At 43.8% G+C, this 71474-nt stretch overlaps 4 protein-coding genes and 2 long non-coding RNA genes across 13 annotated transcripts in view; 3 read left to right on the plus strand and 3 right to left on the minus strand.

Annotated features, from left to right (window-relative positions):
* Positions 1-7905: 7905 nt before the first annotated feature.
* LOC123154826 (uncharacterized) lies at positions 7906-12019 on the plus strand. Its single transcript, XR_006477073.1, has 4 exons — positions 7906-8053; positions 10663-10743; positions 11787-11869; positions 11971-12019. It is a non-coding gene; the product is annotated as an uncharacterized lncRNA (long non-coding RNA).
* Positions 12020-15516: 3497 nt separating this feature from the next.
* Positions 15517-16026, minus strand: LOC123152856 (probable prefoldin subunit 2). The gene has a single exon (XM_044572262.1). The coding sequence runs from the start codon at positions 16024-16026 to the stop codon at positions 15517-15519; it is 510 nt and encodes a 169-aa protein (XP_044428197.1).
* Positions 16027-35046: 19020 nt separating this feature from the next.
* On the minus strand, positions 35047-41146 carry LOC123152088 (uncharacterized). Of its 7 annotated transcripts, none has more exons than XM_044571700.1 (6): positions 40748-41146; positions 40498-40633; positions 37627-37755; positions 37112-37255; positions 36658-36724; positions 35047-35268 (listed from the first exon to the last, which is right to left on the minus strand). In XM_044571700.1, the coding sequence occupies exons 2-6, from the start codon at positions 40509-40511 to the stop codon at positions 35179-35181; spliced, it is 444 nt and encodes a 147-aa protein (XP_044427635.1). In that variant the 5' UTR covers positions 40512-40633; positions 40748-41146; the 3' UTR covers positions 35047-35178. The 7 variants fall into 7 exon arrangements, with proteins under 7 accessions (XP_044427635.1, XP_044427632.1, XP_044427634.1 ...); XM_044571697.1 differs by having other exon boundaries at positions 37610-37755; positions 40414-40633; XM_044571699.1 differs by having other exon boundaries at positions 40727-41146.
* LOC123152090 (uncharacterized) lies at positions 38935-40100 on the minus strand. The gene is made up of 3 exons (XR_006476023.1): positions 39618-40100; positions 39471-39527; positions 38935-39380 (listed from the first exon to the last, which is right to left on the minus strand). It is a non-coding gene; the product is annotated as an uncharacterized lncRNA (long non-coding RNA).
* A 14648-nt stretch (positions 41147-55794) lies between the features above and the next one.
* Positions 55795-59367, plus strand: LOC123154394 (disease resistance protein Pik-2-like). Of its 2 annotated transcripts, XM_044573147.1 has the most exons (3): positions 55795-56007; positions 56585-58652; positions 59350-59367. In XM_044573147.1, exon 2 carries the CDS (start codon positions 56676-56678, stop codon positions 58623-58625), a length of 1950 nt encoding a protein of 649 aa, XP_044429082.1. In that variant the 5' UTR covers positions 55795-56007; positions 56585-56675; the 3' UTR covers positions 58626-58652; positions 59350-59367. The 2 variants fall into 2 exon arrangements, with proteins under 2 accessions (XP_044429082.1, XP_044429081.1); XM_044573146.1 differs by lacking the exon at positions 59350-59367 and having other exon boundaries at positions 56585-59065.
* Positions 59368-68787: 9420 nt separating this feature from the next.
* Positions 68788-71474, plus strand: part of LOC123152858 (disease resistance protein RPM1) — a 3738-nt gene continuing 1051 nt past the window's right edge. The window contains exons 1-3 of the mRNA XM_044572263.1: positions 68788-68886; positions 69781-70826; positions 71004-71474. The exon at positions 71004-71474 is cut by the window's right edge and continues 897 nt beyond it. Of these exons, the coding sequence (XP_044428198.1) occupies positions 68788-68886; positions 69781-70826; positions 71004-71474 (1616 nt within the window). The remainder of the gene's footprint in view (positions 68887-69780; positions 70827-71003) is intronic.

Below are 71474 nucleotides of genomic sequence, written 5' to 3' on the forward strand. Positions count from 1 at the left end.
ATTTTTTGATGCATCATAGAACAATGTCATCAAGTACTATCACCGTCGATGTTGTAAATTACCTGACGGGTCTATCGTCTTGGAATGTATTTGCTGATGAACCATGTTATCTGAAATGTATGTGATGATGGTTAACCAGTGCATCAAGATTCAGTGTCAAGTTATTTCTGTGCATCGATGGTTCTGATAAAGAGAGTTGTTTGCAGCTAATCAAAATTAGGCAGTGAATTTTCCATGTGGTTGTTAGTCCCCATTCGCAGTGTTAATCCCCAGTTTGATTAGTACTCCCTCCGTCCCATCATATAAGAACACTCTTATATTATGGGATGGAGGGAGTACTTTCTAGCTAATTAACTACCCAGCAAGCATGGTCACTAATGTAAGCTTCGTTTTTCTGCTTTTCACTTGCTCACTGAACATATGTTGTCTGTAGTTAGCTGTTATGTAGCCGTCGGACAGGTCGCTCGACGGTGAAGCTATTTTAATTACTAGTTAAGTAATCAACAGGAAGATCATGTTTTGATATTATCCAATAGCATGTTCAGTGAATCGTATGTATAGAACCTTGCTCTGCATGTGTTTTGCCAGCATGTATGCTTGACAATTCCCCTAGTCAGCGCTTAGTCATTTGGTTCATCTAATTTAGTACCCAGACCAGATTATCAGGCAACTATGGTTCATCTAATTAACATGATGTACCCAGACCAGATTATCCAGCAACTATGGTTCATCTAATTTAGTACCAAGTATCTCTGTTATGGTGTTGTCATCTTTGTGTAACGCTTGCTAATTCAGGTGTTAAATTCCGAACCTTCCTAGTGACGCTGTCTCATTTGCTAGGTGATCAATAAATATAGAATTGTTCTCTGGAAGTCAGCTTTTGTTTTTGCTATTTGTACAGAAATTGACAGTTTTTAGATGGACCCACTAGGGATGGTATTTGGAAAGAAATTGTTCTCTGAAAGTCAACTTTTGTTTTTTCTATTTGGACATAAATTGGCAGTTTTTAATTCTAGAAGGTACTGACAAGTTTGCTATGTGATGAAAAACAGAGTTGTCTCTCTGAAATTTGATTTATTTAATTGCCGCATCAGCAAAAAAAATTGAAATACCCCCCTGAAACAGTGCCGGAGCCAAGGGGGGACGAGCAGGGGCCAGCCCCCCCCCCCCCCAACGATCGAGCGAACATCACGTATCAGCGGTTAATTAGCGATAGGATTTGCATGCACAACGTTGTCGGCCCCTCCTATCCTTATGTTTTTTTTAGAATCTTGCAAAGCTTTATTACTGAATCATAATGTTTATAGGTACAAAAAAAAGATCGCCGGGTTGTCCTAGCCTGGTGTGTCGGACAAACCCTAAAGATAAAGCATGCTTTGCGAGATTATGGGCCTCCATATTGGAGGTCCTATACTCATGAGTAAACGAACATGAAATAAAGGTAGTTGCTCTAGCCTTGATTTCTTCGACAATGGCTCCAAAGTCTGCTGAGCTTCCTTGCCTGATTGTATCTACCACCACCTTGCAATCGGAGGCCACCAGTAATTGGTTGATATAGGGATCTTCTGAAAGAGCTAATGCCTCCCGAACAGCTAGTGCTTCTAGCACCTGGGGGTTGCGCAGTCCACTGATAATGAGAGCTGACGCTCCCATGAACAAACCCCTTTCATCCCTGCAAACCACACCAACTGCGCCAAACGTGCCCGAGCATGACACAACCGCGTCCACATTGAGCTTGTAGTGATCTGTTGGTGGCGGAATCCACGTATGATCTCGTGGTACTGCTATCCCATGTGCTTTCTCCTTCTTCTTCAAAAACTCTATATCTGATAAGTAAGCTTTGATGAAGTTGTCAGTGGAAAACGGAGTCTGGTATATATCTTCATGTATAGCTTTCCGCCTTGCACTCCAAATAGCCCACATAGTAACAATCATCAACTAAAATTGCTCTGGTGAAAGAGACTCATTCATAGCAAAGAGCCATAACCGTGCGTCAGGCTCCGAAGTTGCCAACATGTGCTCGACCATCTCGTCTTCTGAAAGTGCCCATACACACCTAGACGCATTACACTCCAGCAAAGAATGTCGCCAGCTATCCTGCCCTCCACAGAGGGAGCAAGCACTCATAGTGGCCATATGACGATGGTTTAGGACATCTCCCATAGGGAGTGAGTGTTGCGCCAATCGCCAAGTGAAAAAACGCAGTTTCCGTGGCACTGGCATGTTCCATAGAGAGTTCCAACCCCTCATCTCATGTTCAGAGTTGGAAGGATCCTCCCTTTCCTCCAGCCATGCCCCGCGCCCAATCTTGATCTTGACAATCATCTTATAAGCTGAGCATACGGAAAAACACCCGCTTGGGTTAGCATTCCACGCCCAGAAATCGTCCACAAGCCGTGTATAGAGCGGGATTTGCAAGATGGCCTCCACGTCAATAGGTATGAACACCTGTCTGAGAAGGTCCTCTCGCCATGCAGCTCTAGTATGGTCGATCAGATCTGAAACCAGTTGCGGTGGGTCAGCAACTAAAGAGGCAACTGGCTTCATCATTCCATCCCTTGGGATCCAACTATGTTGCCATATGTTCGTGGTAGTTCCCTCACCAATATGCCGGATAGCTCCTTGGGGTGATAATATCTCTCCCATCAAGGATAGATTGCCACACCTGAGAAGGATGTGGACCTAGTTGAGCTTCCAGGACTGAACATTGTGGGAAATATGATGCTTTAGAGATTTGTGCACTAAGAGAGGAGGGATCATTCAATAATCTCCAAACTTGCCGAGACAAAAGGGCCAAGTTGAAGATCTCTATATCCCGAAAGCCAAGTCCACCCAAACTTTTCGGTCGGGTCATCAAATCCCAAGCTACCCAACATGGTTTCCTCTTGCCTCTCTTACTTCCCCACCAAAATTGGCGAATGAGTGACATAATGCTTTCACAAAGGCCTCGAGGTAATCTGAAGCAAGACATCAAAAAAACTGGTAAAGCTTGAGCCACAGATTTTATGAGAACCTCCTTTCCTACCACTGATAAAAGTTTCTCCATCCATCCCTTTATCCTTTCCCAAACTTTGCCTCGTAAATATTTGAAGGTGCCATTTTTGGACTGTCCAACATCGGTCGGCAGACCCAAGTACTTTTCACTCAAAGATTCATTATGCACATTAATAATATTCTTTATCTCCACTCTAAGGGTCTCCGGACATCCCTTGCTGAAAAAGATGGACGATTTATCATGGTTTACCCCTTGGCCTGAGGCCAAGCAATATGCATCAAGTAGGTTTGAAACCTCATTTGCCCCCTGGACACTAGACTTGAAAAGCAGCAGGCTGTCATCTGCAAACAAAAGATGGTTCACTGCCGGAGCTGTGGGCGCCACCTTTATGCCACCGAGCACTAATGACTGAGAATTGTGTTTTAAAACGCACGAAAGGCCCTCCGCTGCAATCAAGAATAAGTAAGGGGAAATAGGATCTCCCGGCCTGATACCTCTGGAAGGTGAGAAACTCTCCAATATTTCTCCATTAAACACGACCGAGAACGAAACAGAAGTGATCATTCTCATAACTGTATGGATCCAATCTGGTGCAAAGCCAAGCTTAACCATAATTGCCTTTAGATAAGGCCACTCTAGTCTGTCATATGCCTTCATCATATCAAGCTTAAGTGCACACAAGCTGTTTGTCTTGGATCTGTTTCTCTTCATGAAGTGCAAACATTTATATGCACATATAATATTATCTGTGATTAACCTCCCGGGAACAAAGGTTGATTGCTCCTTCGAGATAATATCTGGCAATATCAACTTCAATCTATTCGCCACCACTTTAGAAGCAATTTTATAAATTACATTGCAAAGGCTGATAGGCCTAAACTGGGTAAGGATAGTGGGGTTTTGTACCTTGGGTATCAACACGAGTACCGTATCATTAATACTTGCAGCAGTCTCCTCTCCACGGACAATCCGAAGCACCACTTTAGTTATTTCATCACCACAAATGTCCCAGTGGCGCTGATAGAAGTGTGCAGGAAAACCATCTGGGCCCGGTGCCTTCGTGGGAAACATCTGAAACAGGGCCTGCTTTACTTCCTCATTTGAGTATGGGGCGCAAAGCGAAGCATTCATCTGTGGTGTTACTTTCCGAGGCACATGTTGTAATATGTCATCTACCCCCTGCACACCTTCCGTCGTGTACAAAGTTTTATAGAAATCTGTCACAAGTTATTTCATCTCAGCCTTGTCATCTACTCGTATACCCAGCGCATTGTATAGAGCTCGAATCATGTTCTTCCTTCTCCGCATATTAGCTCTCATGTGAAAAAAAATTGTGTTGCGATCACCTCCAGTCAGCCACTGTATGCGAGATCTTTGTCTCCACATTATCTCCTCCCTATGATAGAGCTCAACTAGTCGTTCATTCAACTTTTGCTCAAGGTGATTTGGAGCAGTCCTAGACGGGACACTACGGAGCCTCTCTAGCTCCGCTTTTGCCTTCTTGATCTCTTTCCTAACACTTCCAAAAGTTGCATCATTCCATGCCGAGAGGTTCTTTGACAACAGCTCCAATTTTCTGCGAATCCCCTCAAATCCTTGACCAGCTTGCAGTTCGCTCCATCCTGAGCTGATAGAGTCACGCCACGATTCATGTGACTCCCACATTACTTCGTACCTGAAGCTCGGTTTAGGACGTGGTAAAACCTCTTCAAACTGTACGAGTATTGGTCCATGGTCCGAGGAGGCCGAAGTTAAGTTTGTAACCTTGTCCATAGGGTAAAGCGCAGCCCAATCAGCTGTGGACATCGCTCTGTCTAGCCTCACGCGTGTGTAGGATCCCCCAATCACTTTTTTCTCAAAGGTCCAAAATCTGCCATGATAACCCAAGGCCATCAACATGCAAATGTCAACCGCATCATGGAAACCTTGTATTTGTGCATTACTCCGATTAGCAACACCCTCATGTTCATCCGGACATAACACTTCGTTAAAATCCCCCAAACATAGCCAAGGGAGGTTGCTGAAAGACGCCAACCCCTTTAGAAGATCCCATGTTTGGTGTCTCAGTTGTGTCTGGGCCTCGCCATACACACATGTCAACCTCCATGGGTCTTTTCCATCCTCTATAACCTTTGCATCAATATGATAAACAAAATCACCCAAGATCTCAATGTTTGTTGTATTATTCCAAAAAATTCCTATTCCTCCACTTCTTCCTTGACTATCTATCGCATAGGCATTATCATAACCCAAGGAGTTAGCTAAAGCTTCTACACGTGCACCTTTTAATTGTGTTTCAACAATACACAGCACGGTAGGGGTAAATTTCTTCACATAGTCACGAAGCTCACGAACTGTCGCGGCTTTACCCGCACCGCGACAGTTCCAACAAAATGAACTCATTGCGTCCGGCGGCACTCCTCGAAGGAGCCCACCGATCCATCATCTTGGTCCTTGCCTTCTTCCACTCCATCTGTCCCCATACTCGGTGTCCCTGCATAAGGCATGTCCTTAAACAGGGCTCCATTTTTGCCAACATCTTTCTTCGGTTGTTTCACCTCTTTCCTTGGAGATACATATACAGGCGGCATCGGTGGAACCCCGACCGGCTTTCTAGAGATTACAAGAGTTGTAGAGCTCACTGGGGCCACAACCCCTTCTCTGCCATCGCTCGACTGAGTTGTCTCCGGGTGGTTCTTGTCAGAAGATTGCCTCTTGTTGCTTGCCACCACTACCCCTAGCGCTGCAGCACCTGGTGCCTCGATCATGACCTGGGGCTCGCTTGGCCCCGATCCATCTGTGGTCATTGCATTGTCCGCTCTTACATCCTGCCTCTCAGCCTCCCTGCGAGGTTCATTCTGATATGCATTGAAGCGCCGGCTTTGATTGGGGTTATATTGCTCTCGTCCCCTACCTCTTCCTCCTGCATTCCTTGGGCCGCCTCGACCCCTCTGGTTACCAAAACCACCTCTGCCTGGTTGCCTAAAGCGAATATTGTCAGCTAGAACAAAGTCACCCCACTCAAATTTTGTCTCATCATGAACACCATCACCACACTCCTCGTGCCAATGCCCGCATTCACCACAGTTAAAGCAAAAGACAGGTAATTTCTCATATTTTACTTGGTATCTGACTCATTCATCCCCCTTCTTTCCAGTGACAAACCTCTTAATTTTTGTGTTGATATCGATTTTCACCCTCACCCGGACAAATTCACCAAAAAAAACCTGTCGGTAGCTTGAGCTGCACATCTTCCACCTCCGCAATTCGCGATGCCATCCCCCTGACTGCAGGTTCGATCAAAAAGTTATCAGGTAAACAATGGATTTGCGCCCAAACTGCCAGCTTATCCAACTTGATGCTATCAGGGTTTTTGAACCCATCATACTCCACCAAAATCACTGCTTGGTCTCTGAAAAGCCATGGCCCCTCTAGCATGGCCTTATTCCAATCCCATAGACAACCAAACTGAGCTGTGAACAAGTTGTCCTTCACCTTCCTCCAGACCACCGTCTTCGCCGGGTTCCAGGCTGCACGCATGTCCCCATAAAGAGCATTAGGGCTGAAAGTCCTTGTAGTGTGCACCCTGGCTATGGCTAGCCACTTCGTCGGCGCCCCCAGATCTAGCAATTCCTCTTCCCACACGAAATCATCATCTTCCTCCTCCTGCAGATTCAACCTGGCTAGCAGCTCCTCCGTCGTCTCCTTGCCCTGCCGCCCCTGCGAGCTTGATCCCGACGCCATGGATAGAGCAGTCTAGTCGTTACCAACGAAAACCATAGATCGACCTGCCGGAGAAACCACGAGAACCAAGGCCGGGTAAGGTCACGAGGGCCTCCCTTGATCAGCCCGAGTCCAGGGGATCACCAGCAAGATCGCCGGGGGAAAAAAAGTAAGATCCGGCCGCGGCGCCGGAGTACGTCGAAACCCTAGGCTATCGCCGTCGGGGAGAGAAAAATCGTGCGGTCTTACTTGTATCTGAAAATTAACACAGGTTAACCCCCCCTATCCTTGCGTGAATACTGGAAGAAAAGAAAAATGGTTCTATCGTACCAAGACGGATTGCAACATGGGCCCCCGCTAAATCTCCTGGCGGTGGGCATTATCTCTGTGATTAGCTTAAAAACAACATAAATTCTAAAAAGTGCAGTTGTGCTGTTTAGAGCTCCCGAGCACACATCCTTCTGCATCATCCGATCGAAATCGCCACATCAGGTGCTGGGTGGTCGGGTCCGTGCCGCCCAAAGACCAATTCCTCTCTCTCGTCTCACAAGCTCACCCCCACCCCCCCACTTTGCACACCTGACACCTTCCTCCATGCCCCGGCGAGATCCGATGCGCCCCGCCTCCGTTGACCTGGCCCTCGTGCTGGCCCGCCTCCACCGAGCCAACCCTGCACCGGAGCTCTTCCTTCCCCAGCCTTCTTCCCCGCTGACGCACCCACACCCCGACCGGCAGCAAAGCATCCCACCCGAGCGGACGCGCTCCTTGCCCACAGACCGGCGCCAACGCGGCCCCGCGCCCAACTTCTTCCTCCCGTCATCATCCTACGTCCCGCCGCGTCAATCCCTCGCCGGGTCGATGCATCCCGCAGCTGGGACCTTCGATCCCCGTCGGATCTAGGCCGAAGGCTGCGGCTGCTTTGGTTGGCCCCTGCAGATTCCAACCATCGACGACGCCCCTTCTTGTTGTGGACTCGTGGACCTATGAATCCACAAGTCAACATGCAGTGCCGGAGCATGGGCTGTGTCGGCAAGGTCGACCAGGCCATGGCCTTCGTGAGAACCTTCACAGGTACAGACATGCATAGCGTGGCCTTCCTGGTCTGACCCCTCTTGCTTGGTTTACTTGTTTTCTCCATGCACTCAGGGACATCCACTTCTCTTGATTTTTGGTTTGGCAGAGGTGGAAATGGCAGTGGGAGATGTCGGCACTGGAGTCGTGGCCGTGGCGGGGAAGACGAAGCCGGCGGAGCTATGCCGGTGGCTCAAGAGGAAGACAAGGAAGGATGTGAAGATTTTTTGTCCTCGTCCACCGGCTGAGAATCTTGTTAAGCAGGTATGCATCCCTCTTGTCTACTTGTACTGCAGAATGAAGGCAATGTGTGTAATATCCAAATTAATGTACGTTTACTTTGCTATCCTTTGCAAATGGCGAGAAGAATCGTGTCTACTCTGTTCTTGCCAGAATGATGATACAAACACCAATTATATGAACCTACAGATGAATCTACAGGTCCAAGGAGTACCTGTCCCGATAGCCTACCTAGCCATTGTTGCTTTGTTCCATTTTCGCATGGACAAGATGGATATGTAATGTATGGTAGTCTGTAGTTGCCCTTTCGTCAGACTCGTCGAGCAAAGGCGGCATTGTATCTCTGAATTTTGACAACAAGCAATTTTTGGGAGGGCTCGAGGTGGAAGTTGTTTGACGGTGGGGCATGAGTTGCCTTCTCATGTATATGTTATCTGAGAAACTGATAAGTAGAGTGCACAAGTTGGAGTGCCTCGGGAAAATGCCAAAAATTGCCCAACTTTGAGGAGACAGTTTCTACACATGTTGGTGCGAGTTGCCCAAAGTATTTTTTTCTAGAAAATGATAGGCAATCCTTGCTTGTTTTTTCTTACACAAATGTGTCGCTAGATTTTACATGAACCTTGATCATGTGTTTTAAACTTGCCTAACCATTTTTGTGGGTGTATTATTTGCCTCAAAATGATGCAAAACTTTGTCCCCAAAATGTAGTCCCCTGATAATTCAGAAAACACACACATATCAAGGGCTAGGCAACTTCACACTGCTAGACGAAGGAATTGACACACACAGTTGAAGCAACTTCAAAACTATTCTAGGAAAGTGGCAGACATCAGAGAGAAAGTCAGGTAAGTGACATGGTAGGCACACATTTAGGGGGGTAGGAAGGGTTTTCGGTGTCAGACATTTTACGCATGTGGAAACAGACAATTCATAATTTTTTGTGTGGCGCTTGCTTGATCACTGTGTGGCGCTTGCTGTAGTTTTATGTGAGACTTGCCACTTAAAATATTTGTGGACTAAAATAGATTTGCGAAAAAGTCTGTTTCCACAAATCTGATTGATCCCAAAAAATTTCCCCACGGCCTAAAAATGTGTGCCTAAAGATGTCATTTACCTGCCTTTCACTTCTCTACAAAATGCTAGATACTTAACACAACCCCCAAAAAATAGCAGGACTTGCTTGACAACTACATGGGGCTTGCAAAACACTTTATATATGTGTGGCTTACAACTACAAAAAATTAAGATCTGCTTGCCAAAAACTGCATGGGGTTAATGGAGTTTTATGTGTGACTTGCCTACTATTGTATGTGATTTGCCTAGAACTTTTAATATGTGGGGACAGGTGGGCATTATGGATTTTGTTGGAGATTCCGGGAGGGCTGAGAGGGGGGATCTGTGGTGTTGCTGTTGAACCGACCAGTGGTAGTGGTGTCGAATCTCCTCCTAGCGACGCACGCCGTGACCGGCAGGGCCTGCTGCCCCGGTACCCTACGCCAGCCCGTTCTACCTCCCTTCGGTGTCGGTTTCCTCCTCGATCGTGCTTCAGCGTGCTGGCAGTCCAGTGTGCCGACCGAGCTCACCCCTCCGAGCTTCGACATAGAGGACTACCTAGGTCCCAGATCGAGCACGGCCGTAGCGAGTACGCACCACCTCTGGCTTGTGTGTGGTTCCATGGTTGGCAGTCCCAGGAAGAGCAACAATGAATTGCCACCCAAAACCGACTTTTTTCTAGTGCAAGCGGGGCAAGTTGCAACCAGCATTTAGGCAAGTGGGGATGCTTGCTTACACAGTGGCAGTAAGTTTCCTAAAAGATTCCAAACAAGTTGTTTTAGGTCTATATACAAGGTTCCTTAGTTTTTATTTCTCCCCACGTCACAAAAATGACGCAACTTGCTTACACACTGGCAGTAAGTTGCCTAAAAGATTCCAAACAAGTTGTTTTACGTCCGTATACAAGGTTCCTTGGTTTTTATTTCTCCCCGCGTCACAAAAATGACGCAACTTGCTTACACACTGGCAATAAGTTGCCTAAAAGATTCCAAACAAGTTGTTTTAGGTTCATATACAAGGTTCCTTAGTTTTTATTTCTCTCCATGTCACAAAAATGACGCAACTTGCTTACACACTGGCAGTAAGTTGCCTAAAACATACCCATCAAGTTGCTCTTTGTCATCCATATACAAGTTGCTTTTCCACAACTTTATCTTTTTCATTTCTTAGTCTGCACCACAATAATTGACACAACGTTTTGTTTACGCAGTTGCAATGTGTTTCCTAAAGGATACCCATCAACACGAGTAGTCAGCCCTATAACACATCCATTTAAAAATGACCAAATTTGCTTACAGCGGTGCAGTAAGTTGCCTAAAAGACACCGACAAATTGCTTATGTATCCCATATATAAGTTCCTTTTAGTTAAACCATATCTTTTTTGCTTATTCGACGCCTTACACATATATAAGTTCTTGTTAACCATATCCCACAACATCCATATATCTAGTAGCGGTTTATCTTTTTTGTACTTTTTATTTCTCTTGCATGATAGTACGCAAAAACACCCAACAAACACGTCATCCATATATCTACTAAGTTTTGAATTTTGATTTTTGTTTTGTATTTTTCGCAGGACCCCCAAACAAAACCTTTCCAAGCTATCAAAGTAATGCCCAAGTAAGGAAACCTCTACCAGCAATCACCTACTCTCCAGGTAATTTCTCACCCCCTGCTCCAGATAATCAGGTGTTTTTCAAAACAAATTCACTAAAACTTGCCTAAGGGATCCCCGGTACTTGACTATAGTTAGTTCCAGTGTGCCAGCAAACAACAAAAGTTTGCTTAATGGGTAACACTGGATTTTTGTTTAAACAAACCAACTACTTTTGCCTACAGTTTTCTTTTTATTGAGTCCAGCATGTCAGTACATGACAAAGAATCTAACCAAAATTTTGATTTTAAATCATAACACTGATTTTTTCTTGAACAAACCAACTACTTTTACCTACAGTTTTCTTGTTTAGAGCCCAGCAGGTCACTACATGTCAACAAAATCTACATAATTTTTGCTTAATGGTAGCACTGGATTTGCTAACAACCTCACTACTTGCCTACAGTTTTTTAGGGGGATACATGAGTAGCTCACTTCAGCCCAATTTCTTGCTTAAAAGTGCACAAGTAGTTGCTCACAAACTTTTTATTTCTGGACATAAAGTTTTCTAGCACCCATGAGCTTACTTGTAACACTTGTTTTCCCTAAATAATACCTATAAGTTGCTTCTTTTTTTATTTATTCCTAACACACTTCTTGTTCCAAAACAAATCTAAGAAAAAACAAGTGTCGTCCGGTAAGTACATAACAACAAATCTACAAAATTTTGCTTAATGGTAACACTGAATTTGCGTAAACAACCTCACGACCTTCCTACAGTTTATCAGGGGATACATGATTTTCTCACTTCAACCCACTTTTCTTTTGCTCAAAAGTGCTCAAGTAGTTGCTCACACTTTTTTTTGCACCCTGGAGAACATAGGAGTTGCTCGCTGGCAATACTGTTTTTGCTTAAACAAAACCTACAAGTTGCTGCTTTTCTATTCTAACATACTTTTGATTCCAAAGCAAATCTAAGGAAAACAAGAGGGGTTTCTCTGGATGTACAACAAATCCAGTAGTTGTCGGGATTTTTTTATTCCTCCCTACAAAAACCACTATAGCTGCTCACTTTTCCCCCTCTCCCTGTGTTTTTGTTGCAACAGGACGCAGTACAAAACATTGCAGGATATTAGAGAAATGAGGGAAAACGCAATGGGAGAAAAGTTTGCACCCACGATGAACAAAGGTGAGTAGAGATCACACTTTTCTCTCTTGTTCTCTCTTTTGGTTGTAGATTTGTAGATCAATATGTTCAATTTTTAAGCTCTAATGGCATAACCATTGCAGGTCCTTTCGATGGGGTGGATTCACTGCCCCCGTCCTCCTTTTGCATGTGTGAGAAGAAAAGAAGAAGGGCGTGGGGACAGGTGGGGAGAGAAGAAGAAAGGAGGGAGGGGCCAATGGGCGCAGGGGCAGTTGAGAGGAGAGAAGCTGGGTGGAAGGGGGGACATGGGAGACGGTCGTCCCTTTACTTTCCAAATCTGTATTGAGGGGGGATCGAAACATGCCTAATAGGGGAGGCTGCCAGGGGGCACTAGCGGGCAAACGATTGCCCACTAGACGCGTCCAGAAAACAAATCTCTGTGACTAGCGTGTGCGAGCATATAGCGCTGAGCCCTACTGTCCTATGCCTTCGTAGCCTGCTTCTGATCTTCTTCTTTTTTGCGAAAGAGCCTGCTTCTAGTATTTGATCTAAAGATGTGATTCATACGGTGACGCGGGTCGCTTCACCCACCAATTCTTCATGCTACGGCCAACGAACTAGCCGAGGCACCCGCAATAGTTTGAAAGCTTGGCCGAGCATCCGTAAACAATTATGGTTGTGGCATATGCCCGCCAATGATGACTAGCCGATCTACTTGGTCCTAGCAGCAAAGGGGCAAAGGGGATCAGGAGGGGCGGATTTGGTTCTCTAGGTATGTATTCTAGCAACCTTGATCAAATTTTGCTAACTAAACGATAAAATTTCCTATACAACCAGTGATGATTTCTCATTCAAACATATATAAATGCAAGTTAAAAGCCAACCATGTGATAATACATGATTATTTTTGTTCGTATATCTTAAATTTCCATATGACAATGTTTATTAGCATGTCGTTTCATCTCGTATTTTATAGTAATTTGATTATCAACTTCGTCTTTTTGGCGCGTATGTGGAATTATTGACCAATATTAGCTATCACTACACACGCTCCAGCTGCCAAAAAGAAAACTTATGTGTCCAAGCTAAGTTTCATGCGAATGATACTTGAGTATAAACTATTGGGCAGTATGCGAGGCATAATATTTGCTGGCTTCGTCGCCGTTTGGCCCCCCTATGCCTAAATCCTGGCTCCGCCCCTGCTTATGTGTCCAAGCTAAGTTTCATGTGAATGATACTTGAGTATAAACTATTGGGCAGTATGCGAGTCATAATATTTGCTGGCTTCGTCGCCGTTTGGCCCCCCTATGCCTAAATCCTGGCTCCGCCCCTGCCCTGAAATTCATGGAAGGAATTGCTAGGGGGACACAAATAAGTCTCTGAATGTCAATGCCTGATGCATAATGCTAAAAATTCCAAAACGCCTAACTGTTCTGCATTTACTGCGTGGAATTTATAATCGTAACCTGGTTCTCACCCCAAAACTTCCGTGGTTCACAGCAGGTTTTCGCTGCAGCACCCCCACACCACTTCATAAATGCAGCTACTGACACGAGTCATTTAAAGATGGACCCACTAGTTCTTGGTATTTAGAAGATGTATCCGGAGCGTATCTCCGAATTGTAAAATGATTTCAGCATTCAATGACATGATCTGCCTAAAGTAATGTGAGGCGTGGATATCAGTGTAATGTGAGGCGTGGATATCAGTGGGTGGAGCACCTCGGTGCCACAAATCCTCATCCTTAGTGCCTTGCGCTATATTCTTTTATCAGATCATCCAACAAACAACTAACAATTTAGCTTATGTCCTGAAGGAGGTTCTTTGATGAGTAATTTTCAACAAGTCGACTAGTGGCTCTTTTTATTTCCTCTTATAAAGCCTAACATTCCACTTCAGCAGGCAACACCCTCAGAATAAACCTAGAGTACATTCAGATGAAAATCTATAAGCAAGAGAATAACTACACACTCTATATGAGCACATAAATCATATCTTGAAATACGAGACTTACTGGGAACAAGGAATGATAGATTGCAATAACATCAATTGTGAACCTGAACATATGTTTGCGAGTTGAAGCAGCCAAAGACATCATGATATGTACAATCTCAAATGAACCAGGGTCTCCATCTCCTTTCTGCATTTGAATGAGGATGCCACCGTTGCAACCGGATCAACGCTTACAAAATGCCTTTGTTTGAAGTACGATGGTTTTCATCAAATAAGTTGTACTCCCTCCGTCCCAAAATTCTTGTCTTAGATTTGTCTAGATACGGATGTATCAAGTCACATTTTAGTATTAGATACATCCGTATCTAGACAAATTTAAGACAAGAAATTTGGGACAGGGGAGTACATAAACAAGAGTGAGGCAAAGGAGAAAAATATATGGGTCTAGCACTGTTTTATCATTTTCTTATATTAGGGAGTTGTTTCTAGAAGAAACGGTCATGCAGTATGGAAGATTCTGATTTTGAATCGACAGCCTCAGCGCCACGTTAATTAAAAATAGTGCCTAAAATGCATATTAGCTGAATCCTCACAAGACTTTTCACCTAACTGAGAAATGTGGTAACCACTAACCAAGATAATCAAGTACCATTGAACAAATAGTTAAGCTAGGGTTAACCTCTGAAACTAGTTATGAAGAGGCTGAAATACTGATATGGGCAAAGGATGTGGAGGAAGGCAGGACGTTATGAGCATCCCTAAGTCTGAACTAATTCAACCTTCTTCCGTGTGGTTGTGGTTCAGGAAAAAACAGTGTCAAGAAATGTACGTAGGATCCAGCAAAACAGCTAATTAGGAGCTACGAATATACATTCCATGCTTTGATCTTAAAAATAAATATATTTATTTACTTAAGGACGCACCAAGAATTTCTTTTTTACCACATGTGGCTAAATCTAATCAGTTGCATAGATTGTTATATGGATTAGTATTTTCTAACAGAAACGAGAACCTTGTACCACATATTTTTAAACTGTAACTAAATTCAGAAAGCAAACATACTTTTTTCCTGTTCCCCAGTAGTTTCAGGTCCTCGTCAATTGAAGAGATCATCAATAGGTTTATCCTTGCACGGTTTGTCAGGTTTACCACTGATCTCTGTTGGTTTATCGGTGGCCTCTGTTAGTTCATCTGTGGACTCTTTTGGTTCTGTGTTGAGAAAGCAGAGGATCTTCTGCACGTTTCATGAGCAGTTTCAGTTGTCCTTGCTGGCTACTCCCAAGGTAACAAGCAATGCAAGTACCTCTTGTTGCTGCTCAGATGACTTGGCTTCACCTTTATCTGCATCATTCCAATTGCTAGCCTATCCTCCTCCACTTGGCGGTATACGGCTTATTACATGGAAAGTCTTATCAGGTCCTGTTCAACTCTGATCTAGAAAAAATCATCGATCTTGTCATTTATTTATTTAAACAACAGATCGAAACATTTGATATTGCCTAACATTTCATTGCGGTAAAATTTCTATGAAATTTATCTTAAACAAAACATGTCATCAACACATGAAAAATTTCTCAAGCACAAAACCACAAACACGACCAAAGCTGTGCGAGTCATGCCACAACCTGCGCAAAATCTGCAGTTACCAGCATATAGCATAATCTCTAGTTTTACACATGAGGATTCGAGACTACCATCATAAGTGCAGCATGACAAAATACCGCGCTCGGAAACAGTCAGTCAGGTTGGTACATAGCAATCTGCCTTTGATAAACAACTATGCAAAAGTCTCCTTTTTGTCCCGTCGTTCTGCTGTACTGGCCTGCAGGGCCAACAAGAACACGCTGAGCAGAGGCTTCCTTCATGCTGCCTTCCTCGGCACCGCTTTCGCCCCCCTTCCGGTTCCTGATCTTGTACTTGAGCTCAAACTCGGTCATCTCTTTCTTCTTCGTCTCCAGAGCCTCCTTCATGCGAGCCACCACCTCTTCAAGGCCCTCCTTGTTCCGGTGCACCGCGGGCAGCACTTCCTTGATGGTCCTTTCAACCAAGACTCCACCAATCATTCTGTAGCACCGCCTCATGGGGTCCAGGGGCTCTATGGCGCCAAGCACAAGAGAGTGCTCACTGACTTCCATTTCCAGCTCCGTGATCTTGGTGTAGAGCTGGTTCATTTCAGTGCCCATGTTTGCATAAGTGTTTGCAACCACTTGCTCGTTTGTGGGTTCGCCCCCTGCCCTGCTTACCATTTTCCCTGTGATGCACTAACAACAAACAAAAAAACCTGCGGGAGAAAATGAACATTCCTTTTAGAATCAAAACTAGGTAAAAAGTACTCCCTCCGTCCCAAAATTCTTGTTTTAGATTTGCCTAAATACGAATGTATTAAATCATGTTTTAGTATTAGATACACCGCAGAGAGTGATCCATCCAATATATGTTGTTAACTGTAACATGATGAAAACTTTGACTTGGCCTACACAAACAAGTACGCTCTGGCATATAACTGTTTCCGGAACCAATGTAAAAGATAGTTCACTAATATTTTGAGTTTATGGGCCCCACGGATCCTGCTTGAGCTATAGAGGCCCACCACTAATCAGCCAACCAATATAGCAAAAAATGTTTGAGCTAAGCAAGTCCACTGCGACTTCCTTGGAGCTCACATGATTATCTGGAACAAAAGCAAAACACCCAGCCATACATGACTATTATGGCATAAGCATTGTTCGCCTATGTATCTTGCATGACGGGCAATTTAAAGAGAGATAACATGCAATCAAGGGCAGCAATACATCTGGAGTGGTAAAACCTCTGGCAAACATGGATTCAAAGAAGGTCCATGAGAATAATTAAAAATGATAGCGGTGGTGGCAGACACGGTTAATAGGGAAAACGATACAAAAATGTGCATCATTTTTTTGTCTCTTGATGAAGAGCTGTGCCACAGGCATGGTTAACCGTGTGCTTTATGGAATTTAGAATTGGTATTTGATTCCAGTAGATAAACTAGTTAGCATCCAGTTTGGTCCCATGGTGGACACTGGACACGTTTCGTCATGTCAGTGGAAGCACCATCAATCGAGTAAATAGAATAATTCCCCTTGGCTAACACTGGCTCGAGATGGCAATGCAGCTTAACTAAGGTCGAGGCCGTGGATACATACAGAGAGTAATAAATTGGGAGCTTAATCTGGCACAGATCTACTGGTAGTAAGTTTAAATCGTCGCCCACGTCCTACGAACGAGACAAAGGGGCATGGATATATACAATGGCTCCCTAGCTTACCTCGCCGTCGCCGCCGCCCGCCGGGCAGGGAGGTCCTGTCGCCGCGCCACCGGGAGGAGGGGTTCTTCTACCTTAAGCCTCGCCCGCGGCGAAGCCGTCTGCTTGCCCCTGCCGCAGTCTCTGCTCTCCATTTTTTTTAGGGCCGCTCTGCAGTCTCCAGTTTGGCGTTACTGTTAGAGTTAGATCTTGACCAGGTTAACGGACCGATGTACTATACACAAATTTCGGGGGTGAAAAAAGAAAAAGAAAAAAGGTTGGGTGATGGCCCCAAGCGATGGGCCAGGCATGCGTCTGGTGCGAGGATTGATGAGGTGACCGGCATGCGTTGGTCGTGGTCGAGACTTGAGTCACCCAAGTGTGTTGAAAAATCTGGGCAAGAATCTACTGTATCACTACGCTACTTAGAAGTAAAAGCCCTCACAATTAATTGTGGTGTCCGACTGAAATTGGATCACCTGATTTTGATCAACAATTTCTCAAAGCTCTTATTCAAAAAAATTTATACTATATACTATGCTTCCTAATTTTTAAGTCCTCGCAACTAATTGAGGTCTTCAATTCAAAACTGGATAGGAGCAGCGACAGATGTTGCCTAGACGGTGGCTTTAGTCTTAGAGGGTGTTTGGATACTCTCTAGTCATGTGACTAGTAGTAGTCAGACTAAAAAATTTTAGTCAGGCCCTGTTTGGAAGGTGACTACTACTAGTCAGCATTAAATGTCTCAGTATTAAATGTCCCTTGTGCAACACCAATTAGAGGAGAGAGAGGGGGACTTTAGTCAGTAAAAGTCAGGGGTGTTTGGAGGTTTACTGACTAAAGGTGACTACTACTAGTCTCTAGTCAGTAAAAGTTGGGGGTAGGGTGACTAGGGACTAAACTAGTTTTAGTCACCCACTAGTCAGGGGTGTTTGGAGGTTTACTGACTAAAGGTGACCACTACTAGTCTCTAGTCTCTAGTCTCTAGTGATCCAAACACCCTCTTACTTTTGTATGACTTTGTAAGGTCTTCTGTGAATAATTAATAAAGTGACTGCATGCATCGTCCAGATGCAAAGGCCGGGTCCTCCTCCATTTCTTAAAAAAAGGGAAAAGCCACCCGGCTGAACTGAAACGTATGGAGGGGAACCAGATTAAGTTTTATAGTTTGGGTTCCATGTTTTTCAGCTTATGACCGTATCTCTGTTTAAGCTACAGAATGCTAGCTAGGCAAACCTGATGCCAATAATAGCGCTCCAACTTTAAAACTGGAGCAAGTAGATATGGATTTATCTTTTTCTCTCTTTCAGAATCATACCATCATCAGTTTGCAACCTTGGATTTTTTATTTTGAAATGGACTTCTGATCAGCTGGTTGGATATGAACCCTTATTTGTGCTAATGTGTTTATGGAGTTCTCCTACAGTTTGAGAATTTTTTAGGACCATTTGTTTAACTGAAACTAGAGGCGCGGTTATGACAATTTGTACTTAGAAGAGATCTTGAGAATACTAGAAACCTATGGACTGGAACCGGAGTAGATGAGTTCAGTTTATTGTTTTTTTTATCTTGGTAGCATGGGATGACCAGGAATGTTTATTGGTGCACTCTTGTATAATGTGGGATCCTTATAATGAGACAATGTATTGAAGACAACTAACCAGATGAAACCTATGGACTGAAACCGGAGTAGATGAGTTCAGTTTATTGTTTTTATTTATCTTGGTAGCATGAGATGACCAGGAAATTTATGGGGGCACTCTGTATAATGTGGGATTCTTATAGTGAGACAATGTGTTGAAGACAACTAACCAGACAGAATACTCTGTTTTCTTATTTACTCTTTATACTTTATTTTTTCTATATTAAGTGTAATGTTTAGTAATTTACGGGTCTGAAGGTTGATTCTATTGTAGTTTATGGCTTCCCCGTTCTACAATTTTGATTCATATATATGGTGAGCATGGCCTATTAGGAGTGACATCGTTCAAGGGCAGACGACAGTAGCTGCGTCGTTTAATGAATCAAGTGCCCAATGATTCTCATAAAAAGGGAAGGCCACTATAGTCAGGGTAAACCCTCTGCCTGAGAGTTCAACGGCGAAACTGAAACATGCATGCATTGTTCCAAGTGACGACTGGATTAAACTGAACGTGGATGGTTCTTATATGGCGGCAACGGGACAAGGAACTAATGGGGCTATAGCAAGAGATTATCGTCCATGCATGGTTCTTTTATCTTGCGAGCGATGTCTGGAAAACTGCACAGAGGCATAAGAAACAGAAGTGGCTGCACTGTTACAGGGATTCAACCAAATACGCACCATATACCTGCGCCTGTCGTGGCTGAGACGATTGTGGTACCGTGCTGATGAATTTAAATGAAAGAGCTACCAACGTGATTGAGATAGTGGGATGTTTACGGTCAGGTGAGCTAGGATTGCTAGCCGGGCGTCTGAAGGCTCCCAAAATAAGAAGGTTCATCGTGAGTGCAACTTGGGAACCCACGAGCTTGCTACCCATGCCAAACGCAACGGTGGTTTAACCTTTTGGGATGGTGACAATGACTTTATCCACCTGGTTAAATCCATGATTTATATACGTTCTCTTAAAAAAAAGGCTCGCAGTAGGTTCTTCAATAAATATTTATATTTATTAATTCATGACAACACACTACACATTACTAGATTTATCTAGGACGATAATGTACGTACTTGCAGACTTTCAGTTTGTTGCAATTTGTTGTGATTTTCGTATATCCTCCATGCTCCAACCCAGTCCTCGTACATAAAGGAATGTGCCTCCGCAGTCAGCACTCACACACCGCCGCAGTTGCTCGGAAAACAAAACAAAAAACACCACCACAGCCGAGAACCCCGCTGGTGCGCCGCCTCATGAGTAGGGACTGGTGCTATGTATCCTTCCTCCGCCCTAGATGAGTTAGAACTGCGGATACTTGCACGGCAAGGCAGATTTTTTTAGGAAGTTGTATGATGCTATGTCTCTTATTCAGTTTTTATCTTGAGTTTAGCTCTCTGCTCCAAGCAAAGCCATATCCTCCAACTAAATGGTGTATATATGAATCAAATAGAAGGAGGAGCAAGTTATGCTCGCAACTTCACTTTTCAAGTATATTCTACCTCTCGATTAATCCAGTAGCATCCAATGGTTAACTGTAAAAGAAAAGTTAAAGATAATTTTTTAGATTTTTAGCCATCTAAGTACTTTTATTTGGGCAGTTTATTATGTTCTACTAGTAAGTTTAATTCTATTCGTATCTTCCAGGTTACCGAACCTTCTTGTCTGACAATGTATGTTGGAATTTGGAAATGCAAGACATCCTTTTCAAGTAATTTTGCCCCTTGTTTTATCATCATTATAAGCATTTTGATAGCTACATTTTGTGTTTACAAATCTCTTTCGATTATATTCAATAATGTGTGCTAGAAGTAATGAAATACACCTTTTATTCAATACATCGTTGCTTAAAAAAATCACCCCTTGTTAAAGTGGTGCATCGGGTAACAACTGCTCCAACTCCGCCCTTGTAGAATACTAGTATCTGTCACCACTGGAATCATTGTTACTAACTGACAAATTGGGGTCCATGGGATTAATTAAACATGATGGTGGTGCTGGCAGGCACGGGTAATAGGGAAAACGATACAGAGTAATAAGCAACTCAAGATGCTGAACTTAATTTGTTCATTGTTCACGGACGTACAGTGGTCACTAATGAATACTAAAATGTGCGTCATTTTCTTTTATCTCTTGATGAAAACCTGTGCCACAGGCATGGCTAACCGTGTGCTTTATCAAATTTACCGATGGTATTTGATTCCAGTAGATGATAAACTAGTTAGTACCAGGTTTGGTCCCATGGTAGCCACTGGACACGTTTCGCCATGTGAGTGGAAGCAACATCAATCGAGAAAATAGAATAGTTCCCCTTGGCTAACGCTGGCTCAAGCTGCGAATGCTTAACTAAGGTCGAGGCCGTGGACACATACAGAGAGCAATAAATTGGGAGCTTAATCTGGCGCAGATCTACTGGTAGTAAGTTTAAATCGTCGCCCACGTCCTACCAACGAGACCGCCGCCGCCTGCCGGGCAGGGAGGTCCTGTCGCCGTGCTGCCGGGAGGAGGGGTTCTTCTACCCTAAGCCTCGCCCGCGGCCCGTCTGCTTGCCCCTGCCGCAGTCTCTGCTTTCCATTTTTTTTTTTTTTTTCTGCAGTCTCCAGTTTGGCATTACTGTTAGCGTTAGATCTTGACCGGGTTAACGGACCGATGTACTATACACAAATTTTGGGGGTGAAAAAAGAAGAAGGAAAAAGGTTGGGTGATGGCCCCGAGCGATGGGCCTGGCATGCGTCTGGTGCGAGGATTGATGAGGTGACCGGCATGTGTTGGTCGTGGTCGAGACTTGAGTCACCCAAGTGTGTTGAAAAATCTGGGCAAGAATCTACTGTATCACTATGCTACCTAGGAGTAAAAGCCCTCACAATTAATTGTGGTGTCCGACGGAAATTGGGTCACCCGATTTTGATCAACAATTTCTCAAAGCTCTTATTCAAAAAAATTTATACTATATACTATGCTTCCTAATTTTTAAGTCCTCGCAACTAATTGAGGTCTTCAATTCAAAACTGGATAGGAGCAGCGACAGATGTTGCCTAGACGGTGGCTTTAGTCTTAGAGGGTGTTTGGATACTCTCTAGTCATGTGACTAGTAGTAGTCAGACTAAAAAATTTTAGTCAGGCCCTGTTTGGAAGGTGACTACTACTAGTCAGCATTAAATGTCTCAGTATTAAATGTCCCTTGTGCAACACCAATTAGAGGAGAGAGAGGGGGACTTTAGTCAGTAAAAGTCAGGGGTGTTTGGAGGTTTACTGACTAAAGGTGACTACTACTAGTCTCTAGTCAGTAAAAGTTGGGGGTAGGGTGACTAGGGACTAAACTAGTTTTAGTCACCCACTAGTCAGGGGTGTTTGGAGGTTTACTGACTAAAGGTGACCACTACTAGTCTCTAGTCTCTAGTCTCTAGTGATCCAAACACCCTCTTACTTTTGTATGACTTTGTAAGGTCTTCTGTGAATAATTAATAAAGTGACTGCATGCATCGTCCAGATGCAAAGGCCGGGTCCTCCTCCATTTCTTAAAAAAAGGGAAAAGCCACCCGGCTGAACTGAAACGTATGGAGGGGAACCAGATTAAGTTTTATAGTTTGGGTTCCATGTTTTTCAGCTTATGACCGTATCTCTGTTTAAGCTACAGAATGCTAGCTAGGCAAACCTGATGCCAATAATAGCGCTCCAACTTTAAAACTGGAGCAAGTAGATATGGATTTATCTTTTTCTCTCTTTCAGAATCATACCATCATCAGTTTGCAACCTTGGATTTTTTATTTTGAAATGGACTTCTGATCAGCTGGTTGGATATGAACCCTTATTTGTGCTAATGTGTTTATGGAGTTCTCCTACAGTTTGAGAATTTTTTAGGACCATTTGTTTAACTGAAACTAGAGGCGCGGTTATGACAATTTGTACTTAGAAGAGATCTTGAGAATACTAGAAACCTATGGACTGGAACCGGAGTAGATGAGTTCAGTTTATTGTTTTTTTTATCTTGGTAGCATGGGATGACCAGGAATGTTTATTGGTGCACTCTTGTATAATGTGGGATCCTTATAATGAGACAATGTATTGAAGACAACTAACCAGATGAAACCTATGGACTGAAACCGGAGTAGATGAGTTCAGTTTATTGTTTTTATTTATCTTGGTAGCATGAGATGACCAGGAAATTTATGGGGGCACTCTGTATAATGTGGGATTCTTATAGTGAGACAATGTGTTGAAGACAACTAACCAGACAGAATACTCTGTTTTCTTATTTACTCTTTATACTTTATTTTTCTATATTAAGTGTAATGTTTAGTAATTTACGGGTCTGAAGGTTGATTCTATTGTAGTTTATGGCTTCCCCGTTCTACAATTTTGATTCATATATATGGTGAGCATGGCCTATTAGGAGTGACATCGTTCAAGGGCAGACGACAGTAGCTGCGTCGTTTAATGAATCAAGTGCCCAATGATTCTCATAAAAAGGGAAGGCCACTATAGTCAGGGTAAACCCTCTGCCTGAGAGTTCAACGGCGAAACTGAAACATGCATGCATTGTTCCAAGTGACGACTGGATTAAACTGAACGTGGATGGTTCTTATATGGCGGCAACGGGACAAGGAACTAATGGGGCTATAGCAAGAGATTATCGTCCATGCATGGTTCTTTTATCTTGCGAGCGATGTCTGGAAAACTGCACAGAGGCATAAGAAACAGAAGTGGCTGCACTGTTACAGGGATTCAACCAAATACGCACCATATACCTGCGCCTGTCGTGGCTGAGACGATTGTGGTACCGTGCTGATGAATTTAAATGAAAGAGCTACCAACGTGATTGAGATAGTGGGATGTTTACGGTCAGGTGAGCTAGGATTGCTAGCCGGGCGTCTGAAGGCTCCCAAAATAAGAAGGTTCATCGTGAGTGCAACTTGGGAACCCACGAGCTTGCTACCCATGCCAAACGCAACGGTGGTTTAACCTTTTGGGATGGTGACAATGACTTTATCCACCTGGTTAAATCCATGATTTATATACGTTCTCTTAAAAAAAGGCTCGCAGTAGGTTCTTCAATAAATATTTATATTTATTAATTCATGACAACACACTACACATTACTAGATTTATCTAGGACGATAATGTACGTACTTGCAGACTTTCAGTTTGTTGCAATTTGTTGTGATTTTCGTATATCCTCCATGCTCCAACCCAGTCCTCGTACATAAAGGAATGTGCCTCCGCAGTCAGCACTCACACACCGCCGCAGTTGCTCGGAAAACAAAACAAAAAACACCACCACAGCCGAGAACCCCGCTGGTGCGCCGCCTCATGAGTAGGGACTGGTGCTATGTATCCTTCCTCCGCCCTAGATGAGTTAGAACTGCGGATACTTGCACGGCAAGGCAGATTTTTTTAGGAAGTTGTATGATGCTATGTCTCTTATTCAGTTTTTATCTTGAGTTTAGCTCTCTGCTCCAAGCAAAGCCATATCCTCCAACTAAATGGTGTATATATGAATCAAATAGAAGGAGGAGCAAGTTATGCTCGCAACTTCACTTTTCAAGTATATTCTACCTCTCGATTAATCCAGTAGCATCCAATGGTTAACTGTAAAAGAAAAGTTAAAGATAATTTTTTAGATTTTTAGCCATCTAAGTACTTTTATTTGGGCAGTTTATTATGTTCTACTAGTAAGTTTAATTCTATTCGTATCTTCCAGGTTACCGAACCTTCTTGTCTGACAATGTATGTTGGAATTTGGAAATGCAAGACATCCTTTTCAAGTAATTTTGCCCCTTGTTTTATCATCATTATAAGCATTTTGATAGCTACATTTTGTGTTTACAAATCTCTTTCGATTATATTCAATAATGTGTGCTAGAAGTAATGAAATACACCTTTTATTCAATACATCGTTGCTTAAAAAAATCACCCCTTGTTAAAGTGGTGCATCGGGTAACAACTGCTCCAACTCCGCCCTTGTAGAATACTAGTATCTGTCACCACTGGAATCATTGTTACTAACTGACAAATTGGGGTCCATGGGATTAATTAAACATGATGGTGGTGCTGGCAGGCACGGGTAATAGGGAAAACGATACAGAGTAATAAGCAACTCAAGATGCTGAACTTAATTTGTTCATTGTTCACGGACGTACAGTGGTCACTAATGAATACTAAAATGTGCGTCATTTTCTTTTATCTCTTGATGAAAACCTGTGCCACAGGCATGGCTAACCGTGTGCTTTATCAAATTTACCGATGGTATTTGATTCCAGTAGATGATAAACTAGTTAGTACCAGGTTTGGTCCCATGGTAGCCACTGGACACGTTTCGCCATGTGAGTGGAAGCAACATCAATCGAGAAAATAGAATAGTTCCCCTTGGCTAACGCTGGCTCAAGCTGCGAATGCTTAACTAAGGTCGAGGCCGTGGACACATACAGAGAGCAATAAATTGGGAGCTTAATCTGGCGCAGATCTACTGGTAGTAAGTTTAAATCGTCGCCCACGTCCTACCAACGAGACCGCCGCCGCCTGCCGGGCAGGGAGGTCCTGTCGCCGTGCTGCCGGGAGGAGGGGTTCTTCTACCCTAAGCCTCGCCCGCGGCCCGTCTGCTTGCCCCTGCCGCAGTCTCTGCTTTCCATTTTTTTAGGGCCGCTCTGCAGTCTCCAGTTTGGCATTACTGTTAGCGTTAGATCTTGACCGGGTTTTTCGATAAAGGGCTTTTCATTGAATTGAAATATCGAGTTGATACAATCGCATCAAAAAATCACCCGGCCTCTGCATAACTAGATGCACACAGCCAAAGTTCGCAGAAGTAAATGTCTAGATAGTCTGGCGAAGAACCATAATAAAAGATAAAAATAAAAAGTCCAGCCTATAAAGGTACTGAATCAATCCGAAGATCACACCGCCAACCATGGGGGTAGAAAATTTCCCGGGCAGAATGCTCCAGCCTGGTAGACGCCATCAAAAAAAGGTCTCTGTCCTCCGGCTTCTGCAGGATAGACCATGTACGGAGCCATCGCGAGCATATATGGATAACCTGCAAAGGAGAAGGAACAGATGCATGGTTAAAAACAATATCATTCCTGGTGAGCCAGAATGCCCAACATAAGGCAGCCGCCCCCACAAGAATGTGAGCAGAAAACTGTTTATCTATACCCCTCAACCAATTGCCGAATATATTACGTGCACTACGTGGGGATATAAATTGGAAGCTATTTGTACAATGGCCCAAACAGATCGTGCGAACTTGCATTCAAAAAATAAGTGTTTAATCGACTCATCATGATGACAGAAAACACATTTTTTGCAACCTTGCCAATTTCGTCGTGCCAAATTGTCCTTAGTTAAGATAACCCCCTTATTAAAGAACCATAGGAAAATTTTCACTCTCAGAGGGATCTTAAGCTTCCACAGTTTTCGATTATCAATTGGAACCTCGTTATGTACCAATGCATCATACATGGATTTTACCGAAAACTTTCCACTTTGATGCAATTTCCAACGAAAGATGTCTGGTTCCTCAGACAGCTGAATTGCTCCCAAACGGGTTAGCAAATCCTGCCATGCTGCCAAACGAGGTCCAACGGGCGTTCTACGAAAAGAAATATCTGGGTTTTCTTGACCCAACACTTGCTTAATCGTGACAAACTTGTGTCTAACTATCCGATATAAGCTTGGGTATTGCACGTTTAAAGGAATGTTCCCCAACCATGTGTCTTCCCAGAATCGAATTTGGGAGCCGTCCCTGACCGAGAACGTTCCGAATTGGAAAAAGAAATCTTTAGCTTTCATCACCCCGCTCCAAAAGTGTGAGTCACCCGGTTTCCAGTAGACTTGGGAGATTGCTTTGGAACCCACGTATTTATTACGAATGATTTCCTGCCAAACTCCATCCTCAGTGAGTAGTTTATAAACCCATTTGCTGAGTAATGCAATATTTTTGAACTCTAGATCCTGGATACCAAGTCCCCCTTGGCTTTTTGGTCGACATAAGACATTCCACCTAGCCAAACGGTATTTCTTGGTTTCACTATCACTTTGCCAAAAAAATCTTGATCTAAAGTAATCAAGACAGTGTAGCACACCTTTTGGGAGATGAAAAAATGATAACATGTAGAGAACCATATTGGTAAGGACGGAATTAATCAAGATTAGTTGCCCCCCATAGGACAGAAGTTTGGCCTTCCAACTAGCCAGACGTTTCTCCAATCTCTCTTCAACATGTTTCCATTCAGCTATAGTCAATCGCCGATAATGGATAGGGATACCCAGATATCGAATCGGAAATTGTCCGAGTTGACAACCAAAGATTTCAGCATAATCTTGTGATGCTTCTGCGGCCTCGCCGAAGCAGAACAGTTCACTCTTATGAAAATTAATCTTTAGGCCAGATAAATCCTCGAAAGCACATAAAAGCAGTTTGAGGTTTCTGGCCTTTTCTAAGTCATGATCCAAAAACAGTATAGTGTCATCCGCATACTGCAATATTGATAGGCCTCCTTGTACTAAATGAGGGATGACCCCAGTGACTTGACCTGCTAACTTGGCTCTCTCGATGAGAGTGGCTAGCATATCGGCCAGAATATTGAACAAGATGGGTGATGCAGGATCTCCCTGACGGAGCCCCTTCTTTGTCTGAAAATAGTTGCCTACGTCATCATTTACCTTAATGGCAACACTACCTCCGGACACAAAGCTCTCAACCCATCGACACCAAGTATCGGAAAACCCTTTCATTCGTAATGTTTGAAGCAGAAAGGGCCACTTTACTTTATCGTAAGCTTTCTCGAAGTCTATTTTAAGAATGACTCCGTTCAAATTTTTGTGATGCAGCTCATGAACCGTTTCATGAAGGACAGCAACTCCATCCAAAATGTTTCGTCCTTGCATGAAAGCTGTTTGGGATGGTTTGACCGGGTTAACGGACCGATGTACTATACACAAATTTTGGGGGTGAAAAAAGAAGAAGGAAAAAGGTTGGGTGATGGCCCCGAGCGATGGGCCTGGCATGCGTCTGGTGCGAGGATTGATGAGGTGACCGGCATGTGTTGGTCGTGGTCGAGACTTGAGTCACCCAAGTGTGTTGAAAAATCTGGGCAAGAATCTACTGTATCACTATGCTACCTAGGAGTAAAAGCCCTCACAATTAATTGTGGTGTCCGACGGAAATTGGGTCACCCGATTTTGATCAACAATTTCTCAAAGCTCTTATTCAAAAAAATTTATACTATATACTATGCTTCCTAATTTTTAAGTCCTCGCAACTAATTGAGGTCTTCAATTCAAAACTGGATAGGAGCAGCGACAGATGTTGCCTAGACGGTGGCTTTAGTCTTAGAGGGTGTTTGGATACTCTCTAGTCATGTGACTAGTAGTAGTCAGACTAAAAAATTTTAGTCAGGCCCTGTTTGGAAGGTGACTACTACTAGTCAGCATTAAATGTCTCAGTATTAAATGTCCCTTGTGCAACACCAATTAGAGGAGAGAGAGGGGGACTTTAGTCAGTAAAAGTCAGGGGTGTTTGGAGGTTTACTGACTAAAGGTGACTACTACTAGTCTCTAGTCAGTAAAAGTTGGGGGTAGGGTGACTAGGGACTAAACTAGTTTTAGTCACCCACTAGTCAGGGGTGTTTGGAGGTTTACTGACTAAAGGTGACCACTACTAGTCTCTAGTCTCTAGTCTCTAGTGATCCAAACACCCTCTTACTTTTGTATGACTTTGTAAGGTCTTCTGTGAATAATTAATAAAGTGACTGCATGCATCGTCCAGATGCAAAGGCCGGGTCCTCCTCCATTTCTTAAAAAAAGGGAAAAGCCACCCGGCTGAACTGAAACGTATGGAGGGGAACCAGATTAAGTTTTATAGTTTGGGTTCCATGTTTTTCAGCTTATGACCGTATCTCTGTTTAAGCTACAGAATGCTAGCTAGGCAAACCTGATGCCAATAATAGCGCTCCAACTTTAAAACTGGAGCAAGTAGATATGGATTTATCTTTTTCTCTCTTTCAGAATCATACCATCATCAGTTTGCAACCTTGGATTTTTTATTTTGAAATGGACTTCTGATCAGCTGGTTGGATATGAACCCTTATTTGTGCTAATGTGTTTATGGAGTTCTCCTACAGTTTGAGAATTTTTGAGGACCATTTGTTTAACTGAAACTAGAGGCGCGGTTATGACAATTTGTACTTAGAAGAGATCTTGAGAATACTAGAAACCTATGGACTGGAACCGGAGTAGATGAGTTCAGTTTATTGTTTTTTTTATCTTGGTAGCATGGGATGACCAGGAATGTTTATTGGTGCACTCTTGTATAATGTGGGATCCTTATAATGAGACAATGTATTGAAGACAACTAACCAGATGAAACCTATGGACTGAAACCGGAGTAGATGAGTTCAGTTTATTGTTTTTATTTATCTTGGTAGCATGAGATGACCAGGAAATTTATGGGGGCACTCTGTATAATGTGGGATTCTTATAGTGAGACAATGTGTTGAAGACAACTAACCAGACAGAATACTCTGTTTTCTTATTTACTCTTTATACTTTATTTTTTCTATATTAAGTGTAATGTTTAGTAATTTACGGGTCTGAAGGTTGATTCTATTGTAGTTTATGGCTTCCCCGTTCTACAATTTTGATTCATATATATGGTGAGCATGGCCTATTAGGAGTGACATCGTTCAAGGGCAGACGACAGTAGCTGCGTCGTTTAATGAATCAAGTGCCCAATGATTCTCATAAAAAGGGAAGGCCACTATAGTCAGGGTAAACCCTCTGCCTGAGAGTTCAACGGCGAAACTGAAACATGCATGCATTGTTCCAAGTGACGACTGGATTAAACTGAACGTGGATGGTTCTTATATGGCGGCAACGGGACAAGGAACTAATGGGGCTATAGCAAGAGATTATCGTCCATGCATGGTTCTTTTATCTTGCGAGCGATGTCTGGAAAACTGCACAGAGGCATAAGAAACAGAAGTGGCTGCACTGTTACAGGGATTCAACCAAATACGCACCATATACCTGCGCCTGTCGTGGCTGAGACGATTGTGGTACCGTGCTGATGAATTTAAATGAAAGAGCTACCAACGTGATTGAGATAGTGGGATGTTTACGGTCAGGTGAGCTAGGATTGCTAGCCGGGCGTCTGAAGGCTCCCAAAATAAGAAGGTTCATCGTGAGTGCAACTTGGGAACCCACGAGCTTGCTACCCATGCCAAACGCAACGGTGGTTTAACCTTTTGGGATGGTGACAATGACTTTATCCACCTGGTTAAATCCATGATTTATATACGTTCTCTTAAAAAAAAGGCTCGCAGTAGGTTCTTCAATAAATATTTATATTTATTAATTCATGACAACACACTACACATTACTAGATTTATCTAGGACGATAATGTACGTACTTGCAGACTTTCAGTTTGTTGCAATTTGTTGTGATTTTCGTATATCCTCCATGCTCCAACCCAGTCCTCGTACATAAAGGAATGTGCCTCCGCAGTCAGCACTCACACACCGCCGCAGTTGCTCGGAAAACAAAACAAAAAACACCACCACAGCCGAGAACCCCGCTGGTGCGCCGCCTCATGAGTAGGGACTGGTGCTATGTATCCTTCCTCCGCCCTAGATGAGTTAGAACTGCGGATACTTGCACGGCAAGGCAGATTTTTTTAGGAAGTTGTATGATGCTATGTCTCTTATTCAGTTTTTATCTTGAGTTTAGCTCTCTGCTCCAAGCAAAGCCATATCCTCCAACTAAATGGTGTATATATGAATCAAATAGAAGGAGGAGCAAGTTATGCTCGCAACTTCACTTTTCAAGTATATTCTACCTCTCGATTAATCCAGTAGCATCCAATGGTTAACTGTAAAAGAAAAGTTAAAGATAATTTTTTAGATTTTTAGCCATCTAAGTACTTTTATTTGGGCAGTTTATTATGTTCTACTAGTAAGTTTAATTCTATTCGTATCTTCCAGGTTACCGAACCTTCTTGTCTGACAATGTATGTTGGAATTTGGAAATGCAAGACATCCTTTTCAAGTAATTTTGCCCCTTGTTTTATCATCATTATAAGCATTTTGATAGCTACATTTTGTGTTTACAAATCTCTTTCGATTATATTCAATAATGTGTGCTAGAAGTAATGAAATACACCTTTTATTCAATACATCGTTGCTTAAAAAAATCACCCCTTGTTAAAGTGGTGCATCGGGTAACAACTGCTCCAACTCCGCCCTTGTAGAATACTAGTATCTGTCACCACTGGAATCATTGTTACTAACTGACAAATTGGGGTCCATGGGATTAATTAAACATGATGGTGGTGCTGGCAGGCACGGGTAATAGGGAAAACGATACAGAGTAATAAGCAACTCAAGATGCTGAACTTAATTTGTTCATTGTTCACGGACGTACAGTGGTCACTAATGAATACTAAAATGTGCGTCATTTTCTTTTATCTCTTGATGAAAACCTGTGCCACAGGCATGGCTAACCGTGTGCTTTATCAAATTTACCGATGGTATTTGATTCCAGTAGATGATAAACTAGTTAGTACCAGGTTTGGTCCCATGGTAGCCACTGGACACGTTTCGCCATGTGAGTGGAAGCAACATCAATCGAGAAAATAGAATAGTTCCCCTTGGCTAACGCTGGCTCAAGCTGCGAATGCTTAACTAAGGTCGAGGCCGTGGACACATACAGAGAGCAATAAATTGGGAGCTTAATCTGGCGCAGATCTACTGGTAGTAAGTTTAAATCGTCGCCCACGTCCTACCAACGAGACCGCCGCCGCCTGCCGGGCAGGGAGGTCCTGTCGCCGTGCTGCCGGGAGGAGGGGTTCTTCTACCCTAAGCCTCGCCCGCGGCCCGTCTGCTTGCCCCTGCCGCAGTCTCTGCTTTCCATTTTTTTAGGGCCGCTCTGCAGTCTCCAGTTTGGCATTACTGTTAGCGTTAGATCTTGACCGGGTTAACGGACCGATGTACTATACACAAATTTTGGGGGTGAAAAAAGAAGAAGGAAAAAGGTTGGGTGATGGCCCCGAGCAATGGGCCTGGCATGCGTCTGGTGCGAGGATTGATGAGGTGACCGGCATGTGTTGGTCGTGGTCGAGACTCGAGTCACCCAAGTGTGTTGAAAAATCTGGGCAAGAATCTACTGTATCACTATGCTACCTAGGAGTAAAAGCCCTCACAATTAATTGTGGTGTCCGACGGAAATTGGGTCACCCGATTTTGATCAACAATTTCTCAAAGCTCTTATTCAATTTTTTTATACTATACATTATGCTTCTGAATTTTTAAGTCCTCGCAATTAATTGAGGTCTTTAATTCAAAACTTGATCACCTGATTTTCATCTGGTCAATAATTTCTCAAGGAGCTCTCTCATTTAATTATTTTCATTCACCATATTTCTTAATTTTGAAGCTCTTTTATTCAATTGAGATATTCAATTTTGAATTTGGTTTATGATTTTGATCGGGCCAACAAGTTTTCAAATCAATCAACACCAACCGGCTAGAAAAACATATCAACCCTGTGCACCCTCTTACCACCTACAAAAAAGAAGTGCCACCATGCGATGATACTATAGCACCAATATAGTACATATAGCCACCGACGCAGAAATTTATCCACAAAAATATGAGTTGATTAGCGCATAACATAGAATCACATCATGAATGGCCCATCAAATAACCGAATTATAAATAAACATACAACACACTCCATCATCTCCCCCACCCGCCAAACTAATATTCCACCTGTTTCAAAATACAAGGGGTATTAGTTCTTTGGAAAGTCATTTTTTTTTAACTTTGACAAGTTTAGAGCCAAAAATACCGACACCCATAATATTAAGCCAAAAAATTATGAAAATTCATTTCATTACGAATCTCATAACACCAATTTGATATTACGAATGTTGATATATTTCTTCATAAATTTGATCAAACTTAAAGAGGTTGGGCCTTTCAAAAAAAGTAATACACCTTATATTTTAAAACAAAATGAGTATTTCTTTTCAGAATCTCATCAACACCAAGGATGCAACAAAGCGCGCCCAACCCTTCTAGTACATGATAAGGCTAAAGCCAGTGTACTTACGTCATTAATTTCCATGAAAGAGAGGCAATCCATGGGTTCAATTTAAGATGCAATTTAGTTGATGTTCATTGTGTCATTCACTGTCTGAATGCTCCATGGCAAAACTCATCAAACCAAACGAACTGGCAAGAGAAGAAGTACCATCGCAACTTTGGTACGGTGTGCCTTTCACTGGGCCGGTACAATATCAGCATTGTGAAGTGAAGGAAATGCAAAATCAGCTGGGAGGCCCCACCTCCACAAATTTTCTATGCTGTTAAGATTGCAATGGTCACCAAGGTGTAAATTGAACACCTAAAAAACAGTGAATCTAAGAGACCTGTCCTTGGGAAAGAGAAGACGAAACTAGACTTTTAAGCGTTCAAAGTCTTACACAGGGACATAATAAAGACTGAACTTGTATGTTGCGTCACTTTGTGAAGTCACCCTTTCACCCATCGGTCGAGATGGATCTAGGCCTAACAATGCTTACAGAAATTATTAATTCCAACTTGAGAGTAAGATAAGAACGGAACAGCCAAGCACCAAACAGTCCGATCCAAGTCTGAACAAGTCATTACAGGGTTTTGTCAACCGGGTGAGTCAAGATAAGATCAAATGATGAACAAGTTGGCTATCAGATAGATCTGGTCTTACCCTGTAATGTACACCAAATAATGTATGATCAAGTTGAGTGCTGACACGATTCCATCTGCCCCCGTGCCGCTCCCTCCCCGGGGCGACACGGGCGGCGAACTCCCCCCACCCACCCACCCCACCCCCCCCCCCCCCCCCCCGCCTCTCCTCGCCCCACCCATCCCATCCACCCCCGCGCCGTCACCGGTAGCCTCCGGCAGGCAAAGCCTGCATGGAGCCGGCAACGGCGGGGCTCGTGCCCCTCGTCGGCTGCTCTTTTGATGGGGAGATCTCAGGCGGCTGGTGACTATCCAGAGCTCGTCTTCACGGCGGCGTCCTCGATCATGGCAGTGGTGGTCGCTGGCGCGTGGCGCGGCGTCTCCACGATGGGAGATTCGTCGCGGGCGTGCGGACGCGATCTTGGCCGCCCGTGCGGGCCCGATCTGGGTCCTCGCGGGTCGCGGCTGGCGCGGGTGGTGGGGCGAGATTCGGGCTCGGACGGCGTACTGTGCGCCGGATCTGGTATGGCGCGGTGCTGCGGCTTAGCACGCGGGCTGGTGGTGGCATCGGCTGTAGGTATTGTGGTGGTGCCATGGCTGGTCAGGCAGCGGCGGCCTGGATCCTTTCGTCCAGGCCCCGACACAGATGGAGGCAGACCGTGCACGACATGCTTGAGGGAGTCTCTTCGAACAAATCCGGGTGAAAAACCTGCTCTCAGCTAGGTGCCAAGGCCGGCGGTGGTGGCGTTGTCTGCGTCGTTCCCTTCTTAAAGGCATCGCCGTGGAGAAGTTCAAGGCCGCACTCTGCTACCTTCGGGTGAAACCCTAGATTAGTAGATCATATGACGGCGGCGCTCTGCTGTCGTTTCCCTCTTGGGGGGCGTCATCCTTGGAGGTGTATACAGGCCGAGGGACCAGTGGAAGGTTTCTTTGGTGGAGCGGTGCTTCAGCTTACGCATTGATGGCAGCCGATCTCGGCAGCATGGCGCAGTGGAGATTAGGCATCTGATGCGCGAAGATGGACTCGCGTAGGAGGAGGAAACTGTCTGGCGTCATGGTGGTGTCGATAACAGAGAGGCCTGGCAAGGTCGGCGTCATGGATAGATGGAAGATGGAGGTGACAACCACTACACCACAACACTACATCCCCAACAGCCAGGTTGGTGGGGTATACAACTTGTTCCAACAGACAGTCGGTCGGGAAAAACTATTGCCGACCAACATTGTCTGTTGGGGAAAGTCCAGACGGGAAAACCCTTTCCCGACCGACATAGCTTTCCCGACCGACTGCTTGATGGGTATGGAATACCTTTCCCGACCAACAGCCTGTTGGGCCTACCATGGGCCTTTCCCGACCAACAGTCTGTTGGGGCAGCTACGGGCCTTTCCCGACTGACTATTGGATAGGGTATTCTTTCCCATCCAACATTTTGTTGGGCCTAGCATTAGTCTTTCCCAACCGACTACAAGACGGGGTTTCTTTTGCCAACCAACAATCAGATGGGGTTTTCTTTTGCCGAACAACAGTTCATTAGCATTTTGTTTAGCCAACCACAACTTCAATTAACATATGGTACTGATTGTCACATACATATAGTTAATGTGCTCTAAGCATAATCACCCAAACACCATACATCAGGCTCACATCGGGACCATCAAACATTTTTTATTCCATTAAGTAATTGGCACATACATACATTTCAATCTGTTCTAAACAAAACCATTGAGACACCATACATCAGGTTTACAAAAGGACAACCAAAAGATGCAAGTACGAGACATCAGTTGTACAAAATGAAAGCTAAAACATCTAGATGACGTGGATCGTTGGCTTCATGGTTCCTTGTGAGTGTAGTCCTTCTGTTTGCTTCCTGCAAAAGTTAATCAATTCGCAATTATAATACACTCTTAGAAACTATACTACAGTACCAAAACCAACATACAGGATCATCGCATTCTCAAAAATATAAATAGTAATAAATACAGAGAATTCAATAATCATGTGTTAACAGTAACGTTGATCCTCGGTTGAGATTGTTAGCACTAATCTCGATATTTTGTCTCCGCGTACTTATTTTGCTTTCGTTATGCATGTAACATAGATGGTCTACGAGAATATAGTTGTCGAAGCTTAAATCGAGTGGGCGGAGGAGGTGAGATACCGGGCTGCCGTGCGATGCGGCGCGCATGGTGAGATGTCGATGGCGGTGTGAAGCCGCGGTGCTGTGCGATGCAGCACGCCCTGTGAAGCGGCAAGGCGCTTGACGACTGGAATGGCTGGACAAATATCAGCTAGAGGAGAATAGGCAAGTTAGTTTGTTTGTTAGCTGCATGGCTGCTGACCAGGTGTGTGGCCGTTAAGTGGAGCTGCGCAAGTGGACATGCATGCATGTAGGGATTACCAAGTGCATGGAGTTAGTTGTGTGAGTGGGCGTGAGTTAGTGCCTAGACGTGACGTTAGTGGCCGGATGTGGCGCCTGAGTGGTGCGTGAAGGTTAGCTCCCCATGTATATATAAGTTACAATGAGAAAAGAGAAAAGAGGCTGAGAGGGCTCGAGGAAAAATGAAGCATATGTGCTTTTCACCAGGAGACAAGGCAAAGTTAGTTTTCTCCATGGTGAAGTGTTTGTGTGTGTGTTTTCTGCCCTGGTGTGCGTGTCCTTGTGTTATTGAGAGAAGATAGAAACCACAAGAGAGATGTGAGAGGAAGAAGAGGTGCTGCCAGAGGCAGCGCCAACAGAGATCACCCCAGCCGGCCCACCATCTCCATAAGGAGTTGATAGGTCAGCAAAGGCATTTGTTTCTTCTCTTTAAAAATAAGATATATTACTCTATTGGCATAGGCAAAAAATTGGAGTGCGCATGATCTTGAGGTAGCAGAAGAGTTTGAAGCATCTATTTGTGTTTATAAATTAATTCTGTAATATATAAATCATTGATTCGTCTGCATTTGTGTTACTGCCAGCATCTCATTCTGAACAGTCTACAGTTTGTGAAACCATTCTCATTGCAAAATTGCCAAAAACTAATAAGAAAACCCAACCTTCTTTTTAAAGGGACCTGCTTATCCACTAACTACAGTTACCTGAATAATTTTAGCATTCAAATTAGTAGCATTACCAAGCTTGGGTTCAATAAATAATTTTACATCAACTTAATTCAAAAGGATCAATCTAATATAGTATGCATATTAAGAAGCTACATCAGTTTGCAATGAACATCATTCCTATCGGCAGCAAGAGTTTTCAATGTGCACAAACCTTGACAAATGATGTCCGGTCGTCGGCTTGCCTCTCACCATACCAGGATGTGCGCCACTCAAAATTCCTGAACAATAGTGGTTGCTATTCAACCGAAACAGGAGGATTCAGGCTAACCAGCTGAAGCAGAATAAAAGATGCACCAAAACAAGCTAGAAACGATGTGCACACGTCAGCATGCATCCTTACAAAAGGAGCACGTAAGAGATTTCTTTTTACCAAAACGAATAAGAGAAAAGAATGGCGCTGAACTAAACAAAGGGAAGTAACCATAAGTTGAGTAATATTGTTAAAAACGACAATCAACAAAACTCATTGGAATAAGATTTAAATTACATGGTCGAATAAGATCTCCTTATCTCGATGAATCTAAAACTGGTATTTTGATATCTCAATAAATCTGAGATTCAGAGTTTCTAAAAGCTGCAATAATGCTTTACAAATTAGAGCTTACCTAAAAGTAAAGAATATCTTGCCCAGAAGCCGAGGTAGGGACTCATTGAGTATGAGTATGACTATAAACTGCAAACTGCACGCTAGCTCTAATCTTGGTTGAAAGTTTTGAGAGCCAATTCTGAAGGCATCAGACTGCCAGTACCTGCAACATCTCAAGTAATATGAATACCAGTTTTGTGTAAATCATGTACTAACATTAAAAATCAATGTTGAATTTACACAACCATACTGTCAGCAACAAAGGCATGAATGAAACAAAAAGAATGTGGCCTATCTTATAATAGTAGGAAGAGCAACATAAATCCATATTCTCCTTGCAATGTGGCTTATCTAATAAAAGTACGAAGAGCAAAATAAATCTATGTTCTCCCAGCATTCTATGGTGCATGTTCTGCCTTGTTTGTGAGCAGAAGAATATGCAGGCTACTGTGAAAGTCAAGCTGTGCCTAACAATAAACATTCCAAGTTTCAGATAGGATATGAACCAAGAAAGTACTGATTTTCTATACAGACATCACACTTGTGGTGATTTCCGCGAAGAGGTGCAAGTTGTTGGCGGCGTGGGATGGCTTGGGCTCCGAGTCCAGCATCGCTGCGGCGGCCTCCCACTCCGTCCAAGCGTATGGGATGCAAAGAAGAATCCTGGGAAAATATGGGATACATGAACTATTCTGGAAGTTACAGAACTACTGAATCAAATTTAAAGAGAAAATAAAACTGTAAAATCTATACAAGCATGACTGTATAAATACAAACTGCTAGATATGTAATTTATCTTCATTCCAGAAAAACTGAACTAAGTTTAATATAGTCTTATGCTTGCCAGAATTCTACAATGCTTAAATAGAAGTCTTTGTGGAACCTGAAGCTAGTTTTCAGCGTTGTCCCTCTTCTCAAAGCACAGATATGTGGATAAGTTTTTCTATGTATGTATGTATATATATATATATATATATATATATATATATATATATATATATATATATGACAAATTTTATCTACAAGCAATGGTAGTTACCACCTAATTCTTTGGCCTCCACGTGTCCCACCTTGTTACGAAGCCAAACGGGTGAATGGTAGTCGCTGGGAGAGGTTCTAAACCCGATAACCCTTGTCCCACGTGAGCTCATTAAGATAACTGCATGTGCTGATTTGTAGGGGTGTTGGGTACTCCTTTCTAGCTAGCTCCGTTGCGGGAAGCATTAATCTAAATGCTCTTGTGTGCTACTCCTTAATTGTTGGCTGGATGAAACAACTTTTGAATAGAAAAATAAATCACCGTGACACTAATTGTTTGCCCGATAGGAAAAGAAATATGGTCACTCAGAATTTTATAGTCTGGAAAGGTATGTGCATGTCTACCATAGCATGAATGTTATGTTCCACGGTATGTAGAAAAACAGTATGGAAGTATGTAGTACATCATTAAAATACAAAGTTTGGAGTATGTGGAATTAAGGTATATTTCTGTTGAAAAAATAGTATGTGGTATATATCTTTAAAAGAAAGTATGGAGTATGTGGAACTGAGGTACATTTCTGTCAAAAAAAAGTATGTAGTATATATATATATATATTTAAAAGAAAGTATGGAGTATGTAGTACATATCTACTTCTTACTTAATCACGGAGCATGTATATACTTTTTAATTGTAGAAGGGCGTATGTGTTTATACATTTTAATACTAGACTAGAGTATGTGTTACTACCGGTTACTTAGTGGTAGTATATAATTTTTTAAACCAGCATCCACAAAAATTGTAAGTACAATTATTTATTATGCATTTTGTTTTTGGGTTTTTGTGAGTTGCACAAGAGTACGTAGAATGAACAGAGTATGTATATAAGTGTACAATGAGTATGCAGAACATCATATACAACAGAACTATACAATGAGTTGAAGCATTCCATTTCTGCTATGTACACGTCATGCAGACATGGTGTGGTGCATGCATCAAAGGCAAGTAGGCACGCAACAAAGATCTATGCCTTTGACTTTGTAGTTCGTAGCAGATACCACCACACGATGATTAACGGTGGCAGCGATGTGTCTCAGTTGCTTCAATGATTCATGCGCGTACTGCCGTACCTGCGATACAAGCCTCGTCTAGTCTACTAGAGATGCACCACACGACTAATACGTGGAGCCGTAATCGTAGTTGCGGGGTGCACGGGTGCAGGTCGTACTATATGAAGTATCCAGTGGTGCTGCGTGCAGAATCTAACTTCGCCTTGTCATCCTCTTCATGCATGCCGGCCTTCATGTACCTGTCGTCACATTGGAACCCTCGGAATCATGCTGTAGATGAGAAAAAAAATGAGATAACAAAGAAACCAATCAGGAGAGATTATGTATACCAGATGCTCCTGATCAAATTGGTCGAAATTGACCATCGTTGGCCATAACCAAAAAAACTGGGACATAGGCAACAAAGAGGAACCGTATGAATTCTTTTGAGATAGAAGTCTAAACAACCTATGATCTCGCTACTCATACTTAGTTACCTGAATTGTGTGGTACTAAAGAACGACGTCGGCCAGCCGTGGTTTGCACTGCATCAGATGTGTCGTCCAGCCGGTGTGACCCACGGCGAAGACGCCGATCCGCCGTCTCCAGGCGTTGAGGGAGGTGTCGCCCAGGCAGAACAGGAGGTCGAGCAAATAAAACTATTTTGGTTCGTAACCAGAGTATACTAATAAATCTATTTTTACGTGGAAAAAATTGCAAAGTTGGTTAGTAGCCGGATAAGGACGTACGAAAAGATAGTCATGCATTCAAATTTTCTCGGATAAGCTATGCCGATGAGTACGCCGTGGATAACCACCAATTAATCTAATAAATATAATTAATAATGAAACGGGTCGGGTGGAAGCTAGCCTAACTCGTTAAGATTCTGTAGCAATCAAAGAGAAAAAAACAAACCAAACCCGAATCTAATGACAGAAGATCGACGGTGGATTCTTAGGTGGTAGTTACCACTAGGTGGTAGAAGGGATTTTCCCTATATATATATATATATATATATATATATATATATATATATATATATATATATGTGTGTGTGTGTGTGTGTGCGTGCGTGAGTGCGTGCGTGCGTGTGTGTGTGTGTGTGTGTGTGTGTGTGTGAAGTAATGAATTTTCATATGATGGTACCCTTGTATTGACCTTCAGGCACACATAGCATAATATGATAGTTTGGCAAGGCACACATAGCACACAAACGTTCACAAATCAATCACAACCTGTTCATAAAAAATAGTAGCTAATTTAGGTTTCCTGCAACACTACTGAAAGGAATACTTGTAGCATAGATTCTTTTTTTCAGTAATAGCATCAAGCTTGTTCTTCTCAAGTTCTCATATCCAGAAATCACACGAGATGTACCTCTTAGACTGCATTGCTGGCTACCCCATTAGCAGATAGAGCCCCTGTTTTTGATGCTCTACTTGTTGCTTGAGCTCGAGCTCACATCCAAAACGATGCTTGCTGGATAGAAGTACTATTCCAAGTCATGGTTGATCTGAACGGAAAAGGGAAAAGCAAATAAATCAACTAACGGTAGCACCGATTGGGAATGGGTGGAGAGGGAGAGGAGAGTGAAAAGAACACACACCACCGGTGGGAGGGGAATCACCAGCAGTCAACGACCAGATCCTTCTTCGAACGAACCGGCGAGCGCAGATCGGAGGAAGCCCATGGCATGGTGGCGGTGGTGGCGGCCCCTGGGTGACGACTGACGAGCGAGGGCGCGAGTGATCTCTCTCGCAGGTGACCCACCTCTTCCTCCCTCCCTCCCCCCTCCCTCTCTCAGCCCCGGATCTGAGAGGGATGGCGGCGTCCACCACCGCGCCTGGGCCTCTCCCCGAACTCTAGCGCAGGGTTAGTAGTGTTCGGGGCCTAAGCAGTGGGGGTGCAAGAGGATGAAGGAGACAGGTGACGGCGTGGTGGAGACGGTGGGCGGTCGGCGGCGTGCGGGCGGCTAGCTAGCGGGCGGCGGCGGAGGGACTGCGTGAGAGGATTTAGGTTTGGGGGATTTGGATTTGGTCGTGGGCTCGTGGCACCTATCGATGGCTGAATGAAAAAATAGGAAGGAGGCTTGGCGCTAAGTTTTTGGCCCGCGCGCGCAAAGACGGGCCAGCCCAATTGGCGATCAGCAGTCGGTCGGCATTAATCCCCGACCAACAGTCTGATGGTGCAAGTACTAATATCTGGAACGATAATTGGATCCCAAGAGAGGAATTTATGAGACCTTATGGAAGTAGATTGGCAAACCTCCGGCAAATGTTTCTGAACTAATTGATAGCACAGCGGCGTGCTAGAACATCCAGCGGATCAGAGAAGTCCTCCTGCCTATGGATATTCCTCATGTTCTTAGCATCCCTTTATGCACTATGAATCTCTCAGATTGCTGGTGCTGGAACTTTGAGAAGAATGGCGTCTTCTCTGTATGCTCTGCGTATAATATGCTGGTAGCAACAAAGCAAAGAAGAGAAGCTTGGTTAGAAGGAACAGCAGGGACTTCGAATATACGGCAAGAAAAGAGCTCTTGGAAATCAATATGGCATGTCAGCGTCCCTACAAAAATAAGGATGTTCCTCTGGAGACTCGCCAGGCACTCATTACCCACGGAAGATGTCAGAGAACACCGAAACATGGCAACTTCAAGCTCATGTGGTTTGTGCGGTGCACAAGATTCTTGGAGGCACTCGCTTCTTGACTGCTCTATGTCTAGGTGCATATGGGCACTCGCGGATGCGGAACTAGCGGATCAACTGAGGGAATCAGGCGAGTTGAGCGCCAAACAGTGGCTGTTTTCATTAATACGATCATTACCGCATGAAGTCTTTGTAAAACTGGCAGTAACACTTTGGGCAACGTGGACAGCAAGGAGAAAGGCAATTCACGAAGGCATCTTCCAGAGTCCTCATGCGACACACGCATTCATCAACCGCTACCTGGTTGATCTGGAAATAGTCAAGAAAAACAACCATGCAACGCCAGTATATGCGACAACCAGAAAAGCGGTAAGGGGCAATGTAAGGCCAAAGGCTCCGCCGGCAGGTTTCGTCAAAATCCACGTCGATGCGGGGGTATCTAAACGCCATGGGAGAGGTGCGGCAGTGGCTGTATGCCGTGATGACCGGGGAAACTATTTGGGGAGCTCAGCACTGGTGGTTGAAGGAATGCAAGATGCGGCGATTCTTGAATGTTTGGCATTCAGAGAAGCTTTAGCACTAGCTGAGGATTTATTAGTTCATAATCTGATAGTGGCGTCTGACGCAAGACAAGTGGTCAAAGATATATCCAGCAACAGTATGGGTCCTTATGGCATGGTGATCTCGGAAATCAAGTCTAAAATCTCGAGTTTTAATTGTCAGTTAGTTTTTGAAGGGCGCCGTTCGAACGGAGATGCTCATAGTTTAGCTAAATTTTCGCTTTCCTTAGCTAAGGGGCGCCACCTGTGGCTTATTAATCCCCATAATCCTCTTTGTATCCCATAAACTGTGGTTTTCGATGAATGAATAAAGTCTTTCATCCCTCAAAAAAAAACAGTCTGATGGAGATGTAAGCTTTCCCAACCATAGTCCAACGTGAAACATTCAAGTATTGCCGATCGACGGTTGGACACAATACATCAGTATTACCGACTAACAGTTAGATAGAAGTTTTCTCGACCAACAATCTGTTGGCAAAATTGACTTTTCCCAACACACATCGGTAGGGAAATCTAGTGCGTGGTGTAGTGAACCCTCGCAGCGTGCGGTGCTCACTGGGAGTGTGCCATACCGATGTGTGACCCAATTTAGATAGTGGCCTGGATGGGGCATCCAGCTTTAGATGTTAGACTTTGGTGCGATGTCTGTTTGGTATTAGGCCTAGACATTCGGCACACCTTCATCAAAGGGATAGGAGTAACAACAGCGTTGCCAAGATGGTGGCTTCAGGCTTATTGCTTCAGGCTTATTGATGTATCAACTTGTATGGTCTTTGTGAATAATTAATAAAATGAATGCATGCATCGTCCAAATGCAGAGGCCGGGGTACATCCTCCTTTTCTAAAAAAAGTTGAGTGCTGACTTTATTAGGGCTTCGGTTTGAGAGATGCATGTACTATATTTATTTATGATGGTTAACTACCAAGGACCAATTAATGGTTATAGTTGACTTTTTAAAACATAAAGACTTGAGTAGAGAACACTTAGTCCTTACAAATTAAGATGGCCTGCTGGTGGCTACCTTGATCGAGTCTTCCTTCAGACATGTAAGAGAATTGTAATAATCTAATGGTATGCGTTATGTTTCTTTTAAAAGTGTTACCGTTAGGAATATCTTTGAATGCAATTCTAATAGTATGATTTTTGGGTATCTAACTCGTATATTTTGTTAGTTAAAGTGGTTGTCAAATTTACTGTCAAAACACAAGGGGGGCATGTATATCGGATGGGAGTATAGCTTGCTGGCAATGGCAATTAGTAGAGCTACCAAATGATAAAATTAATGTGTATTAATTAATTTAACGCCCATGGGACATGTTATATGTGTTACAATTTGCTTGTTGAGATGCCATCTAGTGATCCATTCGATACTTGTTAAAGTAAAATGCTTAGAAGTTTTGCTGGGTAGCAGAAGTAATGCTTAACTAGATGTGCTCATGTCTAAGTTCATCGAGCATTTTTTGGAAAAGGAGGTTAAAACCCCAACCTCTGCATCAATCGATGCATACATTCATCTTTATTAGTTATTCAACAAAGGTCTGACAACAACATACATCAAGCCACCCGAATCCAGCATTCACACCTACAAACTTAATAATGTGGAGTGCTCTCACTCCGATATCTAAAACCAGTGTCGTCGTCAATCCATCAGCAAAGCGTATCGGAACCTATAGCCAGTGCAGCAAATCTAAAGCATACACCACATGCACACGTTTTAAAAGTCATCATCATCTTCGAACCGCTGACCCATCTTCAGGAAACAGATCCGCATCATCCTTGCCAGTCCGGCCATCCGTTGTGTACGCTAGAATAGCAGCACCGTTGTATATACTATAACAGCAGCGCGGCATGACGGGTATGGATATAACCACCAGAGAAACCATTTGTATAGATCAATATAGCCTACACTTAGCTGGTTCCATCTACAGGCAGGTACAAGAAAAATGGCAGAATAAGTTATCTCATGCTATATACACACATCGAAGTAGCGAACATCGGTAGCTACATAAAAATATAGCACAAAGTAAAGACGGAGTAGACAAAGGCCGTAGTGAAATAATTGGCAGCTATACATATAGTAGTCGAGCAAAGAGGGGAATATGTTACACACGACAATCATTATTCAGTTCTAGAGCAATATAGCCTACACTTAGATACACTTAATATGACGAGGGGCGGCCTCTTGTGAGGTTTGCCACAAATCAACCAGATAGCTATTACTGTCACTTTCTAGGTCAGATAAATGTGAGGCCTTCCATGCATGCACATAATAACTTGTCACAGGTTGTAGCACTTGAATGCAGCCAATCTTTCTGCCAATCCCATTATTGCCAGAAAGGCCAGCGACGATCGGGCCATGACCCCGTGCTCGCAAATCTCCACCACTGCTATTGCTTCCAAGTCAACAAAGTTTTTTTACAGGGAATAGAAAATTTGCGTTGCATAGCACTACATTTTGGAAAGGAGAGGGAGTACACATAAATAAGAACTATATATTTGGTCACCCTATGACGTCTTTCTCTTTCATCATTGCTTGATATGTATCCAAGTCTCATGAAACAGTAATTCAAAATTGAGAGTAAGATATAAAAAATGCCAAGTGTATTGTACTACTCTTTCTTAGATGTAGATACATCTCCCCTTTATTTTACAGGAACCGAAACAAGTTGCCCTATTTGTGTATGCATGAACCAATTAGTTACAATTGACTGCACAAAATAGGGAAACGAGCAAAAGACGCACCTTCCTCGCTAAATATGTAGTCCTAAACAAGACAGCGGACCAGCAAAGTTTCTTTGTAAATTTAAGTCAAATTAATGTATATTGACCAAAAGATGCTAGTAGAGCCTACTGGCAATTGATGGCGATCGGGAGATGAGCTATATGTGCCAAATGAATGACGAAGACCACGGTACTATTTTTATGCCTACGAGATGTTGTCATCTAGAAACCACTAGGTATTTAGGACAAACTAGCACAGTGGATCACCCATATAAGAAAGGGCGACATCTTAGTTATCTGTTGTTTAAGACAAGGTACTAAGTATAAGAGCATGCACATTCTTAAAGCCATAGAGATATCTTAATTTCGATATCATAGTTATGTAATTACTTCCTTAATAACTATATTGCTTTTACCATGAATTTCTTTTGAAAAGTGATAGCACACTACACACCATTAAAAATACACCCTTTTGTCCCAAATACCCTAAAAGAATCCAACAGATTCTACTACCTCTTTTTGTTTCTTAAGCGCGGTCCCTCAACGGCTGATTCATTAAAAAGGTTAGCAGAGAGTTGCCCAGCTAATTAACACAAACACGAACAAAGATCGTTACCACATTCCCACAAAGATAGGCAACCGGTCGATCTGGCTACCCACAAGACCCCTCCACACACACATACACCGTTGAAGAGAGGACTAGTAAATAGACAACTTTCTGAAAACCCGCTAGGTATCTTCCTTAAATGCCACGTCCTCACTAATTTTCTTTGTGGAAAAGGAGTGTTCAGTCTAGCCACATATCATGTTGCACGGTATAGCATAGCAGTACATATTCAAAATTAGTAATGTATTCTTTTATCTATTGTTTGTCGATTGACTCTACGGGAGATTTAGCCCTTATTTGTATGATAAAAGGCAATAGAAGAGGAATTGCATGAGAGGGACTCGGTTTCATGGTTGTTCTCCGCAAGAAATACATTTGGAAGATCAAAATGCCGTTAAGAATAAAGATTTTCATGTAGTACTTAGACAGCGGTCTGATTTTATGAAGGAAAATCTGGCAAAACACAGAACGCGGTCTAGTATAGGATATTTGAATGCGTCATGTAACCTTATAATCGAATTGTTGGCTTGGCCTTTTTCACTTAAAAAAATAAGATGGTTGCTATGTTGATTTCATAAAGTTTATTCCGCACATCGACTGATGCAGGTCATGGGGTTTTAACCTCCTTTTCGAGGGGGGGTCCCTAGCCATGTACGTGTGATTTTTAGGGACTATTCGGTAGATTGATTGTGTTGTTTCTAGTCGATTAAACATGACATGACATAATCCATCCGATAGATTGGGAATGATTACAAAATTTGATGGCTAGCTTTTATTACCTTTATTAATGGTGTGAATATAAGCAATTTTTCATCGAGATTAATCTGGGAAAGTAGCAGATAAAACATGATGAACATGCTAGACAAGAAAATCATACAAAAAATAGTATTGATTATACTAGACATGCGATTTGCTAGGTAAATTAAACATAGCGATATCGATCGCCAGCACTAAAACCCTGAGACAATTCCTAAATGGACCGATCTGGACATATATGGTTCGGCGGATGAAGATGTCTTCGCAGCACATCGGCCTCGGCGGCAACAATATCCGACAAAGAAGACATGCCAGGGAAATAGTCCAATTGTGCAGTACCGTCAGAGGAGTTTTACGAGCATTGTGCGAGTGCACTTCCCAAAACTGTATCCTCTCTCTCTGTTTCTCTCCTACAGCATTGCAAGAGGCACAATTCGGAAGGTCTTCTCCTCCTCTTTGCGGTGCACATCAGGAGGCGGGGTGGTGATGACCTAAGGGGTGCAAAGACCTTGATTGAAAAGGGGAAGGGTCCATTAGAACATTGAGCGAAAGCTTTCCTTGCTAGAATTTTCAATATTTTTCTCTTCATATTTGTACTCTTCGTACTCCCTCAATCTAGATATATAGGACCTAGCTAATGTGAATTTTTTGACTTACTTTGATCATGAATAAGATCAATAATATGCGAGTCTTATATCACAAAAAGTATACCATTGAATTCATATATGAAAATAGTTCACAATGGTATGAATTTTGTATCACACATCTCATATATTAACTTACTCAAATAGGGAGAGAACGTGCATTTCAAGAATTGTTATACTACAACAGAGAAAATTGACATGCATTTCAAGAATTGGCCATGCTGTGGCAGTGAGAATTGCCAGCCTAAGAAAGGAGGAAGTTGCCCACATGTTTAGAAATGGCCATGCTAGGGCGAATTGCCATGCTATATATGCAAAGAAGTTTTCATACATACTTAAGCAATTTCCATGATGTTACGTAGAGAAGTTGCCATACATAGTTAAGTAATTGTCACGCTACATCAAATAGAGTGCCATGCTAAACATGGGATGTTCGCTTAGAGGATGTATAGGAGCGAACATTTATGTATTTCGCTTAGGAGGGTGCATGGGAGCGAATGGTGCACCCACGGGGATTGCCACATGTATCACTGCTTTGAGATTCACGTGCAGGATTGGACGCACCAGAGAACGTTTCGTTAAAAAAACTACTCAGAAGCTCAATAAATATGTATTAGACCTTATGTATTTAGATGAAGGTAATACATGATAAACGATGATTTGCTAAGCCTAAGGGGTCGTCTTACCCTTCAAAATTGACAACACATATATGAAACTAGCAGTCGGAGTACAAAGAACGCCATATTATATATGAATATGCCGCACATCGATCATCGAGGTTACTGTGGACCGGATGCATATGCTACTGCCAATAAAATTGCACCATTAGTTAATCATCTTGGTCAGTGGAAGTATTTTAATCACCTAAGGCTGCTCGTGGTGGAGAGTATATTGCACTAGTATCGTGGAGAGTATATTGCACTAGTATCATGCATATGATACTCCGTTGTGTATAGTATTATATATGTTACTCCCTCCGTTCATTTTTATAAAACATTTTAGACAACTTAAAATGGACTGTTTTGTACATTGTTTGAAATGTCTTCGAGGTCTTATAAAAGTGAATAGAGGGAGTAGTATTTTAGATAATCTTATTTATTGTTCTCTTCACAGAGGGAGTATCTATCACTTTTCCATCAAGCTAGGTAGCTATCCACAGCTACTAGTCCCGTCCCGACATCCAACAACAAAAGGCCATTGCCATGCCACCCTTCCAGAGAAACTAGCCAGAGAAAGAGGGAGAGAGGGGGAAAGAATGGAGGGTGTGGCGCAGGCCCTTGTGGGCAACCTTGGGCAGCTAGTGGGGTCGGAGTTCCAGAAGCTCCGCGGCGTCGGCAGCGAGGTCGCCCAGCTGAGGGACGAGCTGGCCACCATGAACGCCATCCTCCGCATGCAGTCCGAGGCGGACGACAGCGCCGTGGACCATTTCGTCCGGGAGTGGATGAAGCAGGTCCGCGAGCTCGCCTACGACGCCGAGGACTGCGTCGACCTCTACGTCTTCCGCATCCGCTGCCTCCTCAGCGACGCCTTCCTCGCCCGCCTAAGGCGCGTGCTCACCACGCTCTCCCTCCGCCGCCGCCTCGGCAGCGACGTCCAGGCCCTCCGCGCCCGCGCCGTCATCATCAGCGAGCGCCACGCGCGCTATGGCGTCAGCCGCGAGGCGCTGCGCCGCTCCCCGCACCTGGCCCCCGTCTCCACGGGGTCGGCTGCCTCCGCGCGTGCGCTGCGCGCCGCCAACCACCCCGACCAGTTCGTCGGCATGACGGACCAGGCTAGCACCCTGGCCAAGAGGGTGAAGGGCGCCGTGGACAGCAACGACGACCTCCAAGAAGGCGGCGAGCGGAAGCTCAGGGTGTTCTCCATCGTCGGGTTCGCCGGGCTCGGGAAGACCACGCTGGCCATGGAGGTGTGCCGGCGGCTGGACACACAGTTCCAACGCCAGGCGCAGGTGTCCGTGTCCCAGGCGTTCGACGGCAGGAACGACGTCGGGGGCCTCCTCAAGCGCGTGCTGCAGCAGATCGTCAAGCCCAAGGCGGGAAATGAGAAAGGCATCAAGGAAGAAGACTCCGCGGGTGACATCGACCACATGGATTTGGACACGCTCGCAAAAACGCTCAAGGAGCTTCTCAAGGACAAGAGGTACACACATACACATGCATGTCAACATTACTCTAGTACTTTCTACTCCCTCGGTAAAGAAATATCCTTCAGTGATCTAAAATGTCTTACATTTGATGTTTACCGAGTTTTAAGTGTGCGTCAATTAATATGTGGATCTGAGAGGTAGTACAGAAATTAACTCTGATCGCCAATGCATATTTAAAGCTGCCAGTACTTCCTCCATTTGAACTATAGTGGTGTATTAGATTTTTTTGAAGTCAATAATTGAAAATTTGGCCAAATTTGTAGAAAAATTAATCAATTTCTAGACTACCAAATCCATAACATTAAATTCATTTCTTTTCGTATATATTTGGTATTGTAGGTCTGGATAATTTCTCTAAACACTTGGTCATAATTTACTATGCTTGATTTTAAAGTTTTAACTTTTAATAAGAAAACCAGTGTGCCCAGTTCTCCGTGTTGTACTCCCTCTATGAACATGTAGTGTGTATAGATTTTTGCAGAAGTCAAACAATGTAGTGTTTGACCAAGTTTAAATAACAACAATAAGAAAGTGTGTCTCATAATATATATAGGGATATTTATTTGGCACTGTAGATGCACATATTTTTTTATAAACTTGGCTAATATAAAGTTGGCAAATCTTCACTTTTAGAAAAAAAACCAATAATTTATGATAAAACAAAATTTTACGTAATAATTTATGATAATAAAACAGAGAAAGTATGTGATAATTTATGATAATATATAATTTTAGGAGTGCGGTGTCAATTAATCTTTCATGATAATATAAGATTTTAGGAGTGTAATAATTTATGATAACATATAATTTGAATCATCAACTCATCAATCCTATGTCGTGTTTGACCCAACTTTAATTCCTATCGAGATTTTCTAAAAATGTATACATAGAGCCAGGATGAATCTAGGTCCAAGAAATGCCTGGGTTTTCATTTCCCTTTACATGTGACAAATACATGAGTTGAAGCCTATGTTGAAGTACTCACTCCGTTCCGACTTTGTTAGAGAATGTATAATAAGGGTTTCTCAAAAAAAAGTATAATAAGGGATTATGGCCTACTTAGGTGATAGTTTTGTCTATATGAAGGAGGAAGACAATTAGGAACAAAATGAACGGAAAATGTGATCAAATTTTGACCCAAACTATGTTGGGGACTAATAAACAAGGACAAAGGTAGTAGATCCCACCCAATCAATGTGTTCTCCCTTTCTTCCCATGTGCCATATCTTTGGAGAGCTCGGCGTTTCAAGCGCCAAGTAGTCGCTATAATACCTGCAGCGCACACTAGGCCAGATCCATTAGGGCAGTAGCTTGTCACTTGCCTGCTCGTTGGCTCACAAGCCAGAAAGAACACCAGAGCTACTAGTTTTGGAAAAACAATCAACCCCGGTTTTCTAGAAAAAAATCAAGAATTTGAAAATTGTTCATAAATTTAAAATAATGTTCATAAATTTAACAAAATCATGAATTCAAAGAATGTTCACATATTAAGAAACAATCACGAATTAAAAAAATCACTATTTGAAAAAAAAAGGTTCAAATTTCCATGAATTTCAAAAAAGGTTCATGAATTTGGGAAAAAGTTCACAAATTTGAGAAAAGTTCATAAATTTTCAAAAAGTTAGTATATTTGGAAAAAATCATGAAATTAAAAATGGAAAACGAATAAGAAAAGAAAGTAAACCAAACAAAAAACCGGTAAAAACAAAGAAAAGAAAAACCGGTTGATAGCTTCATAAAAACAGATTAAAGCTTCTAGAAGCTTCAGAAAACTGGTTTGGAGCTTCATGTAAGGAGATATTACATGGGCCGAGCCACTAAAGAAAGTGAAATACGAGGTGTGCGGAGCACACTATGTCTGGCTTCTAGCGAGACCTAGCGGCCCCCTATTTGTCACCTTGAGCAAGTCTAACTTCCAGACTCACTGAAGGGGAGGTGGGCCGGCCCACGTGCCCGAAAAACCATACCCTGCTTTCTAGGTTTTTATGTTTTATGTTTATGTTTGTTGCTTTATATTTTTCTACACTTTAAAAGATTCTAATATATATTGAAAAACACTCTATAAAAATATTTTTAAAATGTTGAACAAGTATTTGGAAAAAGTTGAATTAGTATTTGAAAAATGTTGAACAAGTATTTAAAAAATGTTGAACAAGTATTTGAAAATATTGAATGAGTATTTGAAAAATGTTAAAAAGTATTTGAAAACACTGAATGAGTGTTTGACAAATGTTAAACAAGTATTTTAAAATGTTGAATATGTATTAAAAAAAGTTAAATAAGCACTAAATATGTTGAACAAGTATTTAAAAATGTTGAACAAGTATTTGAAATTTGTGAATAAGTATGGAAAATGTCAAACAAGTATTTGACAAATGTTGAATAAGTATTAACAATTGTTGAGCGAGTATTTAAAAATGTTGAACAAGTATTTGACAAATGTAGAATAAGTATTAACAATTGTTGAACGAGTATTTAAAAATGCTAGACAAGTATTAAAAAATGCTGAATGAGTATTTAAAAATTTTGAACATGTATTTGAAAAACATATTGAACAAGTGTTTGAAAAAATGTTGAAAAAGTATTTGAAAAAAATGTCGATTGTGTATATAAAAGACGTTGAACAAGTATTTAAAAATGTTGTACTAGCATTTAAAAAGTGTTGAACAAGTATTTGAAAAAATGTTGATCATGTACATGCAAATATTGAATAATTATTTTAAAAATGTTGAACAAGTATTTGAAAAAATATTGATCATGTACATAAAAATGTTGAACAAGTATTTGAAAAAATCTTGATCATGTATATTAGAATCTAGAATGAAAATAAAAAACAAAATGCAAAAAAGAATGAGAATAAAGGAAAATAAAAAAGAAACAAAATGAAAGAAAGAAATCAGAGAATAATGAAAAGCCAAAAGAAAAAAAAAAGAAAGAAAATTAAAAATCTGTGAAAACCGCATTGTACGTTTGAACCATCGGTGCAGGGATTGATCCCTGACAGCCCCCTTTTTATTCCTCTTTTGTTGATATATGCAATATATAGTGGGCCGGCCCAATTACAGTTAATGCTTTAGCAAGAGCAAAAGTTGTCATCTTGCTTAAAGGGCGCTGATAGGCCCCAGCGCGTCGGCCGAACAGTTAGGATGATTAAGCGTTTGATTCAGCGAATTTGATCCATTTGATCTGGGTCTCGTAAGAGAAAAGAAAAGTGCATCGTCGCTCCTCTTTTGATCTCGGTTCCCCCTTCCACGTGGAAACGCAGCGCTGCTGTCGTGGCCTGCAGCAGGCGCTCGTGTCTCGCGGTCACCGTCCCTCACCACCTTCATTTCCTGTGTTTCTCGGGCGGCTCCGTGCATGCAATAGCGTGTCCCCGTAGTTGCAGCTCCCCGTTATGACGGTCGCAACTCTGGTGGCGGCGGGCGCAGCTTCGGCGTGCATCGGTTGCAGGTCGCAGCACCTCCTCCGACAAGATCGTAGAAGAAACTGTACTCTCCCTCAGGTCGCCGGTAGCAGAAAAAAATCAGCCGATTGTAGCAAAAAAAGATCGGTTCCAGAAAAATAAAGCTTGCCGGTGCCGCATGTGGTCGCCATTGTAGCAACATTTCCATGGCCTTCCCCAGATGTATCAATTGTAAACACCATAGTAGCGAAAAACTACAACGGTTGCAGCAAAAATACATCGTCACGGGTGTCGGCGTGTCATGAAAAATGAATGTAACAATTGACAACGCGGATAGTAGCAAAACTCAAAACGGTCATAGCCAAAAAGTGGTAGACTGTTTCCACCAAACAAAGACATGTAGCAATTTCTTTGATTGGTTCGAGCACTAATGGGTACACTGGTTACACCAAAGAAAAATTGATGGTAGCAAATTTTGCGATAGTTCCAGCAAAAATTGAAGATGGTGGTAGCAGATTGGTACATTGGTTCCAGCAAAAGACACAACATGGTAGCAAAAAAATGACTGGTTCCAGCAAAAAGTGAAGATGATGGTAGCAAAAATCGGGGCTGCTTGCTGCAAAAAACTCGCCGGATCTCCAACACTTTTCGCCCTGAACGTCGGTCGCCGCAGTTCTCTGACACTTATCGCCACCGACTCTAGCACCGGTGGCTACTGGTTACAGCACTTCCCGCCATCGTCTTGAGTATTGTAGCTGCCATCCCGGCACCACGTAGCATTTGTCCCAGCACCAGGCGGCGCCGGTCCCAGCTCCGACACCGGCGCTCGGTTGCTCCTGGGAGGCAGGGATAAAGGAATGGAGGTGAGAGAGGGGAATTTGCAGCAGCGTGCGGTGCCAACGGCGCTCAGACTAATCTATCACGAGGGAAGTTGGGGTGTGAGGAGATGATAAGAGCGATAAGTGCGGAAGGAACGAGGCGAATTCTTCAGATCGTAACAGGTAGGATGACGCGTGTGGTCCACTGGACATGTGTCTAGCGTAGGGTGCTGGGAGACGCACAATCTAAGTCAAATCCAACGTGATACGCGAACGCTCGGCCGGCGGGCCGTACCCAAACATTTCCCTTGCTTAAAGCGAGAAATAGCTTTTGCGAACCTAGAATAGCCTTGCCTATAAGCAGCCTCCCAGAATGGGCCGGGCCAGCAAGGTCACAGGGTTTAGCGCTTCTTTCTTCTTTCGTTTTATTTTCAATTTTTTTTACTTTTACTTAGATTTCAAAATATTCTAAGTCACTTTACGTAGCGAATTAAAAAAGATAATCATGTATTTAAAAATGATAAACGTGTATAAAATCATGTTCTTGATGTATACAAAAAATGTATCATGTGTATGAAAAAAAACTACAGATCAAAATACATATCTTAAAACATGTTAACCATTATTTCAAAAAATTAAATGTATATATAAAATGTTCTTGATGTATACAAAAATAAAGAATATGTATGGAAAAAGTAGACATAAAGAAGTGCAAGTTTTGAAAAATGTTAACCACATATTTGGAAAATGTTAAACGTGTCATGATGTATAACGAAAAGGTACAGTGCTTCCAAGAAAAGTAGACATAAAAATATAAGTTTAAAAAATATTAATAATGTATTTGGGAAATATTAACATGCATAAAAAGGTTCCTAATGTATAAAAAGTATACTCCCTCCATCCCAAAATAAGTGACTTAACTTTGTACTAACTTTAATACAAAGTTAGTACAAAGTTGAGTCATTTATTTTGAGACGAATGGGAGTACAAATGATGGACATAAAAAGTATTCCCTCCGTCTCAAAATATAAGAGCGTTTTTGATACTAGTGTAGTGTTAAAACCGTTCTTATATTATGGGACAGAGGGGTATGTTTGAAAAAAAATGCTAATCACTAGGTGGAGACGCATAGAAGTGTTCAACAAAGCGTATGAGCTAAGCGTAAGTTTACTCCGTCATATTGGCTAAGGTCCATCAAAATTTAATGGAGTAAAAATACTTCACTGAAGATTTACTTCACCAGAATATGCAAGTTCCCGCATTTTCTTTTACGGGATGAATTGTGAAATCTATTTGGGATGAAAAAAATGTTCTCGTCCCGTTAATCAACAATTATTTTGTCAGATGACCGGTTTTACGGGATCCAGTATAGATGCTTTTAGAACATCTCTAACAGAGCCCGTATAATGCCGACCGCAAAACTTGTTTATAGTTCGCTGCAGATCCAATTTGCGGGCGAATTCGTGCGCTGCAGATTAGACCCCGTATATGAAACTGTAAAATTTTAAAAAAAGCATTCGCGGGAGAAACTTACAACGACATTGATCATACACAGTTCATCATTATACTACATTGTACTACTTAGGGGGAATCTGCAGGCGGCGGTGGACCTGAACCTACGCTACCAAAATCCACGAGCTCGCGACGGCGACGACGCGGCGGAGGAGCCGGAGGAGCTCAGTCCTCGTCGGAGTCGAGGTCGATGAAGACCTTGGCCTGCTCGGCCTTCATAACGCGCAGGTCCGCCTCCTTGGATGCGTGCGCCTGCGACGCCCTGCTCGAGGAAGATCCGCTCGTAGTCAAGCTCGCGGCGGCGGAGCACGTCGGCCTCCTCCTCCTCCCTCGTCGAGCGCTCCATGATGACGCGCTCTAGGTGCTCCTCCTGCCCCCAGAGGAGGTAGTCCTCGGGGCCGATTACTCCTCGACGCGGCAGCGCGTCGGCCTCGAGCTTGACGGCGAGCGACCCGAGCTCCTCCAGCTCTCTCTTGACCGCAGTGAGCCACGAGCTCGAGGCGCCCGCGGACGAGCTCCCTGTGGCAGAGGAGCCGGAGGAGGCGTGGCGGCGGACCACGAGCTTGCGGTGTTCGAACGCAGGCAGTGGCCGGCTCCCGTGGTTGAGCCACCTCCGCGCCCCCCGTTTTCGTACGGCGGCGGCGACGCTCCTCGTCATCCCCCGCTTTCGTAGCCATCCATGGATAGTTAGGCCTTTTTTAAGCTCACCGGCGGCGAGAAATTGGGGCGGAGGAGAAGGGGAATCACGACGGAGCGGCGGCAGAGACGGATAGGGTTTGACCCGTATTCGGGAGGTGAAACCGCATATATAGCGGTGGCGAGGCACTTTTTCTAGGCCACGGTAATTTTTTTATGAGTCAGGCCGCAGCTGTCTATAGTGTGCTAGAGATGCTCTTAGACACACGAAAACCAGAGATTGGGATCAAGATTCCCCTTAATACCTCTCTGTGATTATTCCCCGACCAAAAGCACTTTCCTCTTCATCTAGTGCCGGCGGCTGGAGCAGCGCGGCGGCACAGCTCCCAACCCAACCTGATTGCTGCCGCCGCGAGCCCCCTGTTCCTCTGCCAGGTACGTATGTTTCTGGATCGATTTTGATCTGGTGGCTAGAACTCGAACCGCAAGTTAGGGATGGATTTGCTTCGTTCCGTTTTGATCTGCGCTATCTACCGGGTGGTGGGGGAGTGGAGTAGTGAATCTCTGCTCTGCAAGAGTTGATAATCTGGACAGACCAAATTAATCGATTGAATCTAAAGCGGTTGGGGATGGGGAAAACATTGTCTCTGTGTGTGTGCTCTGCAACGCCAGCCATGCTTGATCCATTTCGGTCCCAACTACCACTGTAAGATTTAATTAGATTGAAATGCTATGTATGAAACTTCCGAGCTGGGAAGAGTGGTTTTAGTTGCACTTTATTCGTACTAGTATCAACGTAGAACTTGTCTTTATCACGAAATTGCAAAACAGTGTATTGCACAAGTATTTTCACCTTGTTAATCTAAATTTGCTTGTGGAAATACTAGTCAACAAAGTTCAAAGTAAGTATAACTACTGTGTATTCTCTAAAATGCCAGACTTTTTTAGGTTGTTTCCTTTCTTTTTTGCTTGTGCAACTTCTGTAACATTGGCATACTTATGTCGAAATCAGGTACCTCATTGTGATTGATGATGTATGGACAATAGCAGCATGGGATGCTATCCGATCCGTGCTGCCAGACAACAACCTCGACAGCAGAATCATGGTGACCACTCGCATAGAGGCCGTGGCCGTAGCATGCAGTGATGCTAGTGAAATTTGTGGAGACAACATCTATCACATCGAGCCCCTCAATTCAGAAGACTCCAAGAAGCTGTTCCTCAGCAGAGCATTTGGCTCCAAGGATGCCACTTGTCCCACAGAGCTGGAAGATGAAATGAACAAAATTCTCAAGAAATGTGGTGGGCTGCCATTGGCCATTGTCAGCATTGGCAGCCTCTTGGCCAGCTATAAATCAGCGGAGCACAAGGATATGTGGGACAGAGTTTGCAAATCAATTAGTTATCATATGGATACCAATCCCACCCTTGACGGGATGAGGCAGATACTCACACTCAGCTACGACCACCTGCCCTATCACCTCAAGGGCTGCATGATGTATCTTAGTATTTTCCCGGAGGATTTTCTCATCAACAAGGATCGGCTAGTATACAGATGGATCGCCGAAGGATTGGTTGAGGAGAAGCGGGGGATGACCCTGTTGGAGGTTGCAGAAGCCTATTATGAAGAGCTGGTGAGCAGGGGCATGATTAATCCCACTGGCGAAATAATCAGCCATGTCTATGGAGCTGTGGAGACATGTCGGGTGCATGACTTGATGCTGGAGGTCATGGTGTCCAAATCCTTGGAGGCCAACTTTGTCAGCCTGATAGGTGGGCAGTATGATGGGATGTCCTATGACACAATACGCCGCCTCTCCGTCCATGGTGGTGGGCAGAGGCCCAAGGAATCTCCATCCAACAAGGACTCTCCATCCAAGAAAACCAAGGAATCTACATCCAAGAAAATGGTTAAGAAGAATGACTTAAAAGACATTAATGTGCAGCATGTCCGATCACTGAGTATGTTTCAGCTCGAAGGGAACAAGCTGCTTGATCGTCTGGGTGAGTTCACTCTGCTGAGAGTACTAGACCTGGAAGACTGCAAGGGTGTAGAAAACAAGCATATGAGCCACATCTGTCGGATGTACCTTCTAAGGTATTTGTCCCTGAGAGGTACAGATATCAGTGTGCTGCCTACAAAAGTCTGTGATCTGGAGCATTTGCAGACACTTGATGTACGTGCCACCGGCCTTGCTAGACTTCCAGAAACCCTGATAAAACTAGAGAAACTTGAGCGCTTGTTCTTCTCCCAGAAGGATGTTTGGTCTACCATGTGGAAGCCACCTCAGGGTCTTTGGAAAATGAAGGCGCTGCGGGAGGTGGGCTGGGTGTTGCTAGAAGATGATGCTGTTGAGGTTGCCCAAGAGGTAGGTGAACTAGAAAATTTGCAAAGGTTAAGTATCTACGTCGATTGTGAGCGGCCCAATGGTCCCAAGGTTCTTGAAGAACTTGCCCTGTCCCTGAGCAAGACGCACTCTCTCCGGTCGCTCGACATGGGCACCATGAGTTATGAGGCCAATGCGTTGAACTTTCTCCTTGAGCTCCCCTCGCCGCCACGCCTCCTCCGATTCCTCAGGATCGCTGGTGGCATTGACAAATTGCCCAATTGGGTCGAATCGCTCACATATCTTGTTGAGTTTCACATGTCATGGGCACACTTTATCGATGACCAACTGTTTGGGGTTCTGTGTAAGCTGCCCAACCTGAAGAGCATCTGGATGCAGCGGAACTGCTACACTGGCCGAGAGTTGGTTGCACGCACTGCGCACAACTTTCCGGCGCTCAGGAATCTCAGAGGGACCTGTGATCAGGAAATGCCCAGAGTCTACAAATTCGAGGAAGGATCCATGACAAAGCTCGAGAAACTTTCACTGAATTTCGACAACTGGAGTGAGAAGAGCATTGTCGGCATTGAGCACTTGACGAGCCTTAAAGAGGTGCAGCTCGCAGGTAAGAGAGGGAACCCTGCGCTGGACCAGACTCTGGAGCTGCTAAAGGCGGAGAGCGGGAGGCACCCCAATCATTTCACAGTTGGAGTGAAGTACGACTGACCTAGTCGCTCTGCTTGCTTGCTTGCTGTAAGTTTGTTGTTTGTTACCCTTACTGTTTGTGTTGTCCACTGGTTCTTGTGTGGTTGGTTCTTGTGTTGTAAAAGATGGAGCTTCCAGCAGTTTAAGCATTGTGGTTTGTAATAAATAAATTTGGAGCATTTGGACTGTGGTCTAGGAAAAACAAAAACAAACTATCTGTTATGGCGCTGCTAGAAGGAGGGTGCGAGAGGGCCGGTCGGGGGCCTTTTTGCCCACGGCCGGGCAAGAGGGAAGGGATTTCCTTCTTAATTCTTGCTTGATTAGATTGATACATCTCTCTCTTTATATAAAGAGGTTTACTTGACTCCCAAGCAAGGCTTATTTACATGGCTAGCTACCTTTTGACATATTTAATTATTGATCCCTGTTCATTGGCCACACATTTTACAGGTCACTCCTGAATACATGTTTTTTCTGTTGCTCCTTGTCAACAACAGACCTTTGACAAAGAATAATTCAACACGTGTAGGCCCCTGTAGACCTGTCTTTTGTTTTCTTTGATGTGCCTGAGAGCGTTCACCATTTTTCGGTTTCAAGTTTTCGGTTGGTCACTCAAGTTTTCGGCTTCTAAAGTAGTTCTCTGACTTAATTATGGCCGACAGTCTGGAAAGAGTTTCTTATTACTGGTTGCATAAACGAGCCCTGAAGCAGTCACACCCTGACGGCTGATGTTGAGCTGTTGCAGTACATATGGCAGGGTTGGACGCTGTCATTGCCAAAATTAGTGTGGCACCATCTGCCGAGGGATTACTGTCGTTGCTCGCCTCAGGCTGCTGCCGAGCAGCTGGAGTTCGTCTAATTGGCGTCACTCTTGACTGCGGCGGCCCATGTCCAGCTGTAGATTGGCGCCCTCGATCTTCTCTACACCGGAGAGACAACTCTTAATTAATCAATCAATTAATTTGGGGATGCATTCATGACATTCAGAATATTTCTAGAGGAGAATCTTGAGACCGTTCCCTGTTATTCCTCTCAAGTTGCCAGCAACCATATCTCGAGTCAGCATGAGAGCTGGCTGTCCGGTCAAAATTCTGAAGTTAGCGAACATTGTGTTTATCTTGTATCAACACTGAATTTCAGTCTCTCTAAATTAACTAAATTAACCGAATGTGGCTAGTTTTGAGAGGGCGACTAGCGGCGTTAGATGAGTCTCCTCTCTACCAAGCTGTTGGGGAGCAGAACTTGTATGAATTGTCTCTATATTGGTCACAGCTGAGAGAAGACCCCCTGCCATCCCTTTCTTGCTTGTCAAATTTGACGAGTGCGCAATTCATTAGAGCATACAACGGAGAGCAGATGGCATTTCTCCCGGGTTGGTTTCCCAATTTAATATATGATTCTCTCTCTGGGAGACCTGCCTAATCTGAATCGGCTAGTGATACGGCAAAGGTGCCATGGCAAGCCTGGAAGAGTTTTACAGCAACATGACGGAGGTCCCAGCTGGCATTGAGTTCCTCCCGTCCCTCCAGTATCTAGGCTTCCACGAGATCAGCTGTGACTAATTGACGGTGCTGCAACGATGCTCTACAACTCGAGCGAAGGTGCTTCCTCTACGTTTACAAGACGCACTACTGCCTGTGTTTGCTGCTGCTACTCTGCATTTACCAGATGTACCTTGAGGGCATCCTCTGTTTTTTCAAGGCGTACGTACGGAGCTCTTCACTTCTGATGCCGCTACTACCTGTGTTTACCACTGCTCCTGTTACTTCTGATGCTGCTTGCTTTTATCTTGCTTACGACGAGGTAAGCCAGCCGACCAGCTAGCCAAATCCATTCCCGTCATGTGTTCTTCTTAGGACGCAGCTGAGATTTTAAACTTGTAGATTTGCTGAATCCGGACCGGCCTTAACTAAAGCAGCATTCTCTGTATCCCCAAATCATTCCCATCTTGAGCTGCTGATGAAGGGGAATTGTTTCATTTATCTATTTAATCGATTTAATGCTGCTTCCACTGGCAAGACGAAACGTGTCTGATGGCTATCATGGGGGCATGGGTCCGAATCGGATGCTGCATCGAGGAAAGGCGCAGATATCGCCGCGAAAGAGACGCTGTTGATCTCCTTTACCCACTGGAGTCAAATACTCTCAGTATTTTTCATAAAGCACGCCGTTTAGTGGGCAAAACTTTTTAATAAAATATGCACACTAGTATTTTTTAGTTAGTGGTAACTGTCCTTGAACAGTGAACCAAGTTCAGCATCTTGAGTTGCTCCTTTTGTATTGGTTTACCTGTTAACAGGCCGTCAGGTTATCCATATCAACCATGCCTGCCAGCACTAATTATCATTGTTAATTACTGTCAAGCATCCTAAGTTATCTACTTAGCACTAATTTCAGTGGTGACTGGTGAGCAGATATATTTGATGGCTACATTTGACACACACACACACACACACACACACACACTGATAGCCACGCCATATTTTCCAAAGTTCAGATTAACAAATTCCAAGGGTTGGTAAGAGCAATTGCTGGGTGGGTAAGAGAAGCAAGAACAATGTTAACCAGCCAGAAGGTGTGTATGGAAGTCGTAAGGACATGAGGATTCTTCCTTTTCTCAGAAACACATGAGGATTTTTCAAGAGCTTTGGCTCGTTCTCTGTTTTGGTTCTGGTAACAACAAGACTGCTAGTGCCACTCACCAAGCCACGGCACTGTTTTGATGATTTCTGATTCTGAAGGGCACAATGAGGTCACCACAGCTCTAAATCTGGCCGGATCTACATCGATTACAAGCCAGGTTCGTTGCCCTTAAATTGATTTTGTTCCTAGTTCTATTGTCAATGTGATGGGTAGCTAGGTCCATGCAGAAATGACTAGTTTTCCGTGCCATAACAAACCAGGCATATATGGTGTCTGTTATCTGGTTTTAGCGGGTAAAAGGAACAAGGAGGGAAGCACGAGTTGAAGATCAGAGCCAGCTACTTGTGATCAGCAACAGGCTAGCACACTCTCGGTCATACCCATGATTCCATGAGAATTCAGGATCTCTACGATTAAGCTTCAATTACAACAAGACCTGCCGAGCACGAGATTTCTTTATTTTTCTGCGAGGATCCATGAAACTATTCTGATGGTTTCAGATTCAGAAATGCACAAGATGATCACCAAGGTGGACCGGATCTAAGCCATTATTACGAGGCAGGTGCGTCATCTGTCCCTCATTTTCTGGCTATCTTATAGGTTCCACAAAGAGTTTATGTACAGAGAGATGGACAAAAATTTATGCTGCTAATATGGCAGTTCCTTTGGATTGATGGATGCTCTGTCAAAGTACTCCTTTTAGATCTCTGTATGTATGTAGCTTAGTTTGTTGCTGGTGGGTTAGCTACTGTACTGCTCAGGCTTATCTGAATACAGCCTTATTATTACTTAACAGTGGGTGTTTCACAAGCTCTTGTAAGATTCAATTGCTACTGCTCCTCATGTAATTTCCAAACCTTCAGAGTTTCTGAGATGTGCACACAGGCAGAGTGGCTTTAGTGATGCAGTATATCGGAAAATAATTGAGCTTGAAGCACTAGAAGACTAGCATTCACCACTCTCACTAAGCCATGACACAGTTTTAGTGATTCCAGATCCTGAAGCAAGAGCACAAGGAGGTGCTCTACCAAATCTGGTCAGATCTACGTCGACTACAAGCCAGGTGTGTTCCCCTTAATTTCGTTGGGGTCCCAGTTCTCATGTCAATATCCTAGGTAGCAAAAAATAAACAGTTTTCCTTGCCATCACAAGCCAGGTATGGTGGTTGTCTTCTGGTTTTGACGGGCCAACTCAAGTTGAAGACCAAATCCATCATCGACAGCTTGCTAGCAGACTCCCAGTCATACCCAATTTTAACATCCAAAGCACCGTAAGCTTGCTTTCTCTCCCGCTGACAGACAAAGAAAAGGACCCATGGCTCCATGAGGGTTCAGGATCTCCACTGTTAAGCTTCAATGACAGTAAGGCCATCCAAGCGATGGATGAGGTCTCTTTATTTCGAGATTGTTGCGGTGGCCTCAGATTCAGAAGTGCACACGGTGGTCTAAGCTATTACGAGCCAGGTGTGTCACTACCAGAATAACTGGCGATGCCGACGGCCGAACCTATGCCGACGGCCCCCATCGGCATAGATTGGCCTATCCGGAAGGCCCAGCCCAGGCCGTCGGCATAGAAAAGCCGTCAGCGTATATCAATCTATGCCGACGGCCCCCGTCGGCAAAGCTCACCCGTCGGCGTCGATAGAAATATGCCTACGGTGGCCGTCGGCATAGCTCGTGGGCCCGGCTACCCGGACGGAGACGGCCTTTTGACGGCGTCAATCTACGCCGACGGGCTAACGGCGGCCGTCGGCATAGACGCCACGTCATCGATCCGCGTCGCCCGCCACGTCATCGATCCGCGTCGCTCGCCTGTCCGTGGGGTGGCAAATCTATGCCGACGGCCTGGCCGTCGACATAGGTCTGGCCCATGGATGTTGCCACATCACCGATCCGCGCCCTTAGGCACGTCATCGATCCGTCGCCATGTGCGCAGGTATGCCGACGGCCTTGCCGTCGGCATATCTCTATTTTTTTATTTATTTTTATTTTTTTACTTATTTTTATTTACTTTTCCCTGTTTTTTCACAACATAAATGTGCCTTGTCTAACAAAAAAAACATACCCAAATGGTATATCGATTGCCCCCCTCACGGACATTATTGCCGCCGCGCCGTGCCCCACAGCGACGCCGGAGATGGGGGGCACACCCCGGAGCTGCGTGCCGGGTGCCTGCGCTAGCCACCACGCTTTCACAACCGTAGGAGGGCCCAAAGCAACACCTAGCGGCATTGCTACCCCCCAGGTACACCCTCCCATCTAACCGGGCCCTCATACATGCGGGGCGGTGTGGTGCCATGTCTGAAGAGGCGGGACGGGGGCCCTGGGGGATAGCAATACCACCGGAGCGTATGGGCTGACCTAACACGACCGGGAGGATAGTTCCACTGGTCAAAACCCGTCCGTGCAAAGTCAAAGGGCTAGATCCCGTGGTCAAACGCTACAGGGTTAGGCGGGACGGGGGCCCTGGGGGATAGCAATACCACCGGAGCGTATGGGCTGACCTAACACGACCGGGAGGATAGTTCCACTGGTCAAAACCCGTTCGTGCAAAGTCAAAGGGCTAGATCCCGTGGTCAAACGCTACAGGGTTAGGCGGGACGGGGGCCGTGGGGGGGGGGGGTAGCAATGCCACCCGAGCGTCGCACCGGACCCTCATACATGTGGGATGGTGTGCTGGCATGTCCGAAGAGGCGGCACGCGTCTCCGGGGTGTGCCCCCTCACACGGACGGCGTCGCCGCCGGCACCTGGAGGGGGGAAACGGACGCGTCGGGTCTACACGGAGGGGATCTTACTGTGGGTTTGGCCCGGATATTGCTCTAAAGTGTTCGTATGGGCTGACCTAACAGGACCGGGTGGATAGTTCCACTGGTCAAAACCCGTCCGTGCAAAGTCAAAGGGCTAGATCCCGTGCTCAAACACTACAGGGTTAGGCGGGACGGGGGCCGTGGGGGGTAGCAATGCCACCCGAGCGTCGCACCGGGCCCTCATACATGCGGGGTGGTGTGCTGGCATGTCCGAAGAGGCAGCACGCGTCTTCGGGGTGTGCCCCCTCACACGGACGGCGCCGCCGCCGGCACCTGAAGGGGGGAAACGGACGCGTCGGGTCTACACGGAGGGGATCTTACTGTGGGTTTGGCCCGGATGTTGCTCTAAAGTGTTCGTATGGGCTGACCTAACACGCCCGGGTGGATAGTTCCACTGGTCAAAACCCGTCCGTGCAAAGTCAAAGGGCTAGATCCCGTGGTCAAACGCTACAGGGTTAGGCGGGACGGGGGCCCTGGGGGGGTAGCAATGCCACCCGAGCGTCGCATCGGGCCGTCATACATGCGAGGTGGTGTGCTGGCATGTCCGAAGAGGCAGCACGCGTCTCCGGGGTGTGCCCCCTCACACGGACGGCGCCACCGCCGGCACCTGAAGGGGGGAAACGGACACGTCGGGTCTACACGGAGGGGATCTTACTGTGGGTTTGGCCCGGATGTTGCTCTAAAGTGTTCGTATGGGCTGACCTAACACGACCGGGTCGATAGTTCCACTGGTTAAAACCCGTCCGTGCAAAGTCAAAGGGCTAGATCCCGTGGTCAAATGCTACAGGGTTAGGCGGGACGGGGGCCCTGGGGGGGGGGGGGTAGCAATGCCACCCGAGCGTCGCATCGGGCCCTCATACATGCGGGGTGGTGTGCTGGCATGTCCGAAGAGGCGGCACGCGTCTCCGGGGTGTGCCCCCTCACACGGACGGCGCCGACGGCCTTTCTATGCCGACGGCATTCCTAGCTACGCCGACGGCCTTTCTATGCCGACGGCATTCCTGGCTACGCCAACGGATATGTTGCCGACGGCCCTATGCCGACGGGTGCCGTCGGCATAGGCCTGTCCCGACGGCCATTCAGGGATATGCCGACGGCCCTGGCCGTCGGCATAGGGTGCGATTCCGGTAGTGTGTTGTCCTTCTCTAGTTTTCTTACTATCTTAGGCTGTACCCACAAGAGGACGCATTGACTTGACTTGGACGTCCACTAGCTGGCTCTTGAAATGGCGTCAACAACAAAATTAGCGTTCCCCACTCTCACCAAGCCATGACGCTGTTTTTATGATTTCAGATACTGAAGCTCACAACGAGGGAGTCACTATAGGTCCACATCTGGCCAGATCTACATCGATTATAAGACAGCAGGTTCGCTGCCCTTAATTTGGTTTGATTCCGACTTCCTAGGTAGTTAGGTCGATGCAAAAATGAGTTGTTTTCCTTGCCATTACAGGTCAGGTATGGTTTTGTTCGCTAGTAATAACCGGTAAAAGGAACAAGGAGGACACGTCAAGTTAAAGATCAGATCCAGCTACTTGTCATCAGCAACAAGCTAGCACACTCTCTCTCAGCCACACCCATGACTCCATGACGGTTCAGGATCTCCATGGTCAACCTTCAATGACAACCTCAACAGCCAAGCCATCAGATCATCTAGTTTTCTGGTGAGGATCCATGAGATTATTCGGACGGTTTCAGATTCAGAAATGCACAAGGAGGCCATTTCTTCCAGGTGTGTTCTCCTTCCTAATTTTCTGGCTATCTTAGGTTGTATTAAGAACAAAATCTCCCTTGGTGCAAACAAAAAAGAACTCCTGATGTATCTTTTCAAGTTAGCAAGCCTACTATACTTTGTGACTTAATGCATTGCCATTTCTTCCAGCTTCCGAAGCACAATAAAGATTTATCCTGGTAGGCCGATCTTCCTAATTTGTGACAACACCAAGGTCTGGCGAGCATGAAGGTATGTTCAGGTTTTAGTTTGCCATCCAGCATTTCCCCTGGATTCACGAATAATCTAGGTTTTAGTTGATGCACGTTATTGAGACAAACTTAGCACATGACGGGCATCTAATCTTGCACTCAATTGATGTTCTAATGTTTGTTCGATCTGCAAAGTTTAAAGTTCATATGTTGTTTCATTTGAGAGAAACAAAAAAAATAAATCTTCTTGTTGTAAGTTAGTTGGAGAGTACGGATCTCAAAGCAAGGCTGGAGGGTTGAAGATAAGAGGTTTCATGTAGCCTGAGCTGCACGGGAACTTTGTGCTTACAATAATGTGAGAACTTTGGTCTCCTAAAGTCACCATACTTGTGTGAGGATCCCCTAAAGTGAAATTGACGATTCCTGGTCCGGATTTGTCAGAACCATGTAAAACCTCTATTCTTCTTTAATGCAAAAGCAGAGCTCCTGCTGTTCACGTCAAAAAAATTGACGACTCCTTTTATTTAAAGTCATTTTAGTTACAACAAATTTATTGGTTTCCCTTAATTAATAACCCCTATGCATCCCAGCCTTGTTTTCTCATTCATTTTTTTTTCGGGTGGTCTCATTCATTTTCTTGATTGGGATAAATCTGTCTTGCAGCTTAATCAACAGCTACCTATTTATTTCTCCATGCATCTGGCGATACTATTTGATAGAGGTTTAGAAAAATATGGAACCAAGCAAACCAAACTGTCACATTAACCAACTCTCTGAAATTAGAATATTCATATTGGTGAGCTGAGCCGGCCTTGCAATTAGATTGGTCCGCACTGTCTTAGTTGGTTAAAATTTCAATATTATGTGCATTTTAACTTGCTTTGCCCCTTGGGGAAGCAGAGCATGCATTGTTAGTTATTTGGTCAAGTTCACTCGTTCTTGTCAGCTAATAACATGAAGTTTGCTTCCGTTGACTATAGCACAGTGCCAAATGTTTTAAAATTCTCACAGACGGGCATGTTGCAAGAATGGTTTTGTTTGATTATGTGGGTTAGAGTTAGATAGGTTAACAGTATGAAATTATACTGTAGGAGGATTACTTTGAAAGGTTCTACTTAATTCACGTTTCTCTTGTGGTTGGAGTGTTTTGGCAAGTGCTTGCTACTAGCACAATGCACTAACAGTTTGATTTAATTAAACAACTATACCTATTATTTGCTCCATACATCTAGAAATATTATTAGATAAATATTGAGAAAGTTACCTGTTACATTAGCCAGCTATTTTTTTTTGAAAGAAAGGGCCACCACCCCCCCCCCCCCCCCCCCCCCCCCTGCCCCATTTTATAGAATGAAGTAGACCGCAACCAGTCACAGGAATACAAAGGTTTTTTCGAACGACCTGAATACTACAAAGCATCTACCCTCGCCGGAATAACCTACAACCAACATAGCAGTTTACGTCTCGAGGCAACAAAGCATCATGCCAAACCGAATTATTACAGAGGTCCAACAGAAAGAAAGGAAACGAAGAAAAATGGAATTCAAATCAGATCTCCAGGGATGCTTCACCATCTCCATCGCCCCTATCTTCAGTTGGCCTCCTCCAGCCTCATTTCCAAGCAATCCGGAGGAGTTCCCCACGATGTTTGTCCAGCAGCAGGATGCATTTCTGTAGAAGCTTCGCCTGCCCATCGTCGTAGAGAACCATCCATTGGTGTAAAAAGTAGCTTAGTTTTGCAAGAATGCATTTCATATCTTTCCACTTGCGCCCCTGAAAGCAAAATTCATTTCTTAGTCTCCACAAGCTCCACAAGGCAGCAATTGTTACCAAATTCAAAACAGCTTTTTCTTTATGTTTATGCCAGAAGGACATAATTTTTGTAAAACAGGATATTCTATCAACATTAAACATTTCTGTAACAATACTCCACACTTGCTGGGCCACCACACAATCAAACAACAAGTGTTGAACGGTTTCAAATTCTGCACAGATCAAGCATGAAGGATCTTCCACTTCCATCCTCTTTGCAAGGTTATCTCTAGTAAGTATCTTGTTGTGAACACACAGCCACAAGAATATATGAATATTTCGTGGGCATAATATTTTCCACATCTTAGGACTAATGTCAGAAACCACCCCACCAAAATTGATTAGCCAGCTATCTGAAAGTAGAATATTCATATCGGGCGAGCTAGCATGTATATCATACATCTTTCCTCTTTGACTTGCTCGGTTCAATATTTTTAAACATCTGGGACATTTTAAGATGAGCTGCCCCTATATGAAGAGCATGTACGATTGGTCATTTGGTTCATTGTCACTTGTGGTGGTTAATAACATTAAGTTTGCCGCAGTGGACTATTGCACAGTCCCAAGTGTTTTAAATTTCTCATTGACCTGCTTGTTCCAAATACATCTTTGCTTGATTGTGTGGGTTAGAGTTAGCTACATTAACAACAGTTAATAAGAGGTTGGGACGATCTCTTGGAAATGTACTGTTTATTTAACTTTTTCATTGTGATTGGAGAGTTTAAAGTGTTTCATTGGATCATGTGGGCTAGAATTAGATAGGTTAACAACATGAAATAAGAGTTTAGGAGGATTACGTGAACAACTTATGCTTACTTCACTTTTCCATCATGGTTGGAGAGTTTTAAAGTGTGTTGGCAAGTGCTTACTACTACCAGAATGCACTTGCAGATTAATTAAACATCACTTCATTTTGCAGTGATCATTCTGATGATACTGAGCGAAGTATACAACTAGGACGCCACCAACCAACGAGACATTAGCAAAACTCAGAAGGTAATGGCGGAGATTGTTATTCTTCTAGCCATTAAAAAGATTGGAATTGCCTTGGCAAAAGGAGCGGCAGACCAAGCTAGCATGCAGTTTGCGAAGTATGGGGCACAACTCAAGATGGCAATGGGGCCCCGAAACCCGCGTCCCCGTGGGTTTTTACCCTATTAGGGGACGGGGATGGGCATCTTTTCATCCCCGCGGGGCTGTTGTTGGGCACATTATACAACCCGACACGTTTCGTGGGTTTACACCCGTTTCAGTAGTCCCCGAACCCGAAACCCGGCAATACCCGCGAAATTACATTATTTTTTTATCACCGTAGTCATCTTACCCCCGAAATCTTAGAGGCCTTGATGTGTTCACAAGATTGGATAAGAAACAAATATAAAGGTGTGTCTTTCTTTACATATCATCATAAAGTTTATCATTATCTTGTTGCAATATTTCATAAGATGTTCGTTACTACTTATTTGATTCTCATAGATGCTGACAATGAATAAGGACAAAGTTTTTGGACTTGTGCATATTTTTCTCATGTTTAACTTTAGCTTGAGCGAGTTTTGATCTTTCCTAGTACTTGGCACTTTGATTTGGCATTGGAAGATTTGAAGATGGTCGTTTGGAGGCTTGGAGATGTGAAAGATACCATGATGATTCCAACTTTAAAGTGATTTGTGAACTATTAGTTCTACTTCAGAACTTATATAGCTGTTGAACCATCTACTATTGTTTTTTGTTGAAATTTACTCAAGTTATGCTGCTGAAATGTGCTTGTTTTGTTGTTGAAGTGTTATTATTTGTCGCCACTATGTTTGTTTAAATATTTTGATTTTATCGTGGGTTCCCCGTGGGTTCCCCGAAACCCGATGGGTTTAGGGGACGGGCAGAAAACTAGCCCCGCACACGGTGATGGGGACGGGGACGGGTTTACGATTTTCTCGTGGGGATGGGTTTGGGAAGGCAAAACTCGATGGGTTTCGTCCCCGTTGCCATCTTGAGGCACAACTACTAGAGCTAAAGGGCAGCATGCGTTGTGTTGCCAGGGAGCTTCGCGTAATGCATGATGTTCTATGTGAAATGGACATTCGAAACCGCAACAATCAAGTATACAAGGGTTGGTTGGAGGAGGTACGGAAAGTAGCACATGTGATGGAGGACATGGTGAATGAGTACTTATATCTAGTTGGTCCGGAACATGATATAGGTTGTTGTTTTTTCCTAAAGAAAGGATTCAAAAAGCCAATATCTCTACTTTCTTTGAACCGGATAGCTTTCAAGGTGAAGGAAGTAGAGAAAGAACTTTCACACTTGTCAGAGACAAAAAATCGCTGGGTTCCAATGATAAACAACGGGGATACTAGCAACTCAAATTACATTGTCAAGAGATCCCAAGAGCTAGCAAACATTTCACGCTCCCTTGATGAAGAAGATTTAGTGGGGGTGGATAAAAACAGAGAAAAACTCGAGCAATGGTTAGCAGGTGATGATCTGGAATGCTCTGTGATAGCTCTGCTCGGAATGGGAGGTCTTGGTAAAACTGCTTTAGCTGCTAATGTGTACAAGAAGGTGAGGGAGAAATTCCAATGCCACGCCTGGGTTTCTGTCTCTCAAACTTATTCTAGAGAAGATGTCTTGAGGAATATAAGCAAGGTACTTTTCAAAGATAATGTCACTGTTCTATCTAAAACTACAGCTATGGACATCACATGCCTTGAAGAGATGGTGAAGAGTTTTCTTGAGCAGCACAAGTATTTGATTATTTTCGATGATGTTTGGACTCCGGAAACATTTGATGATTTGTCTGGGACGCTTATTCATAATGATAAGGGTAGTAGACTGATAATCACAACAAGGGAAGGTGATGTTGCTGCACTTGCCTCTCAAGGACATATCTTAAGACTGGAAGCTTTACCAGAAGAGAAGGCATGGGATCTTTTTTGTAAGAAAGCCTTTCCAAGGAATGCAAATCATGAATGTCCTACAAAATTGAAGCCATTGTCCGAGGAAATAACTAGCAAGTGCAAAGGCTTGCCTCTTGCTATTGTGTCAGTTGGCAGCCTCTTGCGTGCGCGTGAGAAAACTGTGGAAGAATGCAGAAGAATAAATGACCAATTGAGCTGGGAGACAATTAATAATTTGAGGCTCGAGCACATAAGGAATGTTTTGTATTTGAGCTTCATATACCTTCCAACACACTTGAAAAGTTGTTTCTTGTACTGCAGTCTATTTCCGGAAGACTATCTTTTACATAGGAAACAACTTGTGCGGTTATGGACAGCAGAGGGGTTCATCGAGGAGAGGGGTGAAAGCACATTAGAGGAAGTGGCAGAAGGATATCTAAAGGAATTGATTGACAGAAACATGCTACAACTTATTGAAAGGAATCACTTTGGTAGGATGAAGAAATTCAGAATGCATGATCTCTTACGTGAGCTAGCAGTTGATTTGTGCAAGAAGAATTGTATTGGTGTTACTTATGACGATGAATGTGGGGGGTCTCTTGAGATGAATGGACGACGACTGGTACTCCACAAACATCAGCAAATTTCTGGTCTACACCAACTTCGTACAGTCATTACACTATGCAATCGGATGCCATCAACCACTATACCTTTGCTATGTAAGGAGTCAAGATATTTAACAGTGCTAGAATTAAGTGGTCTACCCATCAAGAAGATTCCAGATGCAATTGG

Source organism: Triticum aestivum, chromosome 7A, assembly GCF_018294505.1.
Source record: "Triticum aestivum cultivar Chinese Spring chromosome 7A, IWGSC CS RefSeq v2.1, whole genome shotgun sequence".
Lineage (NCBI taxonomy): Eukaryota > Viridiplantae > Streptophyta > Magnoliopsida > Poales > Poaceae > Triticum > Triticum aestivum.

Bases quoted from the DNA above. Each gene is read 5' to 3' on its own strand.
- LOC123152856 (XM_044572262.1), bottom strand. From the start codon at position 16,026: ATGGTAAGCAGGGCAGGGGGCGAACCCACAAACGAGCAAGTGGTTGCA.
- LOC123152088 (XM_044571697.1), bottom strand. The intron at 37,256-37,609 runs GTACTTTCTTGG...GAGATGTTGCAG, and splicing joins GATGTCTGTATAGAAAATCA to GTACTGGCAGTCTGATGCCT. The intron at 35,269-36,657 runs GTTTGTGCACAT...TAACTTTTGCAG, and splicing joins ACCGGACATCATTTGTCAAG to GAAGCAAACAGAAGGACTAC.
- LOC123154394 (XM_044573147.1), top strand. From the start codon at position 56,676: ATGGTGACCACTCGCATAGAGGCCGTGGCCGTAGCATGCAGTGATGCT.